This window comes from Zea mays, chromosome 1 (assembly GCF_902167145.1).
Source record: "Zea mays cultivar B73 chromosome 1, Zm-B73-REFERENCE-NAM-5.0, whole genome shotgun sequence".
Lineage (NCBI taxonomy): Eukaryota > Viridiplantae > Streptophyta > Magnoliopsida > Poales > Poaceae > Zea > Zea mays.
Genome location: NC_050096.1, coordinates 3,807,603 through 3,876,090, shown reverse-complemented (window position 1 = coordinate 3,876,090; position 68,488 = coordinate 3,807,603). Strand labels below are relative to the sequence as shown.

Here is a 68,488-nt window from a genome sequence, read left to right as displayed (position 1 = left end):
CCAGTCCGAATGGCAGACGTCGCAGCTGGGTTTTCTCTGTTACATGAATGACTCAACGCCACTACCAAATCCTGAGCTGGAATGTGTAACGCCCCGAATTTTGCAGTTGAATTTTTTCTTTTCTTTACTCGCCAAAATTCGGGCGTTACCTTTTCCTTTTCTTTTTCCCCTCGCTAAACCTTGACCTTTTCCAAAGTTCTAGCGGGATTCGGTTTGGAATTCCCGTACGTATAAAAACCCTAAATGCTTTATGTTGCTTGATGCACCATGCCGAACCTTGCATTTCTTTTGATTGCTTTGAAAGCGCAATTGCATTCATGTAGAAAGATCGGATTTCGAAAATGTGGAGAAGATCTTTTCTTTCTTTTTTCTCCCTCTCTTTTTCTCTCCTCTTTTTCTCTCTTTCCCGCGCCGTGGGCCGACCCCGGCCGGCCCAGCCGCCCCCTGGCGCCCCCCCCCTTGGGCCCAATAGGCCCAGCCGCCCCCCCTCTTTCCCTTATTCCCTAACCCTCTCCCTCTCCCCCCTCATTTTCTCCCTCCCCACCTAAGCCGCCGCCCCTACCCCCTACCCGCCCCCTGCCCTAGGTAGCCGCCGCCGCCCCCTGCTTGCCGCGCCGCCCCCTGCCGCCGGCCGCCCCTCGCCGTCGATCCCCGACGCCGGTAAGCCCCCCCCTCCTCCCTCTCTCCTCCCTCCCCCATCCTCCCTCCCCTTCCTCTCGCCGCTCGGCCCCATGGCCGGTTCGGCCGCCCGCCCCACCCCGCCCGCTCGGCCCCTTGGCTGCGCCCCCGGCCCCCCCCCCCCCGCGCGCGCCCCCACGGCCGGCTCGGCCGCTCGGCCGCCCCGCCCCCCCCCCTGCTCGGCCGCTCGGCCGTCCCCTGCCCCGCCGTGGCCTGTGGCCGCCCGCTCGGCCGCCCAGCCCGACCCCCCCCCCCCCCCCCCCCCCCCCGCGCCCGCCTGGCCGCCGGTTCAACCGGCCGGCGCAGCGGCTCAGCCGCCCGGCCAGCCCCGCCCGCGCCCCGCCTAGGGCCGGTTCAACCGCCTAGGGCCGGTTCAACCGCCCCCCCCTTCTGTTTTTTTATTTTTTTTATTTTATTTTATTTACTTTCTGTGATCATAAATACTGTATTTTAAGTAGGCTAATCACTGTTCATGCTATGGGAAAATAGGAAGTTTAGTTTAAAATTCCGTTATGTTATTGATTCACGTAGTTAATTGTTTACCCTGTGCAATGTTGATCAACTAAAAGTGATTAGGTTTCCATCAGTATATATAAATATATATAACAGAATTATTTTGTTAAAAACCAATTGTGTCATTAGTGCATAAGATTTAACCCCCTGCGAGACCTTTCCCGTTTCTTTCTAGCCATAACAAATGCGTTATCGAATGTCATACTTGGTGCATATTCACTTTATTTGTTATCTTGTATGGTGTACTGTTCTTTTGTATTAAATATGTGGATGGATGTATGTATGTTTGCGCTCGCATAGAGAACGATCCGGTCGAAGAGCCCGAGGAACCCGCAGGAGAAGCCCCTGAGCAGCAGTCGTTTGGTGGAGGCAAGTGTCCTTTGACCTATCTATGTCCTATTCATTCTTTAATTCACCTCCCGCATTACACATTTATACCTAAGGATTGACTAGCTTTTGTTATCCATGTCCTTGTTTACCTATTTGGGTCGGATTATTACTACTTAGTCTGATGCTATTGCTCAACTCTAATCAATGAACATGATGTGATTATCTATGATACGCTGTTTTCCCGTTCTTCTTTATGATTATACTTGTGGTTTTCAAGGGGACTCGAGCGGTTTCTCGAGTGCCTCTCCGTAAGGACCTGTTCTATGGATGACCGCCCGGGAAAACAGTGCAACCATGAGGGTGGAATGGGGTGCCCTTAGCTGAATAATTAGAGGATCCGGGGTGTAGTTCACTTAGCCGTCGTGCCGTCAATGGGGCTCGGTGTATGCGGCTCGCTCTGCCAAGTTTGGGTTCGCCCCTTGGGGAGGAGTGCGGTGCATTTAGGAAACCTAACGGGTGGCTACAGCCCCGGGGAATCTTTGTAAAGGCTACGTAGTGAAACCCTGCCTATTCACCTTGGTAGTGTTTAAGGGTTTGATCGGCCCGAGGCAAGAGGGAATCACGGCTTGTGGGTAAAGTGCACAACCTCTGCAGAGTGTTATGAAACTGATATATCAGCCGTGCTCGCGGTTATGAGCGGCCAAGGGAGCTCCAATGATTAGTGGTACTTGATCAGAGACATTGTGGTACAGGTGGTTATGAGATTGATGGTTTTGGTTATGACTATGGTATTGGTAAGTGGTATTCTTTCCGTTTGGAAAGGGTACATCGGGTTAATAACTTGGGTAAAGCTAAAACTTGGCTTTCTACTAGTAAATAATAATCTGACCAACTAAAAGCAACTGCTTGACTTATCCCCACATAAAGCTAGTCCACTACAGCCAAACAGGACACTTGCTGAGTATGTTGATGTGTACTCACCCTTGCTCTACACACCAAACCCCCCCCAGGTTGTCAGCATTGCAACCACTGCTCAGGCGAAGATGAAGCTGTGGAAGGAGACTTCCAGGAGTTCCAAGATTACGACGAGTTCTAGGTGTGGGTTAGCGGCAACCCCCAGTCGGCTGCCTGTGAAGGCCGCGTTTATCTACGTTTCTTTTCCGCACTTTGATTTATTGTAAGAACCATATGGACGTCTCAGACGTATGATGTAATCGACTATTTCCCTTATTAATACTATTTTGAGCACTGTGTGATGATGTCCATATTATGTAACTGCTGTGTACGTGAATAACTGATCCTGGCACGTACATGGTTCGCATTCGGTTTACCTTCTAAAAACCGGGTGTGACAGAATGTGAGAGACCTCAATGAAGGGGCGAGAAGGGATAATGTGCAGGATCTTGTTCGGGATACGGGTAGCACAATCGTATGTCTCCAAGAAACAAAGTTGTCGATGGTAGACCACCATGTCATCACACACACTTTAGGGTCAAAATTCATTATTAACTATGCTGCTCGGCCAACAAACCAAACCAGAGGGGGCATTTTGCTTGCTGTGTTGGAAGACTTCTTCATGCTCTCTAACATCTCTACTTTCGACAACGCCATCACAACCATGATCACCATGAAAGCGAACGACACAGAGTGGTGGATTACAGTGGTCTACGGGCCCCAATCCGATGCAAACAAGCTCTTGTTTCTTCAGGAATTGAGGGCCCTTGCTTCAAAGGGGCACAAGAGGTGGCTAGTCCTTAGGGATTTTAATCTCATTTACCAGTCTTTAGACAAGAACAATCTAAACCTAAATAGATGCCTAATGGGTTCATTCAAATCCCCCATAGATGACATCCACCTTAAGGAACTTCGTCTGAATGGTCGTCAATTCACCTGGAGCAATGGGAAGGATGAACCAACCATGACAAGAATTGACAGATTCTTCTGCACAACCAATTGGGAGCTTCTCTTCCCAACCTCCTACATCCACTGCCTACCCTCCATCATGTCAGACTACACCCCACTTCTCTTACAAGGGGAGATAACACGCAAAACAAACAACTCCTTCTGCTTCGAGAACTTCTGGGCACGCATTGATGGATTCAAAGCATCGATCCATTTGGCCTGGAATAAGCCGTTACCTTCCGTTCAGCAACCACTCTTGTGCCTGCACATCAAACTGGCACGGACGACAAAGGCCATTAAGGCTTGGAGAAGAGTGAAAGTAGGAGACACTGAAAGGAAATTAGGCTTACACCTTTTTCCTAATTGATTTTGGTGGTTGAATTGCCCAACACAAATAATTGGACTAACTAGTTTGCTCTAGTCTATAAGTTTTACAGGTGCCAAAGGTTCACCATAAGCCAATAAAAAGACCAAGAAAGGGTTCAAACAAAGGGAGCAAAAGACAACCCAAAGGCACCCTGGTCTGGCGCACCAGACTGTCTGGTGTGCCACCGGACATTGTCCGGTGCACCAGGGCACTCGACGCTGAACTAGCTACCTTCGGAAAAATGGGAGGCCGCTCCGCTATAATTCACCGGACTGTCCGGTGAAGCACCGGACAGTGTCCGGTGTCACACCGGACTATCCGGTGTGCCAGCGGAGCAACGACTACTTCGCGCGCAACGGTCGACTGCAACGCATTTAATGCGCGCCTGCGCGCGCAGAGGACAGAAGACGCGCGGTTGGCGCACCGGACAGTCTACAGGACCTGTCCGGTGCACCACCGGACAACCCAGAGGCCCCATCTGTCAGAGCTCCAACGGTCGAACCCCAACGGCTGGTTGACGTGACTGGCGCACCGGACAGTGTCCGGTGGCGCATCGGACTGTCCAGTGCGTCATGCGACAGCAGCCTTCCATCAGTCATTTTTGGTGGTTGGGGCTATAAATACCCCCAACCACCCCACATTCAATAGCATCCAAGTTTTCCACCTTCAACACATTACAAGAGCTATAGCATTCAATTCTAGACACTCCAAAGAGATCAAATCCTCTCCCAAGTCTGTAATCACTCCAAATCAAATAGTGACTAGAGAGAGCGACATTCGTGTTCATTTGAGCTCTTGCGCTTGGATCGCTTCTTTTCTTTCTCATTCTTCTTGTGATTAAACTCAATTGTAACCAAGGCAAGAGACACCAATTGTGTGGTGGTCCTTGCGGGAACTTTGTGTTCCGTTTGATTGAGAAGAGAAGCTCACTCGGTCTAAGTGACCGTTTAAGAGAGGGAAAGGGTTGAAAGAGACCCGGTCTTCGTGACCACCTCAACAGGGAGTAGGTTTGCAAGAACTGAACCTCGGTAAAACAAATCATCGTGTCTCACTCTTTATTTGCTCACGATTTGTTTTGCGCCCTCTCTCTCGGACTCGTTTATATTTCTAACGCTAACCCGACTTGTAGTTGTGCTTAAGTTTATAAATTTTAGATTCGCCCTATTCACCCCCCTCTAGGCGACTTTCAATTGGTATCAAAACTCGGTGCTTCATTAGAGCCTAACCGCTCGAAGTAATGTCGGGAGCATCCGCCAAGAGGGATTTCGGGACCGACAAGAAGCCCGCCACAAGCCATGGGAAGGCTCCATCCGGGGAGTCCGCCAACAAGTTGAAGGGATCCCCTTCACACGACAAGTCGCGTCGGAGCGGTGACAAGAAGAAGAAGATGAGGAAGGTGGTCTACTACGAGACCGACTCCTCGTCGCCATCCACCTCCGGCTCTGACACGCCGTCCGTAACTTCTAAGCGCCATGAGCGCAAGAAGTTTAGTAAGATTCCCCTACGCTACCCTCGTATTCCAAAACACACTCCATTACTTTCCGTCCCATTAGGCAAACCACCCATGTTTGATGGTGAAGATTATAATATGTGGAGTGATAAAATGAGGCATCATCTAACCTCACTCCACACTAGCATTTGGGATGTTGTTGAGATTGGAGTACAGGTACCATCATCGGGGGATGAAGACTATGATTCGGACGAGGTCGCCCAAATTCGGCACTTCAACTCTCAAGCCACCACTATACTCCTCGCCTCTCTAAGTCGAGAGGAGTATAACAAGGTGCAAGGATTGAAAAGTGCCAAAGAAATTTGGGACATACTCAAGACCGCGCACGAAGGAGATGAGGTGACCAAAATCACCAAGCGGGAGACGATCGAGGGGGAGCTCGGTCGCTTCCGGCTTCGCCAAGGGGAGGAGCCACAAGACATGTACAACCGCTTGAAGACCTTGGTGAACCAAGTGCGCAACCTCGGGAGCACCAAATGGGATGACCATGAGATGGTCAAGGTTATTCTAAGATCCCTCATTTTTCTTAATCCTAAGCAAGTTCAATTAATTCGAGGAAATCCTAGATATACACTAATGTCTCCCGAGGAAGTGATAGGAAATTTTGTGAGCTTTGAGTTGATGATCAAAGGCTCAAAGAAAATCATCGAGCTAGATGGCCCCTCCGCGCCCGAAGCGCAACCGGTTGCATTCAAGGCAACGGAGGAGAAAAAGGAGGAGTCTACATCAAGTAGACAATCCATCGACGCCTCTAAGCTCGACAATGAGGAGATGGCGCTCATCATCAAGAGCTTCCGCCAAATCCTCAAGCAAAGGAGGGGAAAGGATTACAAGCCCCGCTCAAAGAAAGTTTGCTACAAGTGTGGTAAGCCCGGTCACTTTATTGCAAAATGTCCACTATCTAGTGACAATGACAGGGATAACGACAAGAAGGGCAAGAGGAGAGAAAAGAAGAGGTACAACAAGAAGGGCGGCGATGCTCATGTGTGCCGCAAATGGGACTCCGACGAGAGCTCCACCGAATCCTCCTCCGACGAGGACGCCGCCAACATCGCCGTCATCAAGGGACTCCTCTTCCCCAACGTCGGCCACAAGTGCCTCATAGCTAAGTACGGCAAAAAGAAGAAGGTAAAATCAAAATCCTCCACTAAATATGCATCCTCTAGTGATGAAGATAATGCTAGTGATGAGGAGAATAATTTGCGCATCCTTTTTGCCAACCTAAACATGCAACAAAAAGAAAAATTAAATGAACGAATTAGTGCTATTCATGAGAAGAATGAACTCTTGGACTCCCAAGAGGACTTCCTAATTAAGGAAAATAAGAAGCATGTTAAGGTTAAAAATGTTTATGCTCTAGAAGTAGAAAAATGTGAAAAACTATCTAGTGAGCTAAGCACTTGCCATGATACTATTATCAACCTTAGAAATGAGAATGCTAGTCTAATTGCTAAGGTTGATTCAAATGTTTGTGATGCTTCAATTCCAAATCTTAGAGATGATAATGTTAAATTACCTGCTAAGGTTGAAGAATTAAATGTTGCTCTTGCTAGTCTTAAGATTGAAAATGAAAATTTTAAATTTGCTAGAAGCATGCTCTATAATGTGAGACGCCCTGGCATCAAGGATGGCATTGGCTTCCAAAAGGGGGACAATGTCAAACTTAATGCCCCTCCTAAAAGATTATCTAACTTTGTTAAAGGCAAGGCTCCCATGTCTCAGGATAACGAGGGTTACATTTTATACCCTCTCGGTTATCCCAAGAGTAAAATTAGGAGAATTCATTCTAGGAAGTCTCACTTTAGCCCTAATCATGCTTTTATGTATAAGGGTGAGACATCTAGCTCTAGGCAATCAACCCGTGCTAAATTGCCTAGAAAGAAAACTCCTGCTGCATCAAATGATCATAACATTTCATTTAAAACTTTTGATGCATCCTATGTTTTGACTAACAAATCCGGCAAGGTAGTTGCCAAGTATGTTGGGGACAAACACAAGGGCACTAAGACTTGTGTTTGGGTACCCAAACTTCTTGTATCTAATGCCAAAGGACCCAAAACCATTTGGGTACCTAAAATCAAGAACTAAACTTGTTTTGTAGGTTTATGCATCCGGGGGCTCAAGTTGGATCATCGATAGCGGGTGCACAAACCATATGACAGGGGAGAAGAAAATGTTCTCCTCCTATGAGAAAAACCAAGATCCCCAAAGAGCTATCACATTCGGGGATGGAAATCAAGGTTTGGTCAAAGGATTGGGTAAAATTGTTATATCACCTGACCATTCCATTTCCAATGTTTTTCTTGTAGACTCTTTAGATTATAACTTGCTTTCAGTTTCGCAATTATGTAAAATGGGTTACAACTGTCTTTTTACGGATACAAGTGTTACTGTCTTTAGAAGAAGTGATGATTCAATAGCATTTAAGGGAGTGTTAGAGGGTCAGCTATACTTAGTAGATTTTGATAGAGCTGAACTCGATACTTGCTTAATTGCTAAGACTAACATGGGCTGGCTCTGGCATCGCCGACTAGCACATGTTGGAATGAAGAATCTTCACAAGCTTCTAAAGGGAGAACACATTTTGGGACTAACAGATGTTCATTTTGAGAAAGACAGGGTTTGTAGCGCATGTCAGGCAGGGAAGCAAGTTGGTGTTCATCATCCACACAAGAACATCATGACGACCTACAGGCCACTCGAGCTCCTACACATGGACCTATTCGGCCCGATTGCTTACATAAGCATCGGCGGAAGTAAGTACTGTCTAGTTATTATGGATGACTATTCTCGCTTCATTTGGGTGTTCTTTTTGCAGGAAAAATCTCATACCCAAGAGACCTTAAAGGGATTCTTGAGACGGGCTCAAAATGAGTTCAACTTGAGGATCAAGAAAATAAGAAGCGACAACGGAACGGAGTTCAAGAATTCTCAAATCGAAGGCTTCCTTGAGGAGGAGGGCATCAATAATGAGTTCTCTTCTCCCTACACACCACAACAAAATGTGTAGTGGAGAGGAAGAATAGAACTCTATTGGACATGGCAAGAACCATGCTTGATGAGTACAAGACTTCGGATCGGTTTTGGGCCGAGGCGGTCAACACCGCTTGCTACGCCATCAACCAGTTATATCTTCACCGAATCCTCAAGAAGACATCATATGAACTCCTAACCGGTAAAAAGCCAAATGTTTCATATTTTAGAGTCTTTGGTAGCAAATGCTTTATTCTTGTTAAAAGAGGTAGAAAATCCAAATTTGCTCCTAAGGCTGTAGAAGGCTTTTTACTAGGATATGATTCAAACACAAGGGCATATAGAGTCTTTAACAAGTCCTCTGGACAAGTTGAAGTTTCTTGTGACATTGTGTTTGATGAGACTAACGGCTCTCAAGTAGAGCGAGTTGATCTTGATGAGCTAGGTGATGAAGAGGCTCCGTGCGTCGAGCTAAGGAACATGCCCATTGGGGATGTGTGTCCTAAGGAATCCGAAGAGCCACCATAAGCACAAGATCAACCATCTTCCTCCACACAAGCATCTCCACCAACTCAAGATGAGGATAAGGCTCAAAATAATGAAGGAGAAGATCAAGAAGTTGAGCCACCTCGAGAGGAGAGCAATGATCAAGGGGGAGATGCCCATGATCAAGATGAGGAAGATGAATAAGTTCCAAGGGCGCCACACCCAAGAGTCCACCAAGCAATCCAACGAGATCACCCTGTGAACACCATCCTCGGCGATATTCAAAAGGGGGTAACTACTTGATCTCGTGTTGCTCATTTTTGTGAACATTACTCTTTTGTTTCCTCTATCGAGCCACACAGGGTAGAGGAAGCACTTCAAGATTCGGATTGGGTGGTGGCGATGCAAGAGGAGCTCAACAACTTCACTAGGAATGAGGTATGGCATTTAGTTCCACGTCCTAATCAAAATGTTGTAGGAACCAAGTGGGTCTTCTGCAACAAGCAAGATGAGCATGGTGTGGTGACAAGGAACAAAGCCCGACTTGTGGCCAAAGGATATTCACAAGTCGAAGGTTTAGATTTCGGTGAAACCTATGCCCCCGTAGCCAGGCTAGAATCAATTCGCATTTTACTTGCCTATGCTACTTACCATGGCTTTAAGCTTTATCAAATGGACGTGAAAAGTGCCTTCTTCAATGGACCAATCAAGGAAGAGGTCTATGTTGAGCAACCTCCTGACTTTGAAGATAGTGAGTACTCTAACTACGTTTATAAACTCTCTAAGGCGCTTTATGGGCTCAAGCAAGCCCCAAGAGCATGGTATGAATGCCTTAGAGATTTTCTCATCACTAATGGCTTCAAAGTCGGAAAGGCCGATCCTACTTTATTCACTAAAACTCTTGACAATGATTTGTTTGTATGCCAAATTTATGTTGATGATATTATATTTGGGTCTACTAACGAATCTACATGTGAGGAATTTAGTAGGATCATGACACAGAAATTCGAGATGTCTATGATGGGGGAGTTGAAGTACTTCTTGGGATTTCAAGTGAAGCAACTCCAAGAGGGCACCTTCATTAGCCAAACAAAGTATATTCAAGACATTCTAAACAAGTTTGGAATGAAGGATGCCAAGCCCATCAAGACACCCATGGGAACCAATGGGCATCTCGACCTCGACACGGGAGGTAAATCCGTCGATCAAAAGGTATACCGGTCGATGATAGGTTCTTTACTCTATTTATGTGCTTCACGACCGGACATTATGCTTTCCGTATGCATGTGTGCAAGATTCCAAGCTGACCCTAAGGAAGCTCACCTTACAACCGTAAAACGAATCTTGAGATATTTAGTTTATACTCCTAAGTTTGGGCTTTGGTACCCTTGGGGATCCACATTTGATTTAATTGGTTATTAGGATGCCGATTGGGCGGGGTGTAAAATTAATAGAAAGAGCACATCGGGGACTTGCCAGTTCTTGGGAAGGTCTCTGGTGTCTTGGGCTTCAAAGAAACAAAATTCTGTATCTCTTTCTACCACCGAAGCCGAGTATATTGCCGCAGGCCATTGTTGCGCGCAATTACTTTGTGTTGGGGTCGTGCTTCGGTGCGCCGAAGGTCTCACACGAAGAAGCAGCTTCGGCTGAAGTCGTCTCCAAGAGATGGCCGAAGGTCCCTTTTCATGGAGCTTCGGCGTTTTAAACCGACATAGAGATAGAATGACCTTTTTATACATATAGGTCTGAGTCAATGCTGTAAACTTTCGCAAGGGGCATAATTGTAATTTGTCACAGGCTGCGACCTGTGCCTATAAATAGATGAACAGTACCTCTGTACTGTTCACGGGAACCTGTCATTTGCTTTCACATCACGCTTGTACTTTTGCCTTCCGCAGGACCGAAGGTACATTCGTAATTTAAAGTCATTTATATTCATTAATACAAGTAGAGATAATTCTATGACAATATTTAAATGTTTATTTCATATTCTATGATTTATGTGAATGCTTCATTCTTCGTTGTTATGCTTACGAAGGTATGTCCTTCGTAACCTTCGTCCGAGATGCTTTATATCCCGAAGGGATATATCGTTATGGAGGACGAAGGACCTTAACACTTAACATTTTTTGTGTTGCCTTGTTCTTAATTCTTAGCATTTGAGAACAAGTCCCCAACATTGGCGCCCACCTCCGGTCAACTCACTTCCACCTTTTTGAGCTGATGGCTTCGTTCAACACTCAAGCTGGAGCTGCTTCGGCTTCGAAGCTGGTGCTCCCGATAACAGGCGGTTCTTGCTCAGAGCCAGCTAACAAAAAGCAGAAGAAGGAGGCTCAGAGAAGGGTACAGCATGTTGGAGTGCAGGGACCCTTCATTAAGTCAAAATGGTCTCACATCCCGATTACCTTCTCTCAGGAAGATCTTCAGCTCAAGGACTATCCTCACAATGATGCTATGGTCATTTCTTGTGTGATCAAAGGGTTTCTGGTTCACAATGTCCTAGTTGACACAGGCAGTGCAGCTGACATTATATTTGCCAAAGCCTTCAGACAGATGCAAGAGCCTGAAGACAAGATTCATGATGCTACGCACCCTCTTTGTGGCTTCGGAGGGCGGTAGATTGTGGCACTCGGGAAGATTACCATGCCGGTAACCTTCGGATTTGTTAATAACACAAGGACTGAGCAAATTGTGTTTGATATTGTTGACATGGAATACCCCTACAATGCCATCATTGGTCGTGGTACCCTAAATGCTTTTGAAGCAATTCTTCACCCAGCTTATCTCTGCATGAAGATACCTTCGGACCAAGGGCCTATTGCTATTCATGGGAGTCAGGAAGCTGCCAGAAGGGCCGAAGGAAGCTGGACTGATTCCAAGGCAATCCATAATATAGATGGAGTTGAAGCTTGTGAACAGTACAAGTTCAGGAGGGAAAAAGCAGCTTCGGCTGATCAGCCGAAGCCCATGCTGCTGTGTGAGGATATAGCAGAGCAGAAGGTGCTATTGGGCTCGCAATTATCTGAAGATCAAGAGAAAACCTTGATAAGGTTTTTATTCAACAATAAAGATGTTTTTGCATGGTCAGCCAATGATCTTTGTGGAGTGAATCGGGATGTTATTGAACATTCGCTCAATGTTGACCCATCCTTCAGACCCCGCAAGCAGAGGCTTCGGAAAATGTCTGATGACAAGGCCGAAGGGGCTCGCAACGAAGTAAAAAGACTCCTAAGTGCAGGAGTTATCAGAGAAGTGAAGTATCCAGAATGGCTAGCTAACACTGTTATGGTGAAGAAGGCCAATGGAAAGTGGAGAATGTGTATTGATTTCACAGATCTCAACAAGGCTTGTCCGAAGGATGAGTTCCCGCTGCCAAGGATAGACTCTTTAGTTGATGCAGCAGCTTCTTCGGAACTCATGAGTCTCCTGGATTGTTACTCAGGCTATCATCAAATCTGGATGAAAAAGGAGGATGAGCCGAAGACTAGTTTCATAACCCCAAGTGGTACATATTGCTATCTTCGGATGCCTGAGGGGCTTAAGAATGCTGGAGGGAGTTTCAGCAGGATGACTGCGAAGGTTCTCCAATCTCAGATAGGCAGAAATGTGTTGACCTATGTTGATGACATTATTGTAAAAAGCACGAAGCAAGAAGACCATATTGCTGATCTGCAGGAGACCTTCGCCAGTTTCAGACAAGCTGGTCTGAAGCTGAATCCAGAAAAATGTGTCTTCGGAGTAAAGAAGGGGAAGTTCCTTGGATGCTTGGTTTCAACAAAGGGAATTGAAGCTAACCCAAATAAAATCGAAGCTATACTTCAAATGGAGCCACCAACCACAAGAAAGGGGGCCCAAAGATTGACAGGAAGACTGGCATCTCTTAACAGATTTATATCCAGATCAGCGGAAAGAAATCTACCCTTCTTCGAGGTGCTAAAATCAGCTGAAGTCTTTCAATGGGGCCCAGCCCAACAAAAAGCTTTCGAAGAACTCAAGCAATACCTGATAGATTTAACAACATTAACTCCACCAATGCCAGGGGCTCCTCTGTTGTTGTATGTGGCAGCTTCGCACTCAGCAGTAAGTGCGGCACTTGTGCAGGAGAAGTTTGATGGACAAATCAAGAAGCAGGTCCCAGTATATTTTGTATCTGAGGTCCTTAGTGTCTCAAAGAAAAATTATACAGAACTGGAGAAGGTGTTGTATGCCGTTCTAATGGCATCCAGGAAGCTTCGGCATTATTTTCAGGCATATAATATTATTGTTCCTTCTTCGCAGCCGTTGAAAGATATCATGAGAAATAAAGAAGCTACTGGCCGAATTGGAAAATGGGCTGCGGAGCTTAATGAATTTTACATTGATTATGTGCACAGATCCTCGATCCAGTCTCAAGCATTGGCAGATTTTATTGCCGACTGGACGCCAGGGGCTCAGGGCGAAGAAGCGAATAAAGATGCCGAAGCTTGGACAGTGTTTTGTGATGGCTCCTGGGGAACCTTCGGAGCAGGAGCAGCTGCTGTTTTGGTTTCACCGTCCAAGGTTAAAACTTGCTATGCAGCAAGACTGGACTTCAGCTGCACAAATAATATTGCTGAGTACGAAGCCTTGCTCCTGGGTCTTCGGAAACTAAAGGCGATGGGGATCAGGAGGGCGATCCTTAAAACTGATTCTCAGATTGTTTCGGGTCATATTGACAAAAGTTGCAAGGCTAAAGACCCGAAGCTTGAAAAATACCTAGACACAGTCCGAAGGATCGAAGCTTCCTTCGAAGGATTTTCTGTTAAGAATATCCCTCGAGGGCAAAATGAACATGCTGATTTGTTAGCCAGGTCTGCAGCACAGGGGCTGCCGCTACCTTCGGATGTATTCTTCGAAACAATAAAGGCACCTTCAGTGGAGTTACTTGAAAGAGCAGTTCTTACTATTTCTCCTGTGTACAGTGAAGATTGGAGAACTGAAATAATTTCTTACCTTCAGGGCAACTTCCTATCAGATGACGAAGCTTATAATAAAAGAATAGAGGCAAGAGCTCGTCCGTATATCATTATAGAAGGGGAGTTATACAAGCATGGAGTTTGTGCCCCGCTGCTCAAGTGCTTGTCTAGAGCCGAAGGTATAGAGTTGATGAAGGAGATACATGCAGGCCTTTGTGGATCCCACATCGGATCCAGGCCGTTACTTGGAAAAGTGTTCCGTCAAGGATTTTATTGGCCGAAGGCAGCTTCGGATGCAGCTGAGTTAGTTCAAAAGTGCGAAGGTTGTCAGAAATGTGCAAGAGATCAAAAACAACCTTCGTCTTTGACACAGCTAATACAACCCATCTGGCCATTGCAAAGGTGGGGCCTCGATTTGCTGGGCCCATTACCACCGGCTCAAGGAAATCTGAAATATGTTGTAGTTGCTGTGGAATATTTTTCCAAGTGGATTGAGGCGAAGCCATTAGCTACAATAACTTCGGCCACTGTCCAAAAATTTTTCTGGCAGAATATTGTCTGTCGCTTCGGAGTGCCGAAGGCTATAACTGTAGATAATGGAACACAATTTGACTCCGAAGAATTCAGAAATTTTTGTGATCAAATTGGCACGAAGATCCACTTTGCGTCAGTCAGGCACCCGGAGTCGAATGGGCTTGTTGAAAGGGCCAACGGCATCATAATGACAGGAATAATGAAGCTAATCTTTAATCAACCAAGGGGAAAGTGGCCAGATCAGCTTACCAAAGTGGTATGGAGCCATAACACAACAACATCAAGATCTACAGGCTTTACCCCATTTAAGTTGTTATTTGGTGACGAAGCAATAACCCCGGAAGAAGCCAAAGCTGGATCAATAAGAGTGGTAGCTTCGGCAGAATCAGGTCCCGAAGATACTTGTCTCGTGGAAAAAGATGCCTTAGAAGGGATCAGGCTTCAGGCCGTGGAGAATATCAATAAGTACCAGGCTGAAACAGTTAAATGGCGAGATAGAAAGGTCCGGCTAAAAAATATTGAGCCAGGACACTTGGTGCTTCGGAGAGTGGCCAATCCGGATACAGTGGGCAAATTGCAACTGAAATGGGAAGGGCCTTTCTTAGTAGCATCTTCGTCAAGGCCTGGTTCGTACAGACTGAAGGACATGGATGGCAATGAAATTCCAAGATCTTGGAATGCGGATGAGCTTCGGCGGTTTTATGTATAACTCGATGTAATTTTGACTTTTCTTTTCTTTTTCATGGCACCCTTTTCCTTTCTAAAGGGGGAGAAAGGTTTTTAATGGGGCCATCTTATGTAATTTCCTTTTTAGTTTTATAAGAGCAAAATCCCCCAAAGAATGTAAATGTAAAAGCTGAGAGCGCACCATCGAGTGCCGAAACTAAAAAAGAGAAGAAGCTCCAAAGACGTCCCTAAGGGGATGCAGAGCTCACAGCGAAAAGTCAACGCTGATTCCGCCGAAAGTAAAAGGCGAAGAAGCTCCAAAGTCGTTCCTAAGGGAATGCAGAGCTTATACCGTCTAAGTAAAAGACGAAGAAGCTCCAAAGACGTCCCTAGGGGGATGCAGAGCTTACAGCGAAAAGTCAACGCTGATACTGCCTAAGTAAAAGGCAAAGATGCTCCAAAGTCGTTCCTAAGGGAATGCAGAGCTGACGTGTGTTTGCTCCTAAGAAAATGATGGATGAGTGTGGCTTCGGACATACGCTTCGGACATTCATTTGCACATTACATCATGGCATTTGCATGCATAAGCATTCATTCATAGCATTTGTGTTCCTAAATGGTTGCTTCGGCACAGAGAAAAGTTTCGGATAAATGGTTTGTTATGATTCGTTATGTAAAAGAAAGGTTTCGAAGAAGTGGTTTTTTATGAATCGTTGTGTATAAGAGTAGCAGTCTTTTATGTTTTGTTATGTAAATAAAAGCTTCGGCAGATAAGAGTAGCAGTCTTTTATGTTTTGTCATGTAAATAAAAGCTTCGGCAGATAAGAGTAGCAGTCTTTTATGTTTTGTTATGTAAGGAAAGGCTTCGGCAAAAAGAGGAAGCGGCCTTTTATGCTTCGTTGTGTACGAAAAGAAGGGAAGGTGTTTTTTCGCCTTCGGCTCAAAAAACTGATTTCGTCCACATCAAAGCACCTCAACCGAAGGGTAAGAATATATTACAAGGTATGTACAAAGTTCCTTGAAGAACAGTTTAATTCTATTTACAAGAGTTGTTACAAAATTATCCTGAGTTTTTCTAAAGCACGCTTCTGCTAGTCTTCATTAAGCTTCAGCTTCGACGACAACTTCGGCGACATATCCTAGGCATCATCTTCACCTTCGTCATCCTACATGAGTCAAGGAATCATAAGAATCAAGCCCAAAGGAAAAGGTAAGCACGAAATGTCATTTCTTACTGGTTTAAGATGACTTCGGGCTTCGTCTCCAGCTTTCTCTCGCCCGCCCTTTGTCCATACCATTTTTATAAATCTATTGGAGATACTTCGGGCGAGGTCGGGCATATCATCCAGGATTGATGAAGATAAGGTGAAGTTGGGCCTGTTGACAACCTTTCCATGTTCGCAGCCGGCCTTCAGAAATGCAGCAGCGGTACCCCGAGAAGCTACCCAGGCACAGAAGTCGCCGTGCCCGGCTATAACTTCGTCAAGCTCTTCGATTTCAGCTTCAATATGATCGAAGGCCTGGGGTAAATTTTCCGCCGAAGGGTTAAATTTCCCACTGCTGGCTCCAACAGAGTAAAATATCTTCTTTAATCGTCCAATACAATTATTGCCAAAGTTCAAGCATTTGTCTTGAAGGCTTGTTAATGCTTTCTTCAATTCTGAGCTGGTCTGGACTTCGGCTTTAAGCTTCGAATTCAGTTCTAGCTTCTCCTGATCAAATTGTTTTGATTGATTGATAAGCTTCGAATTTAACTCTAATATTTTAGCCTCAGTTTCAGCCAGCAAGCCTTCGGTCGATTGGAGCTCGAAGTCTTTCTTTTCAATGATGGCAGATTGCTCTTTTATTTTGCTTTCCAAGTTTTCAATTATAGCTTCGTGCTTTTTGTCCTCCAAGTCTTGTTGCATCTTCAGAGCTTTGCTCAGTAGCATGCTCTGAACAGAAGCAACTTATGTTAAATAATATTTTCATTGTTAACGGCAATAAAAACCAGAGAAAAAGGTTGTTTACCTTGAAGTTAGAATAAAACAAGCTGCCGACGATATGTTGTCGTCGGTAGCGGCTGATGTCTGTCTCTAGCTTCGGAAAACCGATACTCTTCGATAGAGTACCGATTACCTTAGCTCCAGTCTGGTCTCGAATACAGCCTAGTTTTTCATCATCTACACCCCCAAATAGGAGGGCACCTGACTTGTAGCCGCAAGACTTGGCGTAGTCTTTAAGTTCTTCTATTTCGTCCTTCGTCAGTTTTTGCCCAACTAAGTTCTGGAAAGAGTAGGCTTCGTCGTCCGAAGGGTCTTCGGCTATTTCTTTTCCTTTCTCAGGCACTGTGGCCATGGTTTTTTCAGTAGTAGCACCAGCTTCTTCCGCAGCCATGTCTTCCAAAATCTTGTTGATATTCTCAATCGTGGTTTTTAAGTTTGTATCTTCGGCTGTAGCGGCTTCGGTAGCCGCGACCCCCGAAGCTACGCCTTCGACGATTGCTGTACCTTCGGCAGCTGCCGTTTTTTGGATTGACGCCCTTGGCGGCGTCTTATCGATAACTTCAGTTACCGCAATGATTCTTTGCCGCTTGGGTTTGCTTGTCTTCGTCTGATCCGGCTCGTCCACCTTTCGAAAAAGCTTCGTCAGTTGGAGCCCTAGTGGACTTAGCTTCGTGGGCATGGGTTCAGTCATTACCTTTAAAATTTCATCCACGTCGCTGGTAGAAGGCGGTGTGGGGGACCCCTCTTCTTCGGGTGATTTGCGCTTCGGAGTGGATATTGTTCTTTTCTTGATAATTTTCTTTTTCTTTGCTGGTCCTTCTTCATCTCTGATCAGAGTTTCGGTCTCGGCTACTCTTTTTCTTTTATGGCCCTCGGCACCCTTGTTCAACTGCTCGTAGTCTGAATACTCGAAGCCCAGGGCATCAAATACTCGGTTCAGTCTTCGTTTCGGTCGGGCACCGAAAGCTGCTGTCATTAATTGATCCTCTTTTTTGGAGTAATTCCCCAGGATCTCATTGCACATCACCTCAATTGATTCTAACCACTCTTTGCAGGGTTTTTTGAAGTACTTTTTAAACTTGAAGTGATAGGGAAGCCGGACGAGTTCACCCTTCTTCTTCTCTCCCTCCAGCTTCGGCATCTCCCACTCTTTTAGAGTAGGGAAAACTCTGAATGCCAAGAACTCTTGAACTAGATCCCTGGTGCCAATATGTTCTGAGATAATTTCAAATTCACCCAGAGCAGCCCAGGTGGGACCTTTTAGGTCGCCAATGTGGCATCGTGGCCTTGTCTCTCCGAAGATTAACTCCAAAGGGCTTTGTACCAGTTTTTCTTTGTCTTCGTCAACTTTTACATAAAACCACTCAGATTTCCAACCTGCTGGCCATTTGCTTCGGTAGCCGATGACAGGACACTTTGTTGTCTTCCGATAGGCAAAATTATAGCAACCGAAATTATCATGTAGCCCATCTTTTCTGGCCTTTGTTTGGTAATGTAATTCGTGAGCTCGGCAGAAGCTGTCAGCAAATGGTTCCACAGCTTGGCTTCGGAGGGCCCAGATATAAACATTGAGCCTAACGATGGCGTTAGGAGTCAATTGATGAAAATAGATACCAAACCTCCTTAGTATCTCCGCAACAATACCGTGGAGAGGGAATCTAAGCCCGGCTTTTAAAAAACTCTTGAAAATAACAATCTCATCCTTCCTTGGCTTCGGGGTGGTTTCTTCTTCCCCGAAGCGGAGTAGCTTCTTCTGGTCCTCATTGAAATAACCTGCTTTCACCATCTTTGAAAGGTCAGCTTTTGAAACAGTTGATTTCCCAAAATCCAGGTGACTGGGCTTGCTGGGCATAGCAAGGTCATAGTCATCTTCGGAGTCAGTCCCTTCAATGTTTTCTTTTCCTTCGGCAGTTGTTGGGCCTGCTTCAGCAGCAGGCATTTCTTCTGTAGTCAGTAGACCGGAACGCTGCATTGCTTCGGAGATGGGCACAGTGTCTGAACCTTCGGCTTCGTCTCCCTCACGTACAACTTTGGCAGTAGATCGTATTCTCGCCATTTGATTCTAAGTTTGGGAAGTCAAAAACTTTTTACTTTTTTCTTTTCTCCGAAGCTCTTCTTTCTGACGAAGCGGACGTTGAGAAGCACCTTCGTTCGATTTTGGGACTTAAGCTTCGACTATGATGGAAAATTTCGGCAGCAAAACAGTGCAAATAGCAATGAATGTTGTGGTAACTTCACAACTACTTGTCAGTTTATATAGTGCTGCAGGTAAGAAGGCGAAGCGGCGGAATTGTTACACCAGGCGCGCAGTAACTTGTACCCGCTGCGCAGTGGACCGCAAGGATCAAACAGTAACTCTGCAAGGTGGGACCGACACGCGCTCGGAAGTCGGATCGTTTCTCCGCAACGAGCTCAGGGAAGGTGTTTTTTGGACCTTCGGCTTCCCGAAGCTGAAGAGGTTTTTTTTTCACGGGTCAAGCTCGTTACGAAGAACGATCTAGCACCGCGAAAGGGGCTACTGTTGGGGTCGTGCTTCGGTGCGCCGAAGGTCTCACACGAAGAAGCAGCTTCGGCTGAAGTCGTCTCCAAGAGATGGCCGAAGGTCCCTTTTCATGGAGCTTCGGCGTTTTAAACCGACATAGAGATAGAATGACCTTTTTATACATATAGGTCTGAGTCAATGCTGTAAACTTTCGCAAGGGGCATAATTGTAATTTGTCACAGGCTGCGACCTGTGCCTATAAATAGATGAACAGTACCTCTGTACTGTTCACGGGAACCTGTCATTTGCTTTCACATCACGCTTGTACTTTTGCCTTCCGCAGGACCGAAGGTACATTCGTAATTTAAAGTCATTTATATTCATTAATACAAGTAGAGATAATTCTATGACAATATTTAAATGTTTATTTCATATTCTATGATTTATGTGAATGCTTCATTCTTCGTTGTTATGCTTACGAAGGTATGTCCTTCGTAACCTTCGTCCGAGATGCTTTATATCCCGAAGGGATATATCGTTATGGAGGACGAAGGACCTTAACACTTAACATTTTTTGTGTTGCCTTGTTCTTAATTCTTAGCATTTGAGAACAAGTCCCCAACACTTTGGATGAGGCAAACCCTTAGGGACTATGGTTACAAATTAACCAAAGTTCCTCTTCTATGTGATAATGAGAGTGCAATCCACATGGCGGATAATCCCGTTGAGCATAGCCACACTAAACACATAGCCATTCGGTATCATTTTCTAAGGGATCACCAACAAAAGGGAGATATCGAGATTGAATATATTAACACTAAGGAACAATTAGCCGATATCTTTACCAAGCCACTAGATGAACAAACTTTTAACAAACTTAGGCATGAGCTAAATATTCTTGATTCTAGGAATTTCTTTTGATGTCTTGCACACATAGCTCATTAATATACCTTTGATCATGTCTCTTTTATATGCTATGACTAATGTGTTTTCAAGTGAATTTCAAACCAAGTCATAGATTGAAAGGGATTTGGAGTCTTCGGCGAAGACAAAGGCTTCCACTCCACTCCATCAAATTACAATCCTTCGTCGTCGCTCCGAGCAACTCTCCAACTTTGGTATTGTCGGCGTTTCGAACCCGAGGGGTCCCTGGACCGACGAGTAAATTATCGCCACGTGCCCCAGCCCAGATGGGTCAGTGCGAGACGGAGCGCGAAGGGGGGAAGGAGCCGGAGGGAGACGGGCGTGAGAGGTGGAATCCCACGGCCTTCGTGTTTGTCCCGCGCCCTGGTCGGGTGCGCTTGCAGTAGGGGGTTACAAGCGTCCACGCGGGAGGGAGCGAGCGGCCTCACGCGAGCGCCGTCCCGTCCTTCCCCGCGCGGCCAACCCTCTATAAGAGGGCCCTGGTCCTTCCTTTTATAGGCGCAAGGAAAGGATCCAGGTGTACAATGGGGGGTGTAGCAGTGTGCTAACGTGTCTAGCGGAGGAAAGCTAGCGCCCTAAGTACATGCCATCGTGGCAGCCGGAGAGGTTTTGGCACCCGGTTCGTGTGGTGTCGTGGCCGTCGGAGGAGCGCTGGAGCCTGGCGGAAGGACAACTGTCGGGGCTGTCGAGTCCTTGTTGACGTCCTCTTGCTTCCGTAAGGGGGCTGAGAGTCGCCGTCGTCATAGAGCGTGCGGGGCGCCATCATTACTTGTCTGGCGGAGCGAGCCAGATGGGACGCCGGTCTTGTTCCCCGTAGCCTGAGTCAGCTTGGGGTAGGGTAATGATGGCGCCTCCTGTTGACGTGGTCGGTCCGTGCCCTGGGTTGGGCGATGTGGAGGCTCCTCCGAGGTCGAGGTCGAGTTTGTCTTCCAAGGTCGAGGTTGAGTCCGAGCCCCTGGGTTGGGCGAGGCGGGGACCATCGGCCGAGGCCAGGGCTGAGTCCGAGCCCTGGGGTCGGGCGAAGCGAAGTTCGTCGTCTTCCGGGGCTGAGCCCGAGTCCGAGCCCTGGGGTCGGGCGAAGCGGAGTTCGTTGTCCTTCGGGGGCTGAGCCCGAGTCCGAGCCCTGGGGTCGGGCGAAGCGGAGTTCGTCGTCTTCCGGGGCTGAGCCCGAGTCCGAGCCCTGGGGTCGGGCGGAGCGGAGTTCGTCGTCTTCCGGGGCTGAGCCCGAGTCCGAGCCCTGGGGTCGGGCGGAGCGAAGTTCGTTGTCTTCCGGGGCTGAGCCCGAGTCTGAGCCCTGGGGTCGGGCGAAGCGGAGTTTCCCATGGCGCCTAGGGCCGGACTTGGCTGCTGTCAGCCTCACTCTATCGAGTGGCTCAGCAGCCGGTGCGGCGCAGGCGGCGCTGTCCCCTTGTCAGACCGGTCAGTGGAGCGGCGAAGTGACTGCGGTCACTTCGGCTCTGTCGACTGGAGGGCGTGCGTCAGGATAAAGGTGTCAGGCCACCTTTGCATTAAATGCTCCTGCGATTTGGTCGGTTGGCGTGGCGATTTGGCCTAGGTTGCTTCTTGGTGAAGACTGGGCCTCGGGCGAGCCGAAGGTGTGTCCGTTGCTAGAGGGGGGCCTCGGGCGAGACGTAGATCCTCCGGGGTCGGCTGCCCTTGCCCGAGGCTGGGCTTGGGCGAGGCGTGATCACGTCCCTCGAATGGACCGATCCTTGACTTAGTCGCACCCATCAGGCCTTTGCAGCTTTGTGCTGATGGGGGTTACCAGCTGAGATTTAGGAGTCTTGAGGGTACCCCTAATTATGGTCCCCGACAGGTATAATCTTCACTCATATTTTATGCGCCAAAGGGAGAGAAAGTAGTTAAAAAGGGCTTATATTTCACTCAAGTTTTCGTTTTTTGGCGATTCATGCCAAAGGGTGAGAAAGTATTAGCCTAAAGCAAAAGGACCGCACCACCACCAATTTTTAAAATTTGAGTTAAGAAAAAGTCTTGAAATGATGAAATTTTCAATTGATATCTTATTATATTAAAAAGGGGAGAAAGTAGTATTTTCAAAAATGGTATCTTATTAAGGGGGTGTTTTGTTTAAGTCAAAGGAAAAGCATTTGAAACAGGGGGAGAAAATTTCAAATCTTGAAAATGCTTCTCAAAATCTTATTCATTTACCTTTGACTATTTGCAAAAGGACTTTGAAAAGAATTTACAAAAGAATTTACAAAAACAAAACATGTGGTGCAAGCGTGGTCCAAAATGTTAAAAATAAAGAAACAATCCATGCATATCTTATGAGAATTTATATTGGCTCAATTCTAAGCGACCTTTGCACTTACAATATGCAAACTGGTTCAATTATGCACTTCTATATTTGCTTTGATTTGTGTTGGCATCAATCACCAAAAAGGGGGAGATTGAAAGGGAATTAGGCTTACACCTTTTTCCTAATTGATTTTGGTGGTTGAATTGCCCAACACAAATAATTGGACTAACTAGTTTGCTCTAGTCTATAAGTTTTACAGGTGCCAAAGTTTCACCATAAGCCAATAAAAAGACCAAGAAAGGGTTCAAACAAAGGGAGCAAAAGACAACCTGATCTGGAGCACCGGACTGTCCGGTGTGCCACCGGACAGTGTCCGGTGCACCAGGGCACTCGACGTTGAACTAGCTACCTTCGGGAAAATGGGAGGCCGCTCCGCTATAATTCACCGGACTGTCCGGTGAAGCACCAGACAGTGTCCGGTGTGCCAGCGGAGCAACGGCTACTTCGCGCGCAACGGTCGACTACAACGCATTTAATGCGCGCCTGCGCGCGCAAAGGACAGAAGACGCGCAGTTGGCGCACCGGACAGTCTACAGGACCTATCCGGTGCACCATCGGACAGCCCAGAGGCCCCACCTGTCAGAGCTCCAACGGTCGAACCCCAACGGCTGGCTGACGTGGCTGGCGCACCGGACAGTGTCCGGTGGCGCACCGGACTGTCCGGTGCGCCATGCGACAGCAGCCTTCCAACGACCATTTTTGGTGGTTGGGGCTATAAATACCCCAACCACCCCACATTCAATAGCATCCAAGTTTCCCACCTTCAACACATTACAAGAGCTATAGCATTCAATTCTAGACACTCCAAAGAGATCAAATCCTCTCCCAAGTCCGGAATCACTTCAAATCAAATAGTGACTAGAGAGAGCGACATTCGTGTTCATTTGAGCTCTTGCGCTTGGATCGCTTTTTTTCTTTCTCATTCTTCTTGTGATTAAACTCAATTGTAACCAAGGCAAGAGACACCAATTGTGTGGTGGTCCTTGCGGGAACTTTGTGTTCCATTTGATTGAGAAGAGAAGCTCACTCGATCTAAGTGACCGTTTGAGAGAGGGAAAGGGTTGAAAGAGACCCGGTCTTCGTGACCACCTCAACGGGGAGTAGGTTTGCAAGAACCGAGCCTTGGTAAAACAAATCATCGTGTCTCGCTCTTTATTTGCTCACGATTTGTTTTGCGCCCTCTCTCTCGGACTCGTTTATATTTCTAACGCTAACCCGGCTTGTAGTTGTGCTTAAGTTTATAAATTTCAGATTCACCCTATTCACCCCTCCTCTAGGCGACTTTCAGACACGAAACTTCAACTAACCATAGTCAAGGAAGTGATTCTTCGCTTAGAAACTGCTCAGGAAGTGTGCACTCTCTCTCTTGCCGAATTGAACCTCCTCAGAAGATTGAAAGCTAAATCCTTGGGACTGGCACTCATTGAGAAATCACAAATCAGACGAAGGTCCTGCTTGACTGTCATCCGCCTTGGGGACGCCAACTCAAGATTTTTCCATCTCCGGGCAAGTTCTAGGGCAAGAAAGAACTTCATTCAAGCCTTGCAAACTGAGACTGGCTTGGTCGTCACACATGAAGAAATGGAGAAAGTGATCACTGACCACTTCAAGTAGCATTTGGGCACAACGGCCCCTAGAGCATGGATGTTCGATTGGAATTTGCTAGGATACCACCACATTGATCTTTCCTCCCTGTAAGCTCCTTTCTCCCAGGAAGAAATCAAAGAGACTATCCTCTTAATGCCTCGCGACAAGGCGCCAGGCCCAGACTGATTCACATGCACCTTCTACTGGGCGTCCTCGGACATCATTAAGGACTATTTAATAACAACATTTAATCAGCTCCACAACTTAAATGGGCAAGGCTTCAAACTACTGAATGCAGACAATATTGTTCTCATCCCTAAAAATGGACGCTTTGCGGGTGAGCGACTTCCGCCCCATCAGCCTCATACATAGTGTTGCCAAAATTTTCTCAAGATTATTAGCCAACAAGCTTGCGCCCCACCTAGACGGTCTTCTCTCAAAGTGTCAAAGTGCCTTCATTCGGAAGAGATGCATCACAGATAACTTCATGTACGTGCAAAATATTGTCAGGTAATTCCAAAAGGCCAAAACACTGACGTTATTCCTAAAGCTAGACATCTAGAAAGCGTTCGACATGATAAATTGGTGATACCTTTTAGAATATTTACAAGCTCACGGATTTGGACACCGTTGGCGTGAATGGATTACTATCCTTTTTAGCACAGCGAGTTCTAGGGCCCTGATAAATGGTGTTCAAGGGGACACCTTCGACAACAAGCGTGGGGTGAGACAAGGAGACCCCCTCTCTCTCATGTTGTTCATCCTTGCCTTTGACCCACTACAAAGGATTTTAGACCTTGGTTCAGAACATAGCATCCTAACACCTCTCCCTCTTGCTGCAGCTAAGCTCAGAACCTCGCTTTATGCTGATAATGTGGCTATCTTCATCAATCCAACCCGTAACGACCTGCAAGCAGTCAAACAGATCCTCAATGCATTCGGAGCTGCCACGGGTGTAACAACAAATTTTTGAGAAAAGCTCCATCCACCCCATCCGTCGTGAAAAAGTGGATATGTCCAACATCCTTCAGCTGTTTCCCGGATGATGCAAAACCTTCCCTTGCCAATACCTCGGCCTTCAACTCCACACCCGCCCGCTCCAAAAAAATTATGTCCAACCACTAGTGGAGAAGATCGGAGAACGACTTGATGGATGGAAAGGTCAACTGCTTAACCGCACATGATGCCTCACCCTAGTATCATCAGTGCTCTCCTCCATGTCGATCTACCACCTAACCGTATTCCCCCTTGCGAAATGGGCTAGAAAGCAAATCGATAAGATTCAACGTTCTTTCCTCTGAAAAGGCGAGGATAACGTGCACGGGGGCAATGCCTAGTTAATTGGCAAACAGTGCCTAGACCAAAGGACCCAGGGGTGCTCGATCTTGAGAAATTCAGTCATGCCCTCCAGCTCCGTTGGCTTTAGCAAGAATGGACACTGACAGCTCAAAACCTTGGGAAGGGCTCCAGATCCCTTGCAACAAGCTAGATCGCTTGATGTTTCAGGCGTCCACCATTGTGGCGATTGGTAAGGGCATCAAAGCAAAGTTCTGGCACCATAGATGGCTGAATGGGGAGGCTCCACACAACTTAGCCCCTCACTTCTTCAAGCTGGTTAGAAGGAAGAACAAATCAGTGGTCCAAGAACTGATTAACAGTGCTTGGATTCAGTCTCTGCGAGGGAAAATCGCAACCACCACGAAAATTGAGAAATTTGTCCACCTCTGGATTAGGATCCAACAGGTGAGCTTGCAGTCGGATGTAGAGGACACCTTAGTCTGGAAAAATGGACACAACACGGTCTCTACTCCTCCAGTTTAGCCTACAGAGCCCAATTCTTGGATTCCTACATCAGCCACAAGATCGACCTCATTTGGCGGGCTAGAACAGAGAACAAATGCAAATTCTTCACTTGGATGCTCATCCAAAATAAACTCCTCACGACAGACAACCTAGCACGCCGTGGATGGCCGCACCAACCGTCTTGCGCCTTTTGTAATGGACCTATAGAATCAGGACTCCATCTATGCCTAACTTGCCCCTTCGCATAGGAGGTCTGGAACATAGTTCTTACTTGGGAAAGCGTTTCCCTGCCACAACAGGTTGATTTGAGCAACATCTCCAGCATTAGAGAGTGGTGGGAGAAGATGGAGTCTCTCTTCCCGCAAGATCGCAAAAGGAAGTTCAATGGTGTGGTCATCTACACTATGTGGAACCTTTGGAAGGAGCGCAATCGAAGAATCTTTGAGCATTGCTCATTGTCACCGCTCCAGATCGCAGGGAGAGTGAGAGAGTGTGTTTTGCTCTATAAAAGTGCGTCCAGTCGCCTTGGCTTGTATTAGGGTTGCTCCTGTCGTGTTCTTTCTTGGGTGTCTGATCCTTTGGCCTGAGTGTCGTCGATCACTCTAACTTTTTTCCCACTCTTAATTAAAAGGCAGAGCTTATGCCACTTCGTTCAAAAAAAGTTTACAGAATCATTTCAGTTTACACAAGCATATCAGTTCACACTGTACACACAAATAAAACTGGACATTTCAGTTCACATAAGATCATGAGACTAAATTAGTAGATTACATGATACGCAGTAGCACTCAACAGTCCAACAGCAGGATAAACTCGAAGCTGTTTCGTCCAACAAGTTGCTCCTACCATGCTGTTTCGCCGACCATGTCAGCACCATATATACGAAAAAATAATTCAACCATGTCAGTGCCATGTATATTGTAGATGCATCTCTGGACCAGTTGGCCTTGTATAGTTGTATACTGTATATGCATGTAAATAGCAACCTACTCTATGACAGGGTCACACGACATCTAACAAGGAAGATATATTATTTTTACTACACTTCTTTGAAATTTAGGTCGGCCTGATATTTACATTACATTTTACACTAATACTTTAGACAAGACATTTCAGTTTACACAAGACATTTCAGTTGGCCTATAATTGCATTTCAGTTTTGTTTATGAATAAAACTGGACATTTCAGTTTACACAAGACATTTCAGTTCATTGAGTTAACACAGATAATTCAGTATTTCAGTTCACCTCTTTCGTTGGATCCATCGCGATGGGCAAGCAGGGACGGGAGGGGAGCCGACCGGAGGCGGCGGATACGAACGGGGAGCGGACAGAGACCGGCAAACAGGGCCTGGCCGGCGGCGGCGGCGGACAGGGACGGGGAGCGGCCGGGCCAAGAGAAGGAGCTGACGGCGCCGGACTGCTACAGACCTGGGACTTGGAAGACGAAGAAGAGATCTGGGCGCGAGGGAAGAGTGCGCACGGGGGGATTTCGCGAGTGAAGAGCGCGAGCGGGAGGTGTACGAGGTCCCCCCATGAAACGATGCCGGTTACCACTTACCAGTAGGCATTTCACCCGATTTCTTCTTAGAAATAAGTTAGCAGAGTGTCGTCGGATGAAACTACTTCGTTCCCTAATTTCATTCGAGAGATCCTGAGGAAAAGAGTTAGGTTTCCACCGAGCTGAAACAATATAATATACTGATGGTTCTAGTAAACCAAACATCTTTTTTAGTTATTGTGCTTCCATTTCCTACCGAACAAAAGAAGATTTAGTTACGATTGGAAATAACCTTTTTTATCTTCATCCATAGATCTTTTACTCATATTTATTCAATCGGAATACTTAATTCAATGCAAAATTATTCTTGGCGACTACGTACTCATAATCGAATTTGTATTTTAGATGCAAATTCAATTAGTCTTTGATACTAATCAGGAGAATGTATATTCTTCCCTTATTTAATGAGTGCTATGTCATAAAAAAAGCTGACGTGTCATGGTAATTAATATCATAAAACTTCCCATAAAACTTTCATCGTGAATAACCTTACTGTCGTTGAACCCGGGAAAAAATTTTTGCACGGCGATGCCGCACAGCGGCTGCGCTGCAACACCTGTCCCGATTGATGACACGTGGCAGTGAAGAGCATCGTATGGCCGCGAACAACAGCGCTCCTAAGCAGGTTTCGTAACGGCTCGGCTCCGTTTGTTTTTGCGCTCGGCTCCGCTTGTCTTTGTATTCGGCTCGGTTCATCGTGTGCAGAAGCAGAGGACACACTCTTGACCTTGCACTTGCAGCTTGCAGAATAAACAAAATTAAACAAAATACACCAGCTTGCGGTTAAAATGGTTCCACCATATTACAATTATGAAAATAAGCCAGAGTAACATGAAACATGCATTCCCATCTGAAATTGGGAGAGTTTGATTTCTTATACAAAATAAAATCCAAGAGTACAGTCATATATTTTTCTTGGTCATACGATGCGGTTTTCTGCCACGCGCCATTAATCGAGACAGATGCCGCAGCGCAGCCCCTGTGCGGCACCGCCGTGCAGGATTTTTTTCCTGAACCGACGCAGTGTTTCTCCTCCCGCATATTGGCATATACCAAACCCGTCATCACATAAAAACAAATATTAACCTTGAGCTCGCCACACCTAATAAAAACCTCCAAAATTTGAGTACCCCGCGCTACTAATAACTTGGAACCTCGGACACGTACACGCTCTATCACTACCGGAATTTGGCTTTTTGTCGAGTGTCATATTCTTTGCTGAGTGTTTTATATCGGACACTCGGCAAAGAGCTCTTTGCCGAGTGCCACGCAAAAAACCTTCGGTAAAAGAAAACACTCGGCAAAAAAGCTCTTTGTCGAGTGTTTTATTTTTGACACTCGGCAAAGAGTTTCTTTGCCGAGTGTCTTTTTTTAACACTCGGCAAAGGACTCTTTGCCGAGTGTCACAGATACAACACTCGGCAAAGAGCTCTTTGCCGAGTGTTTTTTCTCCAACACTAGACAAAGACAATTTAAAAATCACATTTTAAAGTAGTAAATTAATTCAAATGAAAAAGTTTTCAACTACAAATTTGTATAACTCATCATGATGTACAATTTATATATTGAACATTTCTTCATATGACAAAATAAAAATAAATTTGTTCATAAAACCTATATCTCTCTCGTAGTTTATGAAACTACGAGAGAGACGTATAGAATTTGTGCATATTGTTATAACCATCATCTGAGATAAACAAATGACCAAACAACCAAAATAAACTTTGTAGATCTTGAGAAGTTATAGAATTTATAGTTGACAACTTTTTCATTTGAAGTCATATTGTCAACGAAAACTACGTTTGAATTTAAAAAATTTAAAATTTGAATTTTGAAAACGACTTCGAAAGAAAAAACCACCAACATGAAAGTTGTAGGTATTGAAGAGTTATGAAACTTTGTAGTTGACAATGTTTTAGTTTGAAATCATCTTGTTATGCAAAACTATGTTTGAATTTTAAAATTTGAATTTTTCAAACTGTCTCGGATGGAAAAAACACCAAAATAAAAGTTGTAGGTCTTAAAATGTAATGAAACTTTGTAGTTGACAAATTTTTGATTTGAAATCATTTTATCATTGAAAATTTCGTGTGAAGTTTTCAAATTTAAAATTCAAATTTTGTAAACGGTCTCGGATGTAGAAACTATTAAAATAAAACTTCTAGATCTGAAAAAGTTATGCAACTTTATAGTTGATCACATTTTCAAATAAACTCATTTAGTGCCTTAAATAATTAAATTACTCTCGATTTGTTATAGTACATGGGGAATGAAAACGTAATATAAACATAATCGGTGTAGTAGTGTAGTGGTATAGGAGAGTATGCGCGAGAGAGAGGTTGCGAGTTCGTTTACAAAACATATAAGTTTGATTCAAAATAATTGTGAAAAATGATAGGGCAACGGGTAAGGTATAGGGTAGGGTTGGAGAGTTGTTCCTAAAATTTAAAAAATGTTTTGCTGTTTTTTTAATTTTTTCAATTCTTAATTTGCCGAGTGTTTTTCTTTGCCGAGTGCTTTTTGACACTCGGCAAAGCCCGAAAAAAAGCACTCGGCAAAGAACCCTTTGCCGATAAAATATTTGCCGAGTGTTCTTTGCCGAGTGTAAAATAGCTTTTGCCGAGTGTCTTAGACACTCGGCAAAGAACGCGATTCCGGTAGTGTATATCTTATACTCCCTCCGTTCATAAATATATAACATCATTGATTTTTTTAAAAAAATTAACCACTTATCTTATTAAAAGAATAAGTTATCATTTAATTTTTTATGATTTATTTTATCACTTAAGATAGTTTGTGTTTAACTTAAAATTTTAAATTTTAAGTAAATATTTTGAATAATACGAGTGATCAATTTTTTTCGAAAAAATTAACAATATCATATGTTCACATATATTTGTGAACGGAGGCAGCGTATGTATGGTATGAACGACTGCCTGCTGGCGCTGGACCTCGCCGGCGAGGTCATTGAATTGTGACGTCAACACGTACTCAGTCAACGAGCACATTATCATCATCGACGGCCACGTCACAGCGCGGCCACCGGGGCAGCACGATGGCTAGCTCGGTGACCAGCTCGTCCACGAGGGCGTCGACCGCGTCGCACTCCACGTCCGCGGCGACGTCGCACTCCTCCTCGCCCACGCACATCCACCGCCGGCTGCGCTCCATGTCGTCCAGCGCCGCCTTTCCGGAGCGCGCCACGTCCCCTATGCCCCACCGCGGCCCCGCGCCACGCAGCCACGCGGCGGCGGCCCTCACTAGCAGCGACTCGCTTCGGTCGTCGTGCAGCGGCCTGCCGCCGGCCGCCGCCGAACGGGTGAGACGACGGTCGGCGCCCTCCGCGAAGAAGTCGAGGACGAGCACCCGTGCGACCTCGTCGTCCAGGCACTCCGCCGCCGCCGCGTCGTGCTCCAGCAGCCGCGCGAGCAGGCGGTACTCGTCGTCGGGCTCTTCTTGGTCTGCCTGGTAGTGGAGCGAGGGCGAGGGCGAGAGCGCGCGCTCGGCGCTCTGGTGCTCCGCCTCCTCGTCGTCGTGCTGTGGCGCCGTTGTCTCCGCGCTGCTGCTGCTGCTGCTGCTGGTGTCCGTGCTCGAGCTGCTGGTGGTGGTTGCGAGACGCGTGCTGGCGTCGGCGGACTCCCCGGACTCCGAGGTGGCCGCCGTGAACCGCGCGTCGAGGTCCACGGGGTCGATTCCCTGCGCAACGCCGTCGTACCGTCTGATCTTGTGCAGCAGCTGCGCCTGCGGCTTCGTCCCTGCGTGCAGCACGTCCCATGAATGAGATCCAAGTTTTTTTTAAAAAAAAGGACATGCATGCAGATAGATAAATTAAAGCTACGTACTATGTAGGCTGTGCTACTGATCCATCTCAACAAGACAACGAATCTGTAGCTGATTATTACTGGGAGAAGGCGTTTAGTTAGCACGGACAACGATGCATCCCGAATAATTACGAACCCAGTTGACCTAGCTGGTCGACAATCGTCGCCATCATCACGTGCCATTGATTCACACGGTCAGCGATTATGGCATACTGCTGCTGCTGCTGTAGCACCATACGCAAATGTGTGGCATTTTGTAGCACTCCTTATTTTTCAACAGATAACTAAAGCCTATGCCATGGTCGCAAGTTTGAAACAGCTCAGGACACACTTTTTTTTAAAAACCATGGTTTCTAAAAAACACAGTTAACAATGGTCGTAACACCAAAATTATAGTTTCCACGTACTGGAGTAAAAGTGCGATATTTACGTAAAATCAAAACATGTTTGGGGCTCCATAGCTCAAACAGAGAAACATTAGCATTCAGTGAACAGTAAAATTCGGTGAACAATATAATGGCGCACATCAGAGGAAAACTTTAGTCTAGAGTCATTATCCAGCACTCCGAAACTATTGTGGTTTTAGGCAAACCATAGTTTTCAAAACTGCAGTTTGTAAACACCAACCAAACACACATTAGCATCTAAAACCACCGCATTACATAAAAAAAAAACTGTAAAAATATTGTGGTTCGAAAACAGACCCTCAAAATGTTCCCCATCCACCAAAGTCAGCTCTCATCTCATTATTTTTTAATCCAAATATCTTAACTCTGCCAACTCTATAGATCCACCAAAACTTCACATTTAAGACCAAATTCATTAATTTTCTAGAGCGCGACAAGAGATGCACTCATAAAACTTATGAATTTGTTAAGTTGATCAAAATTACCCACTATACCACTCGTTATACAACAATAACGGTTGGTTCCTATGTTTTCCTTTTTTCCTTCCGACATCTTCGAATCTCACACCTGTTTTAGTTCGCGGCCTAACTTGCTATGATTTACCTAACTTTTTCTTCTAAGGTTAGTTTTTCAATTTGTCCAATAAACTTTAAACAAATTATAGAAGAGTTAGGCTGGCTGTTATACCAGTTCACAAGATCTATAGCATGGAGCTCTTTTAAACATTTTTTTTATTATTTTAGACTAGATGTTCTAGAATGGATCTACTGTTTTAGATCTGCCGGCCACATTACAGTGCGGTTGCTGCATTGGAATGGGGAGTGCCTGCGAAGCATTAATGCGTGCCAACGTGCGGCGTGTTCGGAACAGTTGCACGATTCTTCGGTGGTACTGGCACACTAACCAAGCAATGTGTTACTCCAGCACGGTGGCTACCAAACCTAAGCGAGACTAGAGAAACAATTTGCGTGTCTATCTATGCATCGCGCTTCCTTTTCCTCTAGAAGTCTAGAGTCTGCTGTCTGCTATATACTCCACGTACTAGACTGCTGCAGTGCAACTGTGCAAACATAAGCATCTCATGCATCTACTAGTTTTGTAGCAACAAGGCATCGAATCAAACAGAAAGTCGTACGTGCTAGCTCTGGGAGTGAGTTAAATAAATCTGCTGGTAATAAAAAAACGAGGAAGAAGAAGAAGCTGGGGATCGACGAATAATGTGCAGCAGAGGGATATAGATGGCAACGAACGAAGCTGCTCGCTAGCTAGCTTACCGTGGAGGTCCACCGCCGGCGGCGTGCAGCGCTGGAACTGGAAGGCGGGGGAGGAGCAGGAGCAGCTGGTGCCGGCGTCGCTCCCTTCCTCCTCGCCGTCGTTGTCATCGAAGGCGAAATCCAGAACGGACACGGGGCTGAGCTGTTGCTGCTTGTCCCCCACCGTGCTGGGCGCACCCGTCGTCGAGTCGCCGTCCTCTACCGCCGCCGTCTCCGCCTGCGTACACGTACGTACGGATTATCATCTTATTATCGGAGCACATGTATGGATCGTAGCTGCTGCACGCACGCGGTAAGTACACGTAATGTACAATACAAGAACGCAAGACTGTTGGTTGCAGAAGAAGGTGCATGCATGATTGACACAGTGGCCAATTTGCTTGTCTTTTTTTTTTGCAGCAGTTTAATTTTCACTCAAAAAGAAAAGAGCATATAAAACAAAAGGAAGGGACAAGTGGAGAGGAAAAAACAATGGAAGCCTCACGGGGAGGGAAAAAAAACACTCGCTTCAGGTCAGGATGAAGCGTGCGGGCCCGGCGTTTCCAGAAGAGCAGAGAGCAGGAAAATGGGGATTCAGGATCAGCAGCAGCAGCAGGCAGGCATACTGTGACACCCAAGGTGCTGGTGCACAGTTCGTTTTTTTCATATGAAATAAATAATCGTCGGATCCAATCATGCATGCGACGTGGTAGTGTGCCAGTAGATGTGGCTTGTTTTATTCGGACATTAATTACATTACTACTAGTACTCTTTATGGAGAGGAGATACAGATACTGCAGTGGAGTACTGCACGTAGCCTGAATAAACTACTGCAGTGCATCATTAAAACCCTAATAAGTACTCATCAAACCTAGCAGCTGCTTGATGCCTAGTACTCACAATCTTTTTGGAGCAGCGTGTGGCACATCAAGTGATGATAGAGTAGCTAGCTATAATAGATTAAGCTAGCTTTTTTTGGGGGTTTCTAAATTAATCTTAGTCGTCTAATTACTAAAGTTTAGTTCCAAGCCACTCATTTGCATGCATGGACTAATTTGTTGCCAGATTAGTTGTTAGTCTTTCTTTTCCAATGATCGATAGATTTGTCAAATAAACAGTATACAGCCTATAAAACTTAGTCGTCTAAACTTTAATCACCCGGCCGGGTTTCTAATGGGGTGCTGGCTCTAGCATTGCTCATATCATATTGGTTAGCATCCAAACTAGCAGATTAGAGTACCTTTGAGGCGTATTGTCGTCAGTGCGAAATGGCAGGGGCATTCAGCGGTGGATGGCCCACATGTCAGGGATGGAATGAGGTGTCCGGTTTCACGCACGCAGTTGACCCACAGCTGTGTGGTGTGTGCATGGGCGTAGGGCGCACAGGCACAGGCACAGCGATGGATCACCAACAGCAGCAGGGACGCACGACGACGCTGTGGAATTTATGCTGGCGCGGCTAGCCCAACCAACAAGACGCAGGATGATTGAAGCCGCATTAACGCGCCACGAGCCAATGCAAGCAAGGACGCAGCACACACACACTGACACACCACGCACACTGGCTGGGCGGAGCAGAGCTAGAGCAGGTCGACGAGCAGAGCAGAGGCAGTGAGGCAGGCACTCACCTTGTCCCCGTCAGCAACGGCGGCGTCCGTGCGCGTGCGGTCGTGGTCCGCCGAGCTTGGGGAGGGCGACGGCGACGTAGAGGAGGAAGCGGTGGCTTTGTTGCGCTCGGGCGCCGTCGTCACGTCCGCCTCGGACTCGTCCGAGTCGGAGGCGGAGCAGCTGCTGACGAGAGGCGAGGGGAAGCCGCACGAGTCCCGGTCGTCGAAGTAGTCGCCGTCGTAGTCGTCGTCGCCGTCGCCGTCGCCCTCGTCCTCGTCGCGGCGCCTCCAGAAGCCTTCCTTGATCCGCCGCGAGAAGCTCCTGGAGATGCTGGAGATCCTGGCGAGCGCGCCAGCTGGGCCGGAGCCGGAGCCGGAGCCGGGGAGGGAGGAGGAGAAGAGCGCGAGCGCGAGCGAGGACGAGCTCCGCCTGAGCAGCCGCTGGGCGGCCGCGGCCTCCGCCCGCGGGGTCGGGGGCGCCTGCTGCTGCTGCAGGTGCAGCACGGCGTCGGGAGGGAGGGGCAGCAGGCGGCGCGGGTAGGAGCGGAAGCCGTCGCTGCTGGAGTCGCAGCCGAGCTCCAGGAAGTCCCGCAGCGTCACCGGCCGTCGCGGCGCCGGCGCCTGCACGCCTCTCGCCGCCATCCCGTGCGAAAGCGATCGAAGAAGAAGAAGTGGCCGGCGGCAGGGCAGTGAGGCTGTGTGTTCAGCGTGGGTGCGCGTTTAAATGAGAAGGGGGGAGAGGTGGATGGATCGGCGCAGAGCGAGCGGAGCGTAGGACGGAGGGAGTGGAGTGGACTATCAAGCGATGCTAAATAGTGTCGGGGCCAAGCCGGAAATTAAACCGCGGTGGGCTGGGGTGTTGATGCGCGCGCGCAGCTACCTTTCGTGTTGTGTCGTCCAGCGGGTGCGATGTCGTTTTTCGTCTGCCTCCGCCAACTGCCAAGTGCCAACGCCTGAGGGCAGGGCAGGGACAGGGCTGGCTCACTCACTCAGGTCGTGACCACAACCAGTGCAACACGCATGCAGCAGGCAGTTCATCTCGAGGGCCGGCGGGTTAGACCACCAAACCATTTGCTTCCCATGATCAGCCCTAGCAGTGTCGTCTTTGTATTTTTCCCAACCAGACTCACACTACTGCTCCCGGCCGGTAGGAACACGTACGTACGTGGTAAATCGTTAGGTCACCTGTACGTAGTAACCTGTTCACGCGCGCGCTACGCTAAACAAACACACGCGAGATCGAGAAGCATGCATGCGTCATGCGTGATTGGTCCGCCCCAACCGCGCGCACAGGGACACGGTGCTGCTGCTGCTGCCGCCTCTTTCGTTGCATTATGCACGCGACGCACGCCCACGCGGGGACACCGTCAGTGTCGTGCCAGCGCGAGGACCCCAGGTGTGTCAGCGTCGTCGGCCCCGGCCGGCCGGTTTCATTTGATTTGAGCAACGAGAAAAAAAAAGAATATCCTGCATGCATGGTAAGCAGGCACACGTACCGGACACGATGGATGCAGATGCAGGCACACGCGCGTACCAGACACGTACAACGATGGCAGGCAGCAGGCGTGTATCCTGGCGATGAAATTCCAGGGTTTACAATTCCGCCGTACTACGTACGTCGTAGCTAGCCTCGCCGTCGTAGTCGAGTGTACACTACGGACCGGAGCTAGCTAGCGTCTATATATATATAATGCTAGTACGACAGCAGCACCTATACCTACCACGTGTGATGTGCTTGGTGGCTGTGTGGCTCCGCTCCGGTGCTCGCTCGCTCGTCGTCGGACGCTGCTCGCCGGTTGTGCTTACCGTGCTTGGGAACGATCAGTACTGCCGCGCCCGTGTGCACGCGTCGCGATTCGCGAAGCAATGGCGCATCGGCGCGACAGATCGATCGAGGCATGCATGCATTGACCTCGCAGAGAACCTTCGGCGCGGTTACCGGTCCGGGGACGCAGTCGCACTCGCACGCACGCACGCGTGAGTGAGGCCAGGGGCCTGCTGGCGCGGTGCTCCTCGAAGCTCGCGCTCCAGCTCTGCGCGCGCCATTCGTCGTCGAGATACCCCTTGTCCGCGACAGGGGCCCTCACAGCTTGCCAGCTCGATCGGGTTGAAGACAAATAAAACAACAGCCCACAGGGGCGTTCATACCTGCACATCACTAGCTAACTAGCTAGTACACACTGCATGCAATTGCAACCCAGCAGCAGCACTGCATGGGCACGCGGGAGGACGAGAAGAACCCACCACCTGACGACCATTATAATTTGCTTATAATATCTACTGCTCCGTGCGCCGCCGCTGCCTGCGGACGCTCATGTCACGTTCGGGCGGCGGACCGTAGCGTACACCGCCCGACGTGCCCAGGCAACAGCTAGCTAGCTTAACAATCGTGAAGACGCCTTTCGAAACAAAAGAAAAAAAAAGTACGTTTGGAGAGAGTGCTAGACATTCTGTGTTGTGAGACGTCACGCGAGAGGCTTGTGCTAGCTAGCTGCCCTGTGCTACGGTGTTCGGAGAGAGTACCACTGCCATATGAGAACACACACACACAGAGAGAGAATTTATAGTACATCTGGGACTATCGCTGGTGGCCCCGATAGCACTGAGGAGTTAAGTGCTCCTGTGTTAACTGCACTCCACGGCTGTACTGCAGAATTTATAGTACATCTGGGACTGGGACACGCCTCCTGCATGCTCTCTGCTCTGCTCTGCTCTCCAGCCAAGTGTGCAGAGCCCCGCCGGTCCGGCCGGCAGGGTACCACGGGAGTTACAGATGCATGTGTTCACCGATCTGGGGGGAACAGGGTATGGGTATCGTATCGTACCGGGAGCATCAACTCCGCCGTAATGCCACGGCTAGTCAGGCAGTCAGCTCATCCTAATAATCCACTAGTGCAGTGCAGCTTCGTTCCACTCTCCAATCACGTACACACTCACACTGTGGCGTGGCGTGGCGCGACGCGACGTTACGTTACGTTTACGGTGTGCATGGTTGCGTTCACGAGTGGTCCCACAGGCTCACCACGACGTCCTCCTCCAGCAACGCGGCGCCGGCGAGCCTCGGCGGGCTCATCATCAGCCCCTCGGCCATGCCCGCCAGCAGCCGCGGCACCTGGAACACGTCGTCCTCGTCCACGATGCTCCTGTCGCCCGCTCGGCGCTCCGGCGCCGGGCCCTGTGCATCGGCACCGGCACCGGACCACGACGTGCTTGCACCACCACCACCACCACCAGCAGCAGCAGCAGCTTCACCACCCACCTGCGGCGACTGGGAACGGGCGGCGGACGCGGCGGCGGCGCGGATGTCGTCGGGGGAGCGCGACGCCGGCACGGGCCGCGACAGGGCCGCGCCGGGGAAGTTGAGCGCGGCCTCAGCGCCCCGCAGCGCCAGTGCGGCGGTGTCGTACGCGGCAGCGGCCATCTCCGGGGCCGGGTACGTGCCCAGCCAGATCCTGCTGGACTTGCGCGGCTCCCGGATCTCCGACACCCACTTGCCCCCACGGTACCGGATGCCGCGGTACACGGGGTGCCGCGTGTCCGCGCGCACGCGCCTCCCCAGCAGTGCCTGTGCCGTGCCCGTGCCCGTGCCCGCCTCCTGCTCCTCCTCCCGCTCCATACACTCCGCCGGCGAAACCAGGGCTTTCCAGCAGCAAAACGTGCAGGAAATGCAGGTGACCAATGCCAGTTCCGGATGCTACGGCCACGTCCATTGCGGTGCCAGGAGCTCGAGGGTTTAAACACGACGGAGTAGGTGGTGCAAAAAAAATCGGGACGAACGACGCGTCTCAGGCTCTCAGCTGCTTTGCATCGCTAAGGATTAGCTGGGGAGCACAGGGGGCGACAAAAGCCTCTACTGCTTTTCAAGCCTTTCCGGCAGGGGTCGAATGGGAGGCCGCCACGTTGGGTGGACCTGGGCGACCCGGTGGTTTAAGAATGTGCGCGGACAGGGACATGGGCTTTTCACTAACGTTGTTAACAATATAGCCCCCCCGGGCGCCTCCTGGTGTTAGTTTAGTAGGACGGGCCAAATTCAATCAGAGTCCACTATACTATTACATTATTCTTCTTTGAGCCACCGAACCGTGTCCAAATGGATGGGCAGTGAGATATTTATTTACACAAATGAAGATCTTTTTCGTTTCCATGTGGCCATGTGGGAATAGACAGAAGAGACTAAATCGCCAGCACATATAGGTAGTCTTCGATTATGGACATAGCTGATGAACGGTAGCCAGAGCCAAAGAGATTGTAGTGATTCAGGTAGTGGTAGAGGAGATAGAGGTCCCTCCTCTTCTCAAACCCTGGCTGTTTCGGCATCACCTGTATCAGAGTAATAGTATAAAAGTACTGCTGATGTCTCCATCAAAAACAGTGAAGAATTGAGCAATCCACCGACCACACGTCTTCAAATTCTATAGTAGGGCTAGAGAAAGGCAAGCAAGCACCCAGGAAGCAAAGCTGGAGGTGGTAACTTTATTTTGTGAAAGTGGTCCATGGTCCATGGACATTCCCTACCCTACAGAACAAGTAAGCAATTTCCACGCCGACACTTGGACCACCCTATTCGACTGTGTGATACAATAACTATCTTGCGTCCTTTACCAAAGGAGCCTTCAGCCTTCCTGCCTGCTAGAGTTTTCAGGTCTGGGACTTTAGAGGCCAACAAAAGCTAACTCCGCAAAAACTAATCCGACCCGCCACCAATAACCTCGGACGGTGGTGGTTTGTTAAGTATGTCACCTCGGACGGTGGAGGTTTGTTAAGTATGTCTATTGTCCATTTGCACGTGAGGGTGCTCCAATCAAATCTGCATCAGAACTTAGGCTAATGGGTACCTGAAAATAGGCGTTGTAGAAGTCCCCACCAAATCCAGCACACCAGGACATCCCAAACTCTGCCTCGTTGTGTCCATCTGCAGTTGAAGAACCGGTAATCATGTCTTTGCAAAATTGATTGTTGTTTTGTAACTTGCTAAATGCAACACAGTGTGGGTACTTCAGCAGCAGAATATTTAGAACAGAATACCTCGATGAAAATTACTGGAAAGAGACATGTAAATTCATCCTTTTGCAACCACTACCCATGATCCTGAATTCGGATACTAAAATCAGTCAGTTTTACTTACAGTAGCAAGCAGGATCCAATATTACAGGATCCCCATTGCTATCAGAGCTTATGTTTCCGCTCCACAGATCACCATGAAGCAAGCATGGCTCAATAACCGCTCCATCAAAAAGTGGGCGGATATTCTTGATCAACCGCTGACCTGTGCATAGGAATTTGTGCAAGAAGGGATAGAAAAAAAATCAGTTACTACACTCTTAGCAAAACTTAGCTAAGAACAATGGCAGGCTGTGAGAGAAATGGTAAATACCAACTTAATCATCTTTTTCCAACTGTACCTTTTTCGAGTATGGCCGAATCTCCATATCGTCTCGATGCCAACTCCAACTGGTAACCCAATCTATGCTTGGAGTAAAACTCAATCCAGTCATCAGTCCAAGTGTTAATTTGTGGAGTGCTGCAATAACATAATAGGTGGATCAGGGAGACTATGTGGAGACTGACATAGCAGACCCGATAAACCTCAATTAAGGCCATATTTCATCGAAGTGATACTACCTTCCAATAGTATTGTCAACCGGGAAACCATATCCTTTATCAGATTTAGCAGCCTTATGCATTTCAGCAAGCTTCCTTCCCAAATCTGACTGACAGAAAGAGTTATGTTAATTACAAAAGAATAACAAAAAGGGTGAATTAAAGCTTGAAAACCTTTCGTATATAGTTACCTGGTCTCCCCTTGAACGACCAAATTCAATAAACTCCATGATGATAAAAGAACCACCTGTAGGTAAAGAACCAACCTATACTAACAGGGACCAAAAAAAGGGATTAAAAGTTGAAAACAACAAGTGGACGCAGAGAACTACTGAAATAAGTGAACTAACATCACTACATTGGTACCACTACATGATTAAACATCTATACAACAGTGAAGAAAGAAAAGGGCATCTATGCTAACTAACAGTGCCGGCCTTGAGCCCATGCGACAGAGGCGACGACTAGGGCCCAAAACTAATAGGGGTCCAATATTTAATATCTATATCACTATATAATACACCAGTTTACACTTTACAAAACCCATCCAACCAAATAGTCCACACACCCATAATCTTTACTAAATCCACCAAACAAATTGCACCTATACTTAACACAACATCAAAATCAACGGTTCAGATCGTTGAATAGCATCATCTTTCATGCTTACTCAAATCTAATGGACAATATTATTTGGATCATCCTTGAGCCCTCCCCTCCTCGCGTCCACACCGCCGTCAACCCCTCCCCTCGCGCCACCACCGTCATTGTCCACCCCACTCCTCCTCTTCCTAGGAACGTAGCGTTAGCACGAGCTATATACTAATAGTAAAATAGTATAGGTAGCTAACAAACTGGTAGGGCTGGGCACACAGATGCCCGACACACACAGACCACGCGGCACGAGTTGCCCACTGCCTAGTCGTCACGCTCACGTCGTCGCGCGTCTGTGCGACCATACCCTCCACGCGATCGTCGTTCGCCATCTCGCCGATCCAACCCTCCAGGATTCTAGGACGTTGGGCGCCACTGCGCCAGCCTCCAGGCATGCACGATCGAGCAATCAGGATTCATGTTATTCTACGCCCGTCGTTCTTATTTTTGAACTTGCGAAGTGCTAATCTGCACTGATGTATATTATCTAGTGTCTTAGATATTTTAAAAACTAATTTCAATGCACATCATCATTTACCTACGAAGTACTAATCTGCTCCGTTGCATATCATAGAATTTTTTATATAATATAGAGGGCCCACCACGATCAGTTTGCCTAGGGCCCCTCAAAACCATAGGACTGGGGCTGCTAGCTAACTCGCAGCATAAATAGCTAGGACTGGAGGTTTCTGCATCACTATATAAGTACTTCCATCGTGTGTGTTAATGTGTTCCATATATGCAGCTATATATATTCTAGCATCTGCCACTTCTCTCACCTTGTATGGCAACGGAACACGGATCGACTTTGTGTCATACATTGCCTTCAAACCAAGAGCCTCCCCTTCAAACATTTCTGGACCAATGCGGCTGGAAGATACAAAGGCGTAGTCAAATTTCATCATTGTCAGAACAAAAACCTAAAGCATCATTACCTACTTAATCTCAGGGCAACAATTATGAGTTCAGAAAAGAGATTTCCTTTGAGCGCACCTGTTGGTCTTCACAAAGAAGGGGCCCGCGTCGGTATCATAGCGCTGAGCGGAGTTAATGCAGCCACCACCAATGGACCTGATCCCTTTTATCTGCGTGGCCTTCCCTTCTGTAAGAATCCATTCCCTGATCGGGTCATCGCCCAACGCCGACACTGCGAGACGCACGACAAACTAATTACAGGCAAACGACTAAGGTGTTCGAAAACTGGAAGGTGCATAGTACGGCACATGCATTCTGAATCTAAGATGTCACGAACAGGGGGCTGGAATCTGCTAGCCGTATAGCTACGCAGCCTACAGTGCTAATGGCCAAACCGAATTCACCGGCCTTTCTATCCCCACCTAAACTCCAGTTTCTGAAGTGAAGAGTAGAGTTGTTTTGCCCGTTCATATAGAGTCTAGTGACGTTAGCCTCAGCACTCGACCGCCTACCATTCAAATTCGCCATTCCAATTCCACCTCGATACTCGCTGATTCTACTAGAAGTCTAGAACCAGCACAACACAGAAACTGAATCGGCGCAGAGCGTAGCACAGCGGAGAAATTTAAACCGGCTCAAATACGAAGGAAGTTAATTCGTGGTAGTGGACGAGTGGGGGAACACGCTTACTGATGGTGGTGGCTCGGGAGCTTGCTCTTCTTCGGCGGGAGGGCAGGAAGCGGCGGCGAGGGAGGAGCGAGGCGGCGGCGGCGGAAGTGGAGGGCGAGCAGGAGGATAGCAGCACCAGCGCCACGTTTGCGGCCATCGCGCTCGCCACAGCCGAGACAGGTGTGTCGCGTGTGGCTGTGGCATGTGTTGTCGTCTTGCCGAGATGCCGATGGGCCTGCCACGTCCGTCGGCCATAGATATATCAATGGGATCCGATATCCACTAACCTAAAAAATTTCTCTATTAGGTCACGTTTGTTTCCTTTCATTTTAAGAAATTGAAATCTTATTAATGGAATAAACTATTTTTTAGAATGTAACATTCCACCACTTTCCAAAGTTATCATATTAGTGTATCTAAAATTTATGGAGTGGGAGATGGAAATTGATTCTATAGATTTACATACTATTTTTCCGATGCACAACTTATAGCACACTCTTCTACTTGCTTTGATACAAGATAAATGTAGTATATAACTATCTCTCTCATATGATTTAGGATAATATTCAAATATATTATATATATATGAACTTAATTAGTTTTGTCTAGATTATAATTATTAAAATGAAATTCAATTCCAACGAAACAAACGGGACCTTAGAGTTAAGATATAAAACAAAAATATTCTATATAAATAGAAAACAAAATTCTCATCCAAGTTTGGAATGCAATTATTCGAACCCAATTGACCATGAATAATAATCATCTAATAAAATTAGATATACAATCTAATAGCCTGTATCTCTTCTAGGGATAAAAACAGGACGGGAAATTCTCGTACCGTCCCGTTTCGAATACTGTTTTTTTCCAATCGTTTTCGAATTGTTCAGAAACCGATTAGAAACAGTACGAAAACGATTTAGCTAGTTTTTCGATCGTTTTCGTATTTTTCGTTTCCGAGTCATGCTAATACTGTTTTCTACCGTTTTATATAATATGAGATAGATCTGGCATATAATTTATTTAAGTTATAGACTTTTATCGTGTTCAAGTGAATGAATAAGCGAAAAGCAAATGTTATAATTACTCTAACTAATATGAATGATGAAAAATGGTTGTTTGTGTATTTCTAAATCTTAAAAATTAGGCAATACATTAGTTTATTATGTTTTTGATAAAAGTACAAAATAGTTATCTTTCCGACTATAGTTTATCGTTTTCGAATAACCGACAATTCTGATCCTGTATTCGACCGTTGGTTTTCGTTTTCGTCCCGATCAAAAAATATGAAAACAATTTAGCTGTTTTTTTCGATCATTTTCGACCGTTTTCTTCCCTAATCTCTTCCAACCTTTGTAACGCCCATCCATCCAACCTAGACGCCCAGCGACCATATGTCTCGTCCACTGGACCATACATCACCTTGTTTTTTGTTATTTTGCATGGTTACATAATGTTTTCTTTTTACATATCAAATTTATTGGTGGTTAGTTTATTTTCCTTTGAAAAAAAATAGAAATCACATGAAAAAATTGTATTGCCAAACTAGCCCTTAAATTTTATTTATCTGTAGAATTGAATTGATTGAGAGGTCATGTAAAGGGGCGTGCAAAACATTGTTTTATGCCGTAAATGATATTGTTTATAAAGTAGAGTTTAAAATAGAGAATAAGATATGAAGTAGGGTATGTAATATGCTACAAATAGACTTAAGACTATAATCATGTAAAACATTGTTTTATAGTACAAATATTATTATTTACATAGTCAAGTTTAAAATAAGAGATATAGAATGGATAGAAGAGTCGTTAGGCGACCATAGATAGCCTAAAGCTCCTAAAATTAGAAACGATATTTCGGCTAGGGATGGAAACAGTCGGTAAACACTTAAATCGTTATTGTTTTATATTTTTGAAAGGGAAATGTGCCCTTGGGCCATTTCTAAGTATTTTGGTGATTGAGTGCCAACACAAGTGCTTAAATGTGAATCTATACCCATGGATGGACAAAGTGCAAATCAAGAGTAAAGGTGTGTTTCTAAGCCTTAGTACATTGTTTTGAAGACTAATGTATTGTGTCTAAGTGCTTGAAACAGGAGAAATCGAGTCAGAGAAAAGTTGGCTGTGTACAGCCAAAAGGTTGTTCGGTCTGGAGCACCGGACTGTCCGGTGCGCCAGACTAACTCGGGCGAACTGGCCGCTCTCGGGAATTTACCGGCGACGTACGGATATAATTCACTGAACTGTCCGGTGAGCCAACGGTCGGCCGGGCCAACGGTTGGCCGCGCGATCTGCGCGGGACACGTGGCCGAGCCAACGGCTAGAAGGGGGCACCGGACTGTCCGGTGTGCACCGGACATGTCCGGTGCGCCAACGGCTCTCTGGCAGCCAACGGTCGGCTGTGCCGTTTAAGGAAAGAAATCGGGCACCGGACAGTGTCCGGTGTGCACCGGACTGTCCGATGCACCAGTCGACAGAAGGCAAGATCAGCCTTCCAGATTTGCTCTCAACGGCTCCTAACTGCCTTGGGGCTATAAAAGGGACCCCTAGGCGCATGGAGGAGGACACCAAGCATTCCTACAACATTCCTAAGCACCAAGACATCGATTCCGCGCATTTGATTCATTGTGATAGCATCTAGAGCTCTTGTTGAGTTGTGAACTCATTGAGTGGTGTTGCGAGCTCTTGTTGCGACTTGTGTGCGTGCTGTTGCTCTGATTTTGAGTCTTGTGTGCGTTGCTAGTTCCTCCCTTACTCCGCATTTCTTTGTGAATCTCAAGTGTAAGGGCGAGAGGCTCCAAGTTGTGGAGATTCCTCGCAAACGGGATATTGAAAGGCAAAGCAAAACACCGTGGTATTCAAGTTGGTCTTTGGACCGCTTGAGAGGGGTTGGTTGCAACCCTCGTCCGTTGGGACGCCACAACGTGGAGTAGGCAAGCGTTGGTCTTGGCCGAACCACGGGATAAACCACTGTGTCATCTCTGTGTTTGATCTCTTGTGGTATTGTGTTTTGTTGAGACTCCTCTATAGCCACTTGGCAATTATTGTGCTAACACTTAACAAGTTTTTGTGGCTATAAGTTTAAGTTTCACAGGATCACCTATTCACCCCCCCCCCTCTAGGTGCTCTCAATTGGTATCAGAGTCGTTCTCTTCACAAAGGGACTAACCGCCCGAAGAGATGGATCCTAAAGGGAAGGGAATCGTGATCAACGACAAGGAGAAGGAGTCCTTCGTCAACGAGCCAAGGGATGACAAGTCCAACGACTCGGGCTCGGGCCACAGACGCAAAGATGGGAAGAAGAAGAAGACAAGACACATCAAGGAGATCGTCTACTACGACAGCGATGAGTCTACTTCCTCCCAAAAGGACGACGACCACAACGAATACGAGAGAAAGAAACCGGTTAATTCGAACTTTTCTTTTGATTACTCTCGTATTCCTCAAAGTACTAATGCTCATTTATTATCTATTCCACTTGGTAAACCTCCTCATTTTGATGGAGAGGACTACGGTTTTTGGAGTCACAAAATGCGTAGTCACTTGTTCTCTCTCCATCCTAGCATATGGGAGATTGTAGAAAGTGGAATGCACTTTGATAGTACGGATAGTCCCATGTTTATTAATGAACAGATTCATAAAAATGCACAAGCTACTACTGTGTTGCTAGCTTCTTTGTGCAGGGACGAGTACCATAAGGTGAGCGGCTTGGACAATGCCAAGCAGATCTGGGACACCCTCAAGATCTCTCATGAGGGGAATGATGTCACCTTGCTCACCAAGATGGAGTTGGTGGAGGGCGAGCTTGGACGGTTCGCAATGATAAGGGGCGAGGAGCCAACTCAAACATACAACCGGCTCAAGGCCCTTATCAACAAAATAAGGAGCTACGGAAGCACGCGATGGACGGATCACGACGTCGTCCGCCTAATGCTAAGGTCCTTTACCATTCTTGATCCTCATTTGGTGAACAATATTCGTGAAAATCCTAGGTACACCAAGATGTCGCCCGAAGAAGTTCTGGGGAAGTTCGTAAGCGGGCGAATGATGATCAAGGAGGCAAGATATGTGGACGACGCGTTGAACGGTCCTATTCATGAGCCTCAACCCATTGCTCTCAAGGCAACGAGGAGCAAGGAGGCGCTACCGAGCAAGGTGGCGCAAGTTGAGGCGGCCGGGCTAAATAATGAGGAGATGGCCCTCATCATTAAGCGCTTCAAGACGGCGCTTAAAGGTCGCAAGGGACAGCCAAGCAAGACCAAGACAAAGGAGAAGCGCTCGTGCTTCAAATGTGGTAAGATTGGTCATTTCATTGCTAACTGTCCCGATAATGAAAGTGACCAAGAAAAGGGGAACAAAAGGGAGAAGAAGAAGCATTACAAGAAGGCCAAGGGCGAGGCACATATCGGAAAGGAGTGGGATTCGGATTGCTCTTCCTCCGACTCCGACAATGAAGGACTCGCCGCCACCGCCTTCAACAAGTCATCCCTCTTCCCCAACGAGCGTCACACTTGCCTCATGGCAAGGGAGAAGAAAGTAAGCACTCATGATACTAGTACTTATGCTTCTTCAAGTGAGGATGAGTCTAGTGATGATGATGAGATAGATTACTCATGCTTATTCAAGGGATTAGATAGATCTAAAATTAATAAGATTAATGAGTTGATTGATGCTTTGAATGACAAGAATAGATTACTAGAAAAACAAGAGGATCTTTTATATGAGGAGCATGATAAATTTGTTAGTGCACAAAATTCTCTTGCTCTAGAAATTAAAAGGAATGAAATGCTCTCTAGTGAATTATCTACTTGTCATGAATCCATCTCTAAATTAAAAAGTGTTAATGATGATTTGAATGCTAAGTTAGAAATAGCTAGTAAATCAACATCTTGTGTAGAAATTGGTGAAACTTGCAATAGGTGTAAAGATTTTGACATTGATGCTTGTAGTGAACACCTAGTTTCAATTTCCAAACTTAATGATGAATTGGCTAATCTTAATGCTCAACTTAAGACTAGCAAGAGTAATTTTGATAAGCTAAAATTTGCAAGGGATGCCTACACAATTGGTAGACACCCCTCAATTAAGGATGGACTTGGCTTCAAGAGGGAAGCCAAGGACTTAACAAGCCATAAGGCTCCCATCTCCACCAAGGAGAAAGGGAAGGCCCCTTGAGAGCACCTAGAGGGGGGGTGAATAGGTGATCCTGTAAAAACTTAACTTATAGCCACAAAAACTTGTTAGAGGTTAGCACAATAATTGCCAAGTGGCTAAACAGAAGATCTTGCACAATATGACAATCACAGAGAATTCAACACAGAGGAGACACGGTGATTTATCCCGTGGTTCGGCCAAGTACAAAACTTGCCTACTCCACGTTGTGGCGTCCCAACGGACGAGGGTTGCAATCAACCCCTCTCAAGCGGTCCAAAGACCCACTTGAATACCACAGTATTTTGCCTTGCTTATCTTTATCCCACTTGCGAGGAATCTCCACAAATTGGAGTCTCTCGCCCTTACACTTAAGATTCACAAAGAAGCACGGAGTAAGGGAGGGAAGCAACACACACAAATCCACAGCGAAACGCGCACACACACGGCCAAGATTCGAGCTCAAAGACTATCTCACAGTTTCTCACAAGAACAGAGCTCGAATCACTTAGAATCACAAATGGATGCGCAAAGACTGAGTGTGGATGATCAAGAATGCTCAAGAGTTGCTTGGTTTACTCCTCCATGCGCCTAGGGGTCCCTTTTATAGCCCCAAGGCAGCTAGGAGCCGTTGAGAGCAAATCTGGAAGGCTGATCTTGCCTTCTGTCGTCGGGCGCACCGGACAGTCCGGTGCACACCGGACACTGTCCGGTGCCCGATTTCCTTCCTTAAACAGCGCAGTCGACCGTTGCCCGCCAGAGAGCCGTTGGCGCACCGGACATGTCCGGTGCACACCGGACAGTCCGGTGCCCCTTCCCGACCGTTGGCTCGGCCACGTGTCCCGCGCAGATCGCGCGGCCGACCGTTGGCCCGGCCGACCGTTGGCTCACCGGACAGTCCGGTGTACACCGGACAGTCCGGTGAATTTTAGCCGTACGCCGTCGGCGAATTCCCGAGAGCGGCCTCTTCGGCCGGGGCAGCCTGGCGCACCGGACACTGTCCGGTGCACCACCGGACAGTCCGGTGCCCCAGACCGAAACAGCCTCTTGGCTGTACACAGCCAAGTCTTCTCTTCTCTTCTTCTTTCTGTTTCTAACACTTAGACAAATATATTAGTACACAAAACCAATGTACTAAGACTTAGAAACATACCTTTGCTCTAGATTTTCACTTTGTTCATCCATGGGCATTGATTCACATTTAAGCACTTGTGTTGACACCTAATCACCAAAATACTTAGAAATGGCCCAAGGGCACATTTCCCTTTCAATCTCCCCCTTTTTGGTGATTTATGCCAACACAACATAAAGCAACTAGAACAAGTGCAAAATCACTTCAAATAAAACTCAAATTGATTTTGATTCAATTTTGGCATATATGGATCATCCTTTGCCACCACTTGGTTTGTTTTTGCAAACAAACTCAAATCTCTATCTCTATGTCAAACACACATATTGAGACATAAAGAGAGTCATTCCAAAAGAGATTGATCAAAGATTTCAAAAACTCCCCCTATTTCCCATAATCAACATTTCTCCCCACACGAAGCCAACTTTTGACAAGAGAGACAATAAAAGAGTTTAACAAAACAAAAACTCTATTCTACTATTTTCAAAATCTCTCAAGTGGTAGCTGATCCATTTATCACTTTGGCCTTTATTTTCTCCCCCTTTGGCATCAAGCACCAAAACGGGATCAATCTTGGCCCTTTTAACCCCATTGCCTCACCAAAGTCTTCAATTAAGAGCAAATGGCAATAAGATTTCATGAGATGAACTTGGAATTAGTTACCCTCTCATCGGAGTGCAGTGGAAGTCTTTCATGGTCCAAGTCCACCTTTTCCCTTTCAATCCTCCTTCGAGACTAAATTATCAAACTCAAGCACATGGTTAGTCTCAAAGGGTCAAGTTGTAACACATCTCCCCCTAAACATGTGCATCACTTTGCAACGGACTTGTGAGGTCCAGGGAGTGTTTGTACAACTTGAGCACCATAATAAGCAACAAAATGCAAAAAGGAACATGATCAAAAGCATAAGTACATGTATGCTACAATTTAATCCAGGTTCCGCGAATCTATGACATTTAGCTCACTACGCAACCTGCAAAAGGTCTTCTCATCTAGAGGCTGAGAGCACCTAGAGGCTTAGTGAAGATATCGGCTAGCTGGTTCTCGGTGCTAACATGAAACACTTCGATATCTCCCTTTTGCTGGTGGTCTCTCAAAAAGTGATGCCGGATGTCTATGTGCTTTGTGCGGCTGTGCTCAACAGGATTCTCCGCCATGCGGATAGCACTCTCATTGTCACATAGGAGTGGGACTTTGCTCAGATTGTAGCCAAAGTCCCGGAGGGTTTGCCTCATCCAAAGTAGTTGCGCGCAACACTGACCTGCGGCAACGTACTCGGCCTCAGCGGTGGATAGGGCAACGGATGTTTGTTTCTTAGAGTTCCATGACACCAGGGACCTTCCTAAGAATTGGCACGTCCCCGATGTACTCTTCCTATCGACCTTACATCCAGCATAGTCGGAGTCTGAGTATCCAACTAAGTCAAAGGTAGACCCCTTTGGATGCCAGAGCCCGAAGCAAGGCGTAGCAACCAAATATCTAAGAATTCGCTTCACCGCCACTAAGTGACACTCCTTAGGATCGGATTGAAATCTAGCACACATGCATACGCTAAGCATAATATCCGGTCTACTAGCACATAAGTAAAGCAAAGAACCTATCATTGACCGGTATGCTTTTTGATCAACGGACTTACCTCCTTTGTTGAGGTCGGTGTGTCCGTCGGCCCCCATCGGAGTCTTTGCGGGCTTGGCGTCCTTCATCCCAAACCGCTTTAGCAGATCTTGCGTGTACTTCGTTTGGGAGATGAAGGTGCCGTCCTTGAGTTGCTTCACTTGGAACCCAAGGAAGTAGTTCAACTCGCCCATCATCGACATCTCGAATTTCTGTGTCATCACCCTGCTAAACTCTTCACAAGACTTTTGGTTAGTAGAACCAAATATTATGTCATCGACATAAATTTGGCACACAAACAAATCACCATCACAAGTCTTTGTAAAAAGAGTTGGATCGGCTTTCCCAACCTTGAAAGCATTAGCAATTAAAAAGTCTCTAAGGCATTCATACCATGCTCTTGGGGCTTGCTTAAGTCCATAGAGCGCCTTAGAGAGCTTACACACGTGGTCGGGGTACCGTTCATCCTCGAAGCCAGGGGGTTGCTCCACGTACACTTCCTCCTTGATTGGCCCGTTGAGGAAAGCGCTCTTCACATCCATTTGGTACAACCTGAAAGAATGGTGAGCGGCATATGCTAGCAGGATACGAATGGACTCTAGCCTAGCTACAGGAGCGAAAGTCTCCTCAAAGTCCAAACCTGCGACTTGGGCATAACCTTTTGCCACAAGTCGAGCCTTGTTCCTCGTCACCACCCCGTGCTCGTCCTGTTTGTTGCGGAACACCCACTTGGTTCCCACAACATTTTGCTTCGGACGAGGCACCAGTGTCCAAACTTCATTGCGCTTGAAGTTGTTGAGCTCCTCCTGCATGGCCAATACCCAATCCGGATCTAGCAAGGCCTCCTCTACCCTGAAAGGCTCAATAGAAGAGACAAAGGAGTAATGCTCACAAAAATTAACTAATCGAGATCGAGTAGTTACTCCCTTGCTAATGTCACCCAGAATTTGATCGACGGGATGATCCCTTTGAATCATCGCTCGAACTTGGGTTGGAGGTGCCGGTTGCGCTTCTTCCTCCATCACTTGATCATCTTGTGCTCCCCCTTGATCAAGCGCCTCCACTTGAGGTACCTGTTCGTCATCTTCGGTTGGGGGATGCACCATAGTTGAGGAAGAAGATTGATCTCGTTCATCTTGTTCCTGTGGCCGTACTTCTCCAATCGCCATGGTCCGTATAGCGGCCGTCGGAACATCTTCTTCATCTACATCATCACAATCAACAACTTGCTCTCTTGGAGAGCCATTAGTCTCATCAAATACAACGTCGCTAGAGACTTCAACCAAACCCGATGATTTGTTGAAGACTCTATACGCCTTTGTATTTGAGTCATAACCTAACAAAAACCCTCCTACAGCTTTGGGAGCAAACTTAGAATTTCTACCTTTCTTCACTAGAATGTAGCACTTGCTCCCAAATACACGAAAGTAAGATACATTGGGTTTGTTACCGGTTAGAAGCTCATACGAAGTCTTCTTGAGGAGGCGATGGAGGTAGACCCTGTTGATGGCGTGGCAAGCCGTGTTCACGGCTTCCGACCAGAAACACTCGGGGGTCTTGAATTCTCCAAGCATTGTCCTCGCCATATCGATTAGCGTCCTGTTCTTCCTCTCTACCACACCATTTTGCTGTGGTGTATAGGGAGCGGAGAACTCGTGCTTGATCCCTTCCTCTTCAAGGAATTCCTCCACTTGAAGGTTCTTGAATTCGGACCCGTTGTCGCTCCTTATCTTCTTCACCTTGAGCTCAAATTCATTTTGAGCTCTCCTGAGGAAGCGCTTGAGGGTCCCTTGGGTTTCAGACTTATCCTGCAAAAAGAACACCCAAGTGAAGCGGGAAAAATCATCAACAATAACTAAACCATACTTACTCCCTCCTATGCTCAGATAGGCGACAGGTCCGAAGAGGTCCATATGCAGCAGCTCCAGGGGTCTTGAAGTGGTCATCACGTTCTTGCTGTGATGCGCTCCTCCCACTTGTTTACCTGCTTGACAAGCTGCACAAGGTCTATCTTTTTCGAAATGCACGTTAGTCAAACCTATCACGTGTTCTCCCTTTAGAAGCTTGTGAAGGTTCTTCATCCCCACATGTGTTAAGCGGCGATGCCACAGCCAGCCCATGCTAGTCTTAGCTATTAAGCATGCATCTAGACCGGCCTCTTCTTTTGCAAAATCAACTAAATAAAGTTTGTCGTCTAATACACCCTTAAAAGCTAGTGAACTATCACTTCTTCTAAAGACAGACACATCTACATTTGTAAATAGACAGTTATACCCCATATGACATAATTGACTAACAGATAGCAAATTATATCCAAGACTCTCTACTAAAAATACATTAGAGATAGAATGCTCATTAGAAATCGCAATTTTACCTAACCCTTTTACCTTGCCTTGATTCCCATCACCGAATATAATTGAATCTTGGGAATCCTTATTCTTGACGTAGGAGGTGAACATCTTCTTCTCCCCCGTCATATGGTTTGTGCATCCGCTATCAATAATCCAGCTTGAACCCCCGGATGCATAAACCTGCAAGGCAAATTTAGGCTTGGGACTTAGGTACCCAACTCATGTTGGGTCCTACAAGGTTAGCACAAATATTCTTAGGAACCCAAATGCAAGTTTTATCTCCCTTGCATCTTGCCCCTAACTTTCTAGCAACAATTTTTTTATCCTTTCTACAAATAGCAAAGGAAGCATTTAGAGCACAATAAATTTCGGAAGGTTCATTCACTACTTTCCTAGGAGCATTATGAACTATATTTCTCCTAGGCATTTGGTGAACAACATTTCTTCTAAACACATTTCTACCATGCATAACATGAGAACTAGAAGCAGTCATAGCATAAGAGTCATAAGCATGTGAATCAAAAACATCATTACTTCTAAACGCATTTCTAGAGTATCTCCTATCATAGTACATGAAAGCATGATTCTTCTTAACACTATTAGCCATAGGAGCCTTCCCTTTCTCCTTGGTGGAGATAGGAGTCTTATGGCTTGTTAAGTTCTTGGCTTCTCTCTTGAAGCCAAGACCATCCTTAATTGAGGGGTGTCTACCCACTATGTAGGCATCCCTTGCAAATTTTATTTTATCAACTTCACTCTTGCTAGTCTTAAGTTGAGCATTAAGACTAGCCACTTCATCATTTAGTTTTGAAATTGAAACTAAGTGTTCACTACAAGCATTAACATCAAAATCCTTACACCTAGTGCAAATTGTAATATTTTCAACATACGAGTTACTTGCTACTTTTAGTTTAGCAGTTAAATCGTTAATTTCACCTTTTAAAGAAGAAATGGTTTCATTACAAGTAGAAAGTTCACAAGAAAGTATTCCATTTCTTTTAACTTCTAGAGCAAGTGAATTTTGTGCACTAACAAATTTATCATGTTCTTCATATAAGAGGTCTTCTTGTTTCTCTAAGGTTCTATCCTTTTCATTTAGGGCATCGATCAACTCATTAATCTTAGCTATCTTAGTTCTATCCAATCCCTTGAATAAACTAGAGTAATCAATTTCATCCTCACTAGATTCATCATCACTAGAAGACTCATAAGTATTAGCATTACGAGTGATTACCTTCTTTTCCCTTGCCATGAGGCAAGTGTGATGCTCATTGGGGAAGAGAGCCGATTTGTTGAAGGCAGTGGCGGCGAGTCCTTCGTCGTCGGAGTCGGACGAAGAGCAATCCGAATCCCACTCCTTTCCAAGGTGTGCTTCGCCTTTGGCCTTCTTGTAAGCCTTCTTGTTCTCTCTCTTCCCATTTTTCCCTTGCTCCTGGTCACTATCATTTTCGGGACAGTTAGCAATAAAATGACCAAGCTTACCGCATTTGAAGCATGATCGCTTTCCCTTGGTCTTGGCCTTGCTTGGCTGTCCCTTTCGACCTTTTAGCGCCGTCTTGAATCTCTTGATGATGAGAGCCATCTCTTCATCATTGAGCCCGGCCGCCTCAACTTGCGCCACCTTGCTAGGAAGCGACTCCTTGCTCCTCGTTGCCTTTAGAGCAATGGGTTGAGGCTCATGGAGTGGACCGTTCAATGCGTCGTCGACGTATCTTGCCTCCTTGATCATCATCCGCCCGCTCACGAATTTTCCAAGTACTTCCTCGGGCGTCATCATCGTGTACCTGGGATTCTCACGAATATTGTTCACGAGATGAGGATCAAGAACGGTAAAGGACCTGAGCATTAGGCGAACGACGTCGTGATCCGTCCAACGTGTGCTTCCGTAGCTCCTTATTTTGTTGATAAGAGTCTTGAGCCGGTTGTAAGTTTGAGTTGGCTCCTCTCCCCTTATCATGGCGAATCGTCCAAGCTCGCCCTCCACCAACTCCATCTTGGTGAGCATGGTGATGTCGTTCCCCTCGTGAGAGATCTTGAGGGTGTCCCATATCTGCTTGGCATTGTCCAAGCCACTCACCTTATTGTACTCTTCCCTGCACAAAGACGCTAAGAGAACAGTAGTAGCTTGTGCATTTCTATGAATTTGTTCATTTATAAGCATAGGGCTATCCGAGCTATCAAATTTCATTCCATTCTCCACAATCTCCCATATGCTTGGATGGAGAGAGAATAAGTGACTACGCATTTTGTGACTCCAAAATCCGTAGTCCTCCCCATCGAAGTGTGGAGGTTTGCCAAGAGGAATGGAAAGCAAATGTGAATTCGAACTATGTTGAATACGAGAATAATCAAATGAAAAGTTCGAATTGACCGTCTTTTTGTAGTCGTTGTCATCATCCTTTTGGGAAGAAGTAGACTCATCACTATCGTCGTAGTAGATGATCTCCTTTATGCGCCTTGTCTTCTTCTTCTTCCCTTCCTTCCGTCTATGCCCCGAGCCGGAGTCGGTAGGCTTGTCGTCCTTCGGCTCGTTGACGAAGGATTCCTTCTCTTTGTCGTTGATCACGATTCCCTTCCCCTTAGGATCCATCTCTTCGGGCGGTAAGTCCCTTTGTGAAGAGAACGGCTCCGATACCAATTGAGAGCACCTAGAGGGGGGGGGTGAATAGGTGATCCTGTAAAAACTTAACTTATAGCCACAAAAACTTGTTAGAGGTTAGCACAATAATTGCCAAGTGGCTAAAGAGAAGATCTTGCACAATATGACAATCACAGAGAATTCAACACAGAGGAGACACGGTGATTTATCCCGTGGTTCGGCCAAGTACAAAACTTGCCTACTCCACGTTGTGGCGTCCCAACGGACGAGGGTTGCAATCAACCCCTCTCAAGCGGTCCAAAGACCCACTTGAATACCACAGTATTTTGCCTTGCTTATCTTTATCCCACTTGCGAGGAATCTCCACAAATTGGAGTCTCTCGCCCTTACACTTAAGATTCACAAAGAAGCACGGAGTAAGGGAGGAAAGCAACACACACAAATCCACAGCGAAACGCGCACACACACGGCCAAGATTCGAGCTCAAAGACTATCTCACAGTTTCTCACAAGAACAGAGCTCGAATCACTTAGAATCACAAATGGATGCGCAAAGACTGAGTGTGGATGATCAAGAATGCTCAAGAGTTGCTTGGTTTACTCCTCCATGCGCCTAGGGGTCCCTTTTATAGCCCCAAGGCAGCTAGGAGCCGTTGAGAGCAAATCTGGAAGGCTGATCTTGCCTTCTGTCGTCGGGCGCACCGGACAGTCCGGTGCACACCGGACACTGTCCGGTGCCCGATTTCCTTCCTTAAACAGCGCAGTCGACCGTTGCCCGCCAGAGAGCCGTTGGCGCACCGGACATGTCCGGTGCACACCGGACAGTCCGGTGCACACCGGACAGTCCGGTGCCCCTTCCCGACCGTTGGCTCGGCCACGTGTCCCGCGCAGATCGCGCGGCCGACCGTTGGCCCGGCCGACCGTTGGCTCACCGGACAGTCCGGTGTACACCGGACAGTCCGGTGAATTTTAGCCGTACGCCGTCGGCGAATTCCCGAGAGCGGCCTCTTCGGCCGGGGCAGCCTGGCGCACCGGACACTGTCCGGTGCACCACCGGACAGTCCGGTGCCCCAGACCGAAACAGCCTCTTGGCTGTACACAGCCAAGTCTTCTCTTCTCTTCTTCTTTCTGTTTCTAACACTTAGACAAATATATTAGTACACAAAACCAATGTACTAAGACTTAGAAACATACCTTTGCTCTAGATTTTCACTTTGTTCATCCATGGGCATTGATTCACATTTAAGCACTTGTGTTGACACCTAATCACCAAAATACTTAGAAATGGCCCAAGGGCACATTTCCCTTTCACCCCTATGACTAGTAGTGCAAAAAGGAACCATGCTTTTATGTATCATGACAAGAGACAATATAGAAATGCTTATAGAAGTTATAATGCATATGATGCTTTTGATTCTCATGCCATGTTTACTTCTAGTTCTTTCTATGTGCATGATAGAAATGTTGGTGGGAGAAATGTTGTTCATAATATGCCTAGGAGAAATGTTGTTAATATTCCTAGGAAAGTTAATGAACCATCTACAATATATCATGCTTGCAATGCTTCATTTGCCATTTGTAGAAAGGGTAAGAAGGTATTGGCTAGGAAGTTAGGGGCCAAATGCAAGGGTGACAAAACTTGCATTTGGGTCCCTAAGACAATTGTGACTAACCTTGTAGGACCCAACAAGAGTTGGGTACCTAAGACCCAAGCCTAAATTTGCCTTGCAGGTTTATGCATCCGGGGGTTCAAGCTGGATTATCGACAGCGGATGCACAAACCATTTGACAGGGGAGAAGAAGATGTTCACTTCCTACGTCAAAAATGAGGATTCCCATGACTCAATAATATTCGGTGATGGGAACCAAGGCAAGGTAAAAGGGTTAGGTAAAATTGCTATTTCATCTGAGCACTCTATTTCTAATGTGTTTTTAGTTGAGTCGCTTGGATATAATTTGTTGTCTGTTAGTTAATTATGCAAAATGGGATATAATTGTCTTTTTACAAATGTAGATGTGTCTGTCTTTAGAAGAAGTGATGGTTCACTAGCCTTTAAGGGTGTATTAGACGGCAAGCTTTACTTAGTTGATTTTGCAAAAGAAGAGGCCGGTCTAGATGCATGCTTAATTGCTAAGACTAGCATGGGCTGGTTGTGGCATCGCCGCTTAGCACATGTGGGGATGAAGAACCTTCACAAGCTTCTAAAGGGAGAACACGTGATAGGTTTGACTAACGTACAATTCGAAAAAGATAGACCTTGTGCAGCTTGTCAGGCAGGTAAACAGGTGGGAGGAGCGCATCACAGCAAGAATGTGATGACCACATCAAGACCCCTCGAGCTGCTACATATGGACCTCTTCGGACCCGTCGCCTATCTAAGCATAGGAGGAAGTAAGTATGGTTTAGTTATTGTTGATGACTTTTCCCGCTTCACTTGGGTGTTCTTTTTGCAGGATAAGTCTGAAACCCAAGGGACCCTCAAGCGCTTCCTCAGGAGAGCTCAAAATGAGTTTGAGCTCAAGGTGAAGAAGATAAGGAGCGACAACGGGTCCGAGTTCAAGAACCTTCAAGTGGAGGAGTTCCTTGAGGAGGAAGGGATCAAGCACGAGTTCTCCGCTCCCTACACACCACAGCAAAATGGTGTGGTAGAGAGGAAGAACAGGACGCTAATCGATATGGCGAGGACGATGCTTGGAGAATTCAAGACCCCCGAGCGTTTTTGGTCGGAAGCCGTAAACACGGCTTGCCACGCCATCAACAGGGTCTACCTTCATCGCCTCCTCAAGAAGACTTCGTATGAGCTACTAACCGGTAACAAACCCAATGTATCTTACTTTCGTGTATTTGGGAGCAGGTGCTACATTCTAGTGAAGAAGGGTAGAAATTCTAAATTTGCTCCCAAAGCTGTAGAAGGGTTTTTGTTAGGTTATGACTCAAATACAAAGGCGTATAGAGTCTTCAACAAATCATCGGGTTTGGTTGAAGTCTCTAGCGACGTTGTATTTGATGAGACTAATGGCTCTCCAAGAGAGCAAGTTGTTGATTGTGATGATGTAGATGAAGAAGATGTTCCGACGGTCGCTATACGAACCATGGCGATTGGAGAAGTGCGGCCACAGGAACAAGATGAACGAGATCAACCTTCTTCCTCAACAACGGTGCATCCCCCAACTCAAGATGATGAACAGGTTCATCAAAAGGAGGCGTGTGATCAAGGGGGAGCACAAGATGATCACGTGATGGAGGAAGAAGCGCAACCGGCACCTCCAACCCAAGTTCGAGCGGTGATTCAAAGGGATCATCCCGTCGACCAAATTTTGGGTGACATTAGCAAGGGAGTAACTACTCAATCTCGATTAGTTAATTTTTGTGAGCATTACTCCTTTGTCTCTTCTATTGAGCCTTTCAGGGTAGAGGAGGCCTTGCTAGATCCGGATTGGGTATTGGCCATGCAGGAGGAACTCAACAACTTCAAGCGCAATGAAGTTTGGACACTGGTGCCTCGTCCCAAGCAAAATGTTGTGGGAACCAAGTGGGTGTTCCGCAACAAACAGGACGAGCACGGGGTGGTGACGAGGAACAAGGCTCGACTTGTGGCAAAAGGTTATGCCCAAGTCGCAGGTTTGGACTTTGAGGAGACGTTTGCTCCTGTGGCTAGGCTAGAATCAATTCGTATCTTGCTAGCATATGCCGCTCACCATTCTTTCAGGTTGTACCAAATGGATGTGAAGAGCGCTTTCCTCAATGGGCCAATCAAGGAGGAGGTGTACGTGGAGCAACCCCCTGGCTTCGAGGATGAACGGTACCCCAACCACGTGTGTAAGCTCTCTAAGGCGCTCTATGGACTTAAGCAAGCCCCAAGAGCATGGTATGAATGCCTTAGAGACTTCTTAATTGCTAATGCTTTCAAGGTTGGGAAAGCCGATCCAACTCTTTTTACTAAGACTTGCGACGGTGATCTTTTTGTGTGCCAAATTTATGTCGATGACATAATATTTGGTTCTACTAACCAAAAGTCTTGTGAAGAGTTTAGCAGGGTTATGATGCAGAAATTCGAGATGTCAATGATGGGCGAGTTGAACTACTTCCTTGGGTTTCAAGTGAAGCAACTCAAGGACGGCACCTTTATCTCCCAAACAAAGTACACGCAAGACTTGCTGAAGCGGTTTGGGATGAAGGACGCCAAGCCCGCAAAGACTCCGATGGGGACCGACGGACACACCGACCTCAACAAAGGAGGTAAGTCCGTTGATCAAAAAGCATACCGGTCAATGATAGGGTCTTTACTTTATTTATGTGCTAGTAGACCGGTGAAAGTCGCCTAGAGGGGGGGGTGGATAGGCGAAACCTGAAAATTAAAACTTTATCCCCCAACTAGATCCTTTGATTAGTGGTTAGAACAAGATGAACAATTATTGAAGTATAAAAACTTAAGTTCTTGCTAGTAAAGAGTATAGCTTTCAAATAATGCGGAAGTGATAAATCAATACAACTAATAATTCTATGATAACAAAGCAAGAAAGCTTAGATGAAAAAGAGCACTAACTCAAGTTCTTTTCTTGCGGAGTGTTGCTTCACTTAAATGATATTTTAACTTGAAGCAACACCAAATGATATGAGCAAAAAATAGTGCAAGAGAACTTAGAGTAAGAGAAAGCAAACAAATCACAAGCAAAAGCACAATGAACACGGGTGATTTGTTTTACCGAGGTTCGGCCCTCGAAGGCCTAGTCCCCGTTGAGGAGTCCACTTAAGGACGGGTCTTTTTCAACCCTTTCCCTCTCTCCCGATCACACAAGGATCGGCGAGCTCTTCTTCTTCTCAAGGATCACTCTCGATCCCACAAGGACCACCACAATCTTTGGTGTCTCTTGCTAGCTTTTACAAGCCTCCAACACTTTGGAGGAAGTTCGAATGGGAGTCAAAAACTCCACGCGCAAATGAACACAAAGATGTAGCACACACTATCTCTCAATGAATCTCACAAGGCGCTAGGGCTAAACTCAATTGAGTAGCTCTCAATTGCTTGCTCTCTCTTTTGTGGCACTTGTGTTGGTTGTAGTGGACTAAATCTTGTGTATAGGATGGATCAATGAATATAGGTGGTTGGGAGGGCTTGAGTATGTCAACTAGATGACTTGGAATGTTGCTTGGACTCCCACACCTTGAAGTGGCCGGTTGGGGTGGTATTTATAGCCACCATCCAATTTTGTAGCCGTTGGAGAAGCTGCTGGCGATGGGCGCACCGGACAGTCCGGTGCACACCGGACATGTCCGGTGCGCCAGCCACGTCATCCTAGCCGTTGAGATTGGAGCTGGTCGACCGTTGGAGGCTTTGTCCTCATGTGGCACCGGACAGTCCGGTGCAGCACCGGACAGTCCGGTGCCCCTCTGACTTCTGCTCTGACATTCTGAATTCAACTGCACACTTTGCAGAGTCGACCGTTGCGCGCAGATGACCGTTGCTCCGCTGGCACACCGGACAGTCCGGTGCACACCGGACAGTCCGGTGAATTTTAGCGGAGCAGTCTTCGTGAAATCCCGAGGCTGCCGAGTTCCTGAGGCCGACCTCCCTTGGCGCACCGGACACTGTCCGGTGTACACCGGACAGTCCGGTGAATTATAGCCGAGTCGCCCTGGAAATTCCCGAAGGTGGCGAGTTTGAGTCTTAGTCCCCTGGTGCACCGGACAGGTACTGTTCACTGTCCGGTGGCACACCGGACAGTCCGGTGCGCCAGACCAGGAGTGCCTTCGGTTGCCTCTTTGCTCCTTTCTCTTGACCCTTGTCTTGTTCTTTCTATTGGTTTTATGTTGAATCTTTGATTCCTGTAGAATATATGATCTAGAGCAAACTAGTTAGTCCAATTAGTTATGTTGGTCATTCAACCACCAAAATCATTTAGGAAAAGGTTTAAAGCCTATTTCCCTTTCAATCTCCCCCTTTTTGGTGATTGATGCCAACACAAACCAAAGCAAAAATATAAGAGCATAATTGAACTAGTTTGCCTACGGTAGGTGCAAAGATTGCTTGGAATTAAACCAATATTGATTTCATAAGATATGTATGAATGGTTTTCTTTGTTTTTAACATTTTGGACCACACTTGCACCACATGTTTTGTTTTTGCAAAATCTTTTGTAAATCTTTTCAAATTTCTTTTGCGAATAGTCAAAGGTAAATGAATAAGAGTTTACAAAGCATTTTCAAGATTTGAAATTTTCTCCCCCTGTTTCAAATGCTTTTCCTTTGGCTTAACAAAACTCCCCCTAAATGAGATCCACCTCTTAGTGTTCAAGAGGGTTTTGATATATCATTTTTGAAATACTACTTTCTCCCCCTTCTTGAACATAATAGGATACCAATTGAAAATTTCTCTTTGAAAGACTAAGTTTTTTGAAATTGGGCGGTGGTGCGGTCCTTTTGCTTTGGGCTAATACTCTCTCCCCCTTTGGCATGAATCGCCAAAAACGGAGTCAGCAGAGCCCATTGATAACTTTTCTCTCTCTCCCTTTGGCAAAAATATATGAGTGAAGATTATACCATAATTGGAGAGCTAGTGTGGAGTGATGGCGAAGGGTAGATAATACCGATAGAGTTTAGTGGAAGCCTTGACTTCGCCGAAGACTCCATTTCCCTTTCAATCTACGACTTAATTAGAGAGATCACTTGAAAGCACATTAGTCGTAGACATAAGGAGATATGATCAGAAGATATATTAAATTAAGCATGATCATAGTTCTATACAACATAGATTGTTCCCCCTAAATATGTGCATGGAGAGAAAGAACACATGTTTTGGCCTAAAATGCCAATTGCACATAATTAGGTTAATGAGAACAAGTCTATATCATAGAGAAAGTGAAGTGCATTGTGTCATAGGATAAGCATGATGCTCATGACAGTTTATGCACTACTGAAAGCATGTTACAAATATTTTAAGCATTTTCCCTTAAGGATTTCAAAGAGGCTTAAGGACCATCCACCTTTGAGACAAAGGCAGCTTATCCTCGTTACAAGGTCAAGCTTTAAGCTCTTTTGACAATTAAATTACTTCATCTAGTTTCAACAAGGATGCATTAAAGCATGAATGAATTTTTGAGAAGTTAAACTAGATATGAAGCAGGGATATGCATGGACATGCTTTCTCTTCCTTTTATACAAGATATGTAAAGAAAGTATAGAAAAAGGAAGATTTAGGTACAAGTTTGAATGAAAGGAAGTGGTTTTACCCTTTTGTACCTTCACATAGAGACGCTCTCTTCATTGTGCTTTGTCCTTAGTCTTAGTTGCTTAAGACTTATACTCAATGACAATATATGAAAATACTTTGCACAAGAGAGAGTTCTACAACTAGTGATCTTTTTCAAGTTATTGTTAGCATATATCAAATGGATCACAAGTTGCATAAATGAATCATGAATTCTCCTTTTTCCTTAGTGCATATCAAGATAGATGTCAATTTAAAATTACCAATTGAGATCAAATTGAAATTACATGAGGCACTAAGAAACATAAGTGATAATCGAAGTTGTTTAATGATCAACCAATATGCGATCAAGAGAGCAACAAGGGCATTAAACTTTCAATCAAGCTTAAAAATAGGAGAATCTAATAAGCATGCTACTTTTAGAAATGAAAGCAACAATCCTTGATAAAAGCGATATTACTTTAACAAGTTTGATTGATGTGAAGTAGCATACTATATGAGAAACATTATTCTCATGCAAGAGACTATATGAAATTACTAAGACCAAGCAATAGTCTCAACATAATCAAAATATAATAATGGACTCCCCCTAAAGATATGCATCAAGTAATTGAAAGAATTGATTTCGATGCATTCACTTTTAAGAACATAAAGGGAGAAGCATTATACATTTTGATCAAGGCTCATAAATTTAGCAATAAACAACTTAAGCCTTGCAACCTCATAATGAAAAAGGATTTAGAATGCTTACAACCACACCATTGATTGTTGTGAAAACCTTATTGTCCAAGTAGGTGTTGTTGTCCTTGATGTTCTTTCTTTTTCATTTGAGTGTCCTCCCTTTATATTTGTCTCTTTTTCCTTCCAAACTTATTGAAAATACTCAAGAGACATGTTAATAGCGCAAGGGAGTGTATGGTGAAGGATGATTAGCATACAAAATTTATCATCCACAAGTCACACAGACATGAAGTAAAATCCTTAACATTAGTGCATTTCATTTGAGAAAAAAATGAGTGAGTACCTTTTAAGCATTTTAATAATCATTGGAGATTTTACTTTATCATATTGAAGTTAGTTAATCATCACTTGGAAGCAAATCAATATGATAACATATATATAAATATCGCAAAGGCATTAAATAGATTCTAATGGACATAAGCATTAAGAAAATGATATTTGAATGCACACTTAGTTAATTTCGGTCCAATAAAGAATCTATTCCTCTCAAGAGTAGAGTATGATAATTTAGATTAAACACCCATTGAGACGGGAACCAAACTTAAGAAGATGAGTTCCCATACCTTTGCTTTTACCTTTCTTCCTTTGGGTGTAGCTCAACCCATGAGGCTTGTGTACTTTCTCTCTTGTAGATTTTCATAATTGAACTTAAGAGAAATGTTAGTAGCAACACAAGCACTAGTTTCCATTTTTTTTTGTAATCATTTTGGTAAGGAATGAGAAGTTAGATTAACATGGAAACTCCATAGCATGAACTAGATTATCCATAGATGATGTTATGCTCAATTTTAACTCATAAAACAAGCATAAATAATCCTTTGAGGTTATAGGAATAAATCTAAATCATAATTTGGAAAGCGATAAATGTGAAAGAATCATATCCAATTTGAGCAAGTAGAAATACATCATAAAACATTGGATTGATTTTTCTTTTCATGTTAGATTACATGCTTCCAAAGAGAAACTTATTCTCATAATTGAGACTACTTAAATTACTTAGATAAAAACATTAGTCTCACTATTCTAGTTATAGAGAGAGTTTTTCCTTTTACAAGTGTCCTAAGTATTTGAATTCCTTACATGACACCTCATTCTCTTAAGAACATGAAATATCTCTCTATATCTAGAATCATGGCAATAATAGAATAACTAGGCGAAAAACATGCCATGTGATACTTCCAACAATTTAAAGTATGTAGATTGCCATGGGATGGAAATGATGAGTATGCAATCTACCATATGGGAGGATTTTCTTCAAAGAATGGTGACATAAATTTAAGAATATCTTAAGTGCTTCCTTTTTCTATGTGACTACACAAGACACATGAGAAATGATAAGTTAAGACACTTGCATTTAAAAGCATAGATGTTACCATCCTTTGGCATTCCTTCATATTGTAGGTTTTGACTTTTCGGCATAGGATAATTCTTTATTTCCTACAACATCAACAACTTCCCTCGAGATGATATGAGTTTAAGGTATAACAATTTAAAATAACCTTGGGTCAATCTTGAATATGTAGATCATTTGAAGATTGATAGCTTGAGTTGATAAGAATTGAATTGACTCCCTCAAGCACTCCAAAGGTTCATACCATCTCCTTCTCCTATAAATCTTGTCAAGCACATTTTGGTACCCATCGCTTGATGGGTCCATTAAGGTTAGTAAACAAAGATCTAGGAACCCAAGTGTCCTTTGTGCTAGCGCTTGGTAAACTTGTTACCTTTCTAGCACAAGTTGCAATCTTGGGTTGCCTAGTTATATATGAATCAAATGACAAGTTAGGAGTGAAATTGTTACCAATGGGACAATCTTTGCATTGATGTCCCTTCTTTCGGCATGTGTAGCATAGGCGTTTTCCAAGTTTTGAAGATTTCTTCTTTCCTTGTTTGTTGCTTGCTACATGGTTAGTAAAAATTTTCTTTTCTAACCCTATGCCTCTTTGTTTTAAATGGGGACAAGATCTAAGTAAGTGTCCCTTCTTGGAGCATTTAAAACAAAGTCTATCATCCTTGTTAATAATCAAGCCATTAATATAGGGACATGACCTAATCAAGTGCCCCACTTCAAAGCATTCACTACACCTCTTAATGTGAAGTGTGGCTTGATCATTACCTTGGATGTTACCTTTTGTGGAGGCGTGGTTGAGGCTTTTGGAGGAGGTGTTGAATTTCATCTTTTGTTTCCTCCTCATGGCAATCCTCAAATTCTTGACATTTTCTTCAAGGGATGTAGTGCATGCCGCGGTTTTTCCCGTCTCAATCTTCTTCACCATGTGATCACGGTTATCTTGAGAAGGTTGGGCAATGCATTTCCCTTTTAGTTGTGTCAAGCTCTTCCTTAGCCTCTCATTTTCTTCTTTGAGCTTTTGATATGAATCATCATTTGTTCCTGCAAATTCTAGCTCAAAGGAAGATTTGCTTGTTGACAAACAACAAGCATTAGCACATGGTAATATAGTATCAATTTGAATACATGTGCATGAGTGAGGTTGTTGGGATTTTAAATTTTCTATCACAACCTCATGAGCAATGTTTAATATGATATGATCATCTCTAAGATTTTCATGAGAGCATAGGAGCATATCATATTTTTCTTGAAAAGCTAGATTTTCAATTTTTAGCTTTTCCACTTGGTCCTTAAGCAAGGTATTCCTATTTACTAATTGAGCGATACAATGTGAAGCGTTATCTTGCTCGATTGAAATAGTTTCATACCTTTGGACCAAATCAACATGAGAGCACTTTAGCTCCTCATGTTCTTTAGTCAACTCGTCAAAGTGTTGCATCTTTATGGAGAGAATATCTTCTAGCCTTTGACGAGCTTCGCTTTGCTCTCTCGCTCTTTCTAGAAGTTTGAGCATGACCGCCTTATCTTCTTGGCTTAGGCGAGCGTAGAGATGCACAAAGCTTCTTTCTTCCTCCTCATCCTCATTTGTGCTTCCGCTATCATTTTCATTAGCCACACAACACATGTGGGAATCGAAATGGGAAGACAAACCTTTTGGAGAGGTGGATTCATCGTTTGGTCTCCATCGTTCATTTTCTCCTTCTTCCTTGCAAGGGTTAGTATCACAAAAACTAAAGGAAGTAGAGGCATCAAATGAATTATTATGTTTGGACTCATCAAACTTGATTTTAATTCTAGTCCAAATATCATGCGCATCGGGAATGGATTCGTCATAGTTTGATATGAAAGCACGATAATCTTCTTTGCTAAGAGAATTGTTTAAGATGTCAAAAGCTAGGTAGTTTAAGCGATAACATCTTTGATCCTCCTCGGAATTAATTTTTCCATTAAAGCTAGAGGGAAAAATACTCTTGTCAATAATTTGTTCTAATTGAGGATGTATGGTTCTAAAGGCATTTATCACACTAGTAGACCATGAATCATAATTAGAACAATCATCACATAATATCTCAAGAGTTACCTCCTTCCGAGTTGGGTTCTCCTGGATCTTCTTGTTCTTTTGGGATCTTCTACGAGCCATCACTTCGAGTTGTTAGACTCAAGATGAAGTGCCTAGCTCTGATACCAATTGAAAGTCGCCTAGAGGGGGGGGTGGATAGGCGAAACCTGAAAATTAAAACTTTATCCCCCAACTAGATCCTTTGATTAGTGGTTAGAACAAGATGAACAATTATTGAAGTATAAAAACTTAAGTTCTTGCTAGTAAAGAGTATAGCTTTCAAATAATGCGGAAGTGATAAATCAATACAACTAATAATTCTATGATAACAAAGCAAGAAAGCTTAGATGAAAAAGAGCACTAACTCAAGTTCTTTTCTTGCGGAGTGTTGCTTCACTTAAATGATATTTTAACTTGAAGCAACACCAAATGATATGAGCAAAAAATAGTGCAAGAGAACTTAGAGTAAGAGAAAGCAAACAAATCACAAGCAAAAGCACAATGAACACGGGTGATTTGTTTTACCGAGGTTCGGCCCTCGAAGGCCTAGTCCCCGTTGAGGAGTCCACTTAAGGACGGGTCTTTTTCAACCCTTTCCCTCTCTCCCGATCACACAAGGATCGGCGAGCTCTTCTTCTTCTCAAGGATCACTCTCGATCCCACAAGGACCACCACAATCTTTGGTGTCTCTTGCTAGCTTTTACAAGCCTCCAACACTTTGGAGGAAGTTCGAATGGGAGTCAAAAACTCCACGCGCAAATGAACACAAAGATGTAGCACACACTATCTCTCAATGAATCTCACAAGGCGCTAGGGCTAAACTCAATTGAGTAGCTCTCAATTGCTTGCTCTCTCTTTTGTGGCACTTGTGTTGGTTGTAGTGGACTAAATCTTGTGTATAGGATGGATCAATGAATATAGGTGGTTGGGAGGGCTTGAGTATGTCAACTAGATGACTTGGAATGTTGCTTGGACTCCCACACCTTGAAGTGGCCGGTTGGGGTGGTATTTATAGCCACCATCCAATTTTGTAGCCGTTGGAGAAGCTGCTGGCGATGGGCGCACCGGACAGTCCGGTGCACACCGGACATGTCCGGTGCGCCAGCCACGTCATCCTAGCCGTTGAGATTGGAGCTGGTCGACCGTTGGAGGCTTTGTCCTCATGTGGCACCGGACAGTCCGGTGCAGCACCGGACAGTCCGGTGCCCCTCTGACTTCTGCTCTGACATTCTGAATTCAACTGCACACTTTGCAGAGTCGACCGTTGCGCGCAGATGACCGTTGCTCCGCTGGCACACCGGACAGTCCGGTGCACACCGGACAGTCCGGTGAATTTTAGCGGAGCAGTCTTCGTGAAATCCCGAGGCTGCCGAGTTCCTGAGGCCGACCTCCCTTGGCGCACCGGACACTGTCCGGTGTACACCGGACAGTCCGGTGAATTATAGCCGAGTCGCCCTGGAAATTCCCGAAGGTGGCGAGTTTGAGTCTTAGTCCCCTGGTGCACCGGACAGGTACTGTTCACTGTCCGGTGGCACACCGGACAGTCCGGTGCGCCAGACCAGGAGTGCCTTCGGTTGCCTCTTTGCTCCTTTCTCTTGACCCTTGTCTTGTTCTTTCTATTGGTTTTATGTTGAATCTTTGATTCCTGTAGAATATATGATCTAGAGCAAACTAGTTAGTCCAATTAGTTATGTTGGTCATTCAACCACCAAAATCATTTAGGAAAAGGTTTAAAGCCTATTTCCCTTTCAACCGGATATTATGCTTAGCATATGCATGTGTGCTAGATTTCAATCCGATCCTAAG

General features: G+C 45.8%; 3 protein-coding genes and 1 long non-coding RNA gene across 4 annotated transcripts; all 4 read right to left on the bottom strand.

The window, feature by feature from the left end:
• Positions 1-26,644: 26,644 nt before the first annotated feature.
• On the bottom strand, positions 26,645-27,558 carry LOC100278238 (uncharacterized). The gene is made up of 2 exons (NR_157259.1): positions 27,242-27,558; positions 26,645-26,844 (listed from the first exon to the last, which is right to left on the bottom strand). It is a non-coding gene; the product is annotated as an uncharacterized lncRNA (long non-coding RNA).
• A 2,827-nt stretch (positions 27,559-30,385) lies between these two features.
• On the bottom strand, positions 30,386-35,552 carry LOC100192905 (uncharacterized). The gene is made up of 3 exons (XM_008646027.3): positions 34,664-35,552; positions 33,057-33,273; positions 30,386-31,309 (listed from the first exon to the last, which is right to left on the bottom strand). The coding sequence occupies exons 1-3, from the start codon at positions 35,282-35,284 to the stop codon at positions 30,546-30,548; spliced, it is 1,602 nt and encodes a 533-aa protein (XP_008644249.1). The 5' UTR covers positions 35,285-35,552; the 3' UTR covers positions 30,386-30,545.
• A 309-nt stretch (positions 35,553-35,861) lies between these two features.
• LOC103644384 (ethylene-responsive transcription factor ERF027) lies at positions 35,862-38,463 on the bottom strand. The gene is made up of 3 exons (XM_020547080.3): positions 37,698-38,463; positions 36,364-36,427; positions 35,862-36,109 (listed from the first exon to the last, which is right to left on the bottom strand). The coding sequence occupies exons 1-3, from the start codon at positions 38,256-38,258 to the stop codon at positions 35,862-35,864; spliced, it is 873 nt and encodes a 290-aa protein (XP_020402669.1). The 5' UTR covers positions 38,259-38,463.
• Positions 38,464-38,596: 133 nt separating this feature from the next.
• LOC100277385 (Protein-ribulosamine 3-kinase chloroplastic) lies at positions 38,597-42,712 on the bottom strand. The gene is made up of 9 exons (NM_001150959.2): positions 42,503-42,712; positions 41,891-42,044; positions 41,677-41,767; positions 40,435-40,509; positions 40,265-40,353; positions 40,045-40,163; positions 39,768-39,908; positions 39,478-39,554; positions 38,597-38,962 (listed from the first exon to the last, which is right to left on the bottom strand). Exons 1-9 carry the CDS (start codon positions 42,636-42,638, stop codon positions 38,816-38,818), a joined length of 1,029 nt encoding a protein of 342 aa, NP_001144431.1. The 5' UTR covers positions 42,639-42,712; the 3' UTR covers positions 38,597-38,815.
• Positions 42,713-68,488: the final 25,776 nt, after the last annotated feature.

What these genes read in the sequence shown, in the direction of transcription:
- LOC100192905 (XM_008646027.3), bottom strand. Translation starts at nt 35,284, where the DNA reads ATGGCGGCGAGAGGCGTGCAGGCGCCGGCGCCGCGACGGCCGGTGACG. An exon ending in CCGTTGCTGACGGGGACAAG is followed by an intron (nt 33,274 to 34,663) that starts GTGAGTGCCTGC and finishes ACGTGTACGCAG; the next exon opens with GCGGAGACGGCGGCGGTAGA. An exon ending in GCCGGCGGTGGACCTCCACG is followed by an intron (nt 31,310 to 33,056) that starts GTAAGCTAGCTA and finishes TGCTGCACGCAG; the next exon opens with GGACGAAGCCGCAGGCGCAG.
- LOC100277385 (NM_001150959.2), bottom strand. Translation starts at nt 42,638, where the DNA reads ATGGCCGCAAACGTGGCGCTGGTGCTGCTATCCTCCTGCTCGCCCTCC. An exon ending in GTCGTTCAAGGGGAGACCAG is followed by an intron (nt 40,354 to 40,434) that starts GTAACTATATAC and finishes TCTTTCTGTCAG; the next exon opens with TCAGATTTGGGAAGGAAGCT. An exon ending in ATTGGATCCTGCTTGCTACT is followed by an intron (nt 39,555 to 39,767) that starts GTAAGTAAAACT and finishes CTTCAACTGCAG; the next exon opens with ATGGACACAACGAGGCAGAG.
- LOC103644384 (XM_020547080.3), bottom strand. Translation starts at nt 38,258, where the DNA reads ATGGAGCGGGAGGAGGAGCAGGAGGCGGGCACGGGCACGGGCACGGCA. An exon ending in TGATGAGCCCGCCGAGGCTC is followed by an intron (nt 36,428 to 37,697) that starts GCCGGCGCCGCG and finishes ACCGGCGAGCAG; the next exon opens with CGTCCGACGACGAGCGAGCG. An exon ending in CACCAAGCACATCACACGTG is followed by an intron (nt 36,110 to 36,363) that starts GTAGGTATAGGT and finishes CCATGCATGCAG; the next exon opens with GATATTCTTTTTTTTTCTCG.